Consider the following 72,089-nt stretch of genomic DNA (forward strand, 5'->3'; position numbering starts at 1 on the left):
GGAGGGAGAACCTGTATAGACCATATCCGGAGGTTAGATACAGCTTCCAGTTGAGTGATGGTGTCACCCATTCGTCTCCAAAATTTTAACCCAGAATTGCTCCTGTCTAAAGGAAATACAGGGAAAAAGAGTGGAGCAGAAACTGAAGGAAAGGCCCTCCAGAGACTCCCTACCTGGGGATCCATCCTACATGCAAACACCAAACCCAGACACTATTGCTGATGCTAAGAAGTGCCTGATGACAGGAGCCTGATGCAGCTGTGTCCTGAGAAGCTATGATAGATCCTGACCAATACAGATGAGCATGTTTGAAGCCAACCTTTGGACTGATCACAGGGACCCTAATGGAGGAGTCAGGGAAAGGACTGAAGGAGCTGAATGGGACCTTATCTGGCATTAATTGGAGGGGAGGCCCCTGGTTCTGTCAAGGCCTGAAGCCCCAGTGTAGAGGAATGCTAGGGCAGTGAGGCAGGAGTGTGTGGGGAAGCACCCTCATAGAAACAGGGCAAGGGGGGTGTGATTGGGATAGGGTGGTTGCAGAGGGAAAACCAGAAAAGAGGATAACATTTGAAGTGTAAATAAATAAAATATCCATTTAAAAATTAAAAGAGAAAAGAAAATACCCAAGATATAATTTACAGACTACATGAAGTTCCAGAAGAAGGAAGACCAAAGAATTGCTTCAGTCCTTAGAAGCGGGAACAAAATACTCACAGGAGGAAATATGAAGGCAAAATGTGGAGCAGAGACTGAAGGAAAGGCCATCCAGAAACTGCCCCAGGTGGGGATGCATCCCAGATACAACCACCAAACCCAGACAATATAAAGAATGCGAAGAAGTGCATGCTGACAGGAGCCTGATATAGCTGTCTGCTGAAAGGCTCTGCCAGAGTCTGACAAATATAGGGGTCGATGCTCACAGCAAACCATTGGACAGAGAACAGGGTTTCCAATGGACAAGTTAGAGAAAGGACTGAAGGAGCTGAAGAGGTTTGCAACCCATAGGAAGAACAATATAAACCAACAAGACCCCCTTTAGAACTCCCAGGGACTAAACCACCAACCAAAGAGTATACAAGGATGGACTATGGCTCCAGCCACATTATGTAGCAGAGGATGCCCTTATTGGACGTCAATGGGAGGAGAGACCCTTGGTCCTGTGAAGGCTTTATGCCCCAGTGTAGGGAATTGTCAGAGCAGGGGGCCAGGCGTGGGTGGGTGGGTGAGCACCCTCATAGAACCAGGGGGAGTGAGGATGGGATAGAGGGTTTCCAAAAGGGAAACTGGGAAATAGGATAACATTTGAAATGCAAATAAGTAAAATATACAATTAAAAATAATGTGTATAGTAGAATCAAGGACCAGAACAGGCAAACCTTGAGAGGATTCTGTTTAACCCTAAAATGTCTAATTTTTTCACAAGAATCAATCATGTGACCTTAGAGTTTCTCTATATCACAGGGGCAGGAACATGTGACTGTTTCACCCAGTTTGTGCAGTAGGAAGGGAAGGAACAAGGTAAATAGCTTCTGACCTTTTTACTGTTACTGCCACTATCATCTGGGTTTTTCACAGAATGCTCTTTTATCCATAGTCCAATCTCTTGCGCTAAAGACTGTGTATTTAAGCAAGACAACACAAAGTTTATCTGTAGACATGTAGCACAGCTCAGTGTGGGATTATTCTTCTGACACCTTTATTTTGGGGTAAATTGGATTTCTCTTCCTGGGTATATCATATAAAGTATGAGATTGTTCTTGAGTATATCATATAAAGTATGAGGCTGTTCTTGGGTATATCATATAAAGTATGAGGTTGTTGTTTGGAGGATGAATTTAGTAAGAGTTTGGGTTTCTAGCAGATAGGTGTACACACACACACACACACACACACACACACACACACACACACATTTGGTTCAGAGCTACAAAAGTCAGGTAGTATAGTGGCTTCATGAACTCTGCTAGCCAGGATCTAAAAAAAGTCTGGAAAACCAGAATATAAATGAAATCTTCTGGAAAAAAAAGAAAAAAGAAAAAGCTTCATTTAGCTGTGAATGTACTCCTAAAAGAAATCTGTCTGCAGACTGATTGGCTATCATTTCAGTGCTTCTGAGAAACTAGAACATTGCAGGTCCAGAGGCTAATTACCTTATCTTGGACTAAGTTCTGATCCTCTGGAACAACCTTTCTCCCTGCTCCCCTTGTCTGCCATGTGTTAACACTTTGTGTTAACATCTTGCGACAGCAGCTAAAAAAACCCTTTTAGAATCTATTGATTTACCAGGCAATTAGCTTCTATCAACCCAAAAGCTAAGATTGACATCAGCCAGCATCTTAGACCCATAGAAAAGCTTCCCCCTTTTGTTTACCTGCCTCTCTAATGTACGCACTAATGTATTTTAAAGTTGCCTTGCCTAATGACTTTCTCTGTTCTGTAAAACTATAAAAAAAACTTTATGAAAGTGCTTCAACATTAGAACATGGAATTTGAGGTAACTTAAATCTGTTTTCCCAGCCCATAGTCACTCAGAATTGTCCTAGAATAAACTCTCTTTTATGCCCTTAAGATAAGAACTGTGGTTTTTGTGTTGACACTAATTGTTATGAAGCTCAGGGTAGCTTTGAAAATGTATTTCCTAGAGCAACAGGAAAAAACATACTATAGCTTGAATTTTTTTCCTCCTGATTTAGAACTTTTAAATATTTAAACAATGGTTGGATAAGCAACAATTGTTTTCATCCCTAACAGAGGCCAGAGTAAGCCTGAGTATCCACACAGGTGGTATAATCACCCTGTCCCAACAGGTTTAGTTTGAAGACTCTTAGCTTGTGAATGATGGTATTGTGCTGCTCAGGCCACCTGAAGAGTTCAAGTTTCAGTGTTTCCAGATCAGTAAGTTTTTTCTCTAAAAGATATGGCTTCTTACACTGTGATTGCTCCACTTAGACTTGTACGTCCTTTGATACTGATCACAGCATTCACTCTAGCTGCTGGCTAAAATTAGCAACTGTTACTTAAATGGGATCTGGAAATAAGGTCCTTCATGTCTGGAAGAGGCTCTTCCAGGCTTCTCAGACCCCTTCTGCCATTACAAGTTTCAAACTCAAGTAGGAAAAGGAAACTTCAGACTCACACATTTCAAACATAAGTTTCAACAAGCTTCTCATTTCCCATCCTCCCCATCCTCCATGGCACTTTGTCCTGTAATTTCTAATACAACGATCACCATTTACTGCTCTGATGAAGATCTTCCCTTCTTCACTTAGCTAACCACTTATTTGTAGGGCTTTTCTACCTATAACTTTGGTTATAGAAAGCATAATATGTGTTTGGTACAATCTTAGAAAATTTAAAATACCATTTTTAGGATCATGTGTTTGGAAGCTTACAAATTTTAATTCAACAACTGATTCAGGTACTTAGCTCCCAAACTATTTTATTGTTCTTGTTGCAAATTCTAATCTTAAATGATTTTTCTCTCCATTACAACTTTCTTTTCATAGCTGAAACATGAACAGATTATTGTGTTATTAAAATTATAAATAGCACTCCACAACTATACAAGGATTTATTTTCCAGAATCTCAGGAGGGTGCCACATCTCCCTCTGGAGATAAGCAGGCAAACCAGCCAAAATGAAATTGCTAAAATTTAAGAAAACAACAGTGCACCCATCCATTTATTGTGGAATTAGGCAAAGCAAAAATGGAATGTTCCAACATATATGGGTCTCAACTTTTAAAGATGAATCAAGTTAGGGAGGGGACACAAGTCCTAGGGACCTCACTTGGTATCAGAGCACCTGCCCAGCAGTCATGAGGCCTTGAATTTAATGTTCAGCATTTAAAAAAAACAAAACAAAACAATTAAGAGCCTCTGAAACAGTATCAACCCTCACCTGTTCTCCAGGACCCCTTCACACACCCAATACCAGTTCATTTGCCAACAGAAGAAGCAGCCTTGACCCCTCTAGAACACAGCTTGTATGCTGGCCCCGCAGAAATATTTAGTAGATGATTTTGCCTCAACAGTACTGGTCCTTTCTTAGTCACATCTATCACATGAACCCTGATAAAATCATTAAGGAACTCCAACTTCTTAAGCCAGAATTGCACCATGTGTATCATTCTTAACTTTAATACCTTCTAAGCCCCAACGAAACAGCCCAGCACTCCAAAATTCTACAATTCTCCCCAAAACACAGTCTGATCTGTCATAGAAATGCCCCAAGACCTGGCACCAATCCCTGTCTTAGAGATTCTACTGTTGTGCTAAAGCACCACAACCATAGTATTTATTGGGTTTATATTTCCACATAACAGTTCATTGTGAAGGAAGTCAGGGCAGGAACTGATATAGAGGTTGTGGATGTTGAATGAATGCTGCTTACTGGCTTACTCATTATGGCTTACTCAGCCTGCTTTCTTATAGAACAGAAGGCTACCAGCCTAGGAATGGCAGTACCTACAGTGAGCTGAACTTTCCCACATGAATAGTCAATCAAGAACATGGACCTTAGGCTTGCCCCAGGCCCATCTAGTAGGCATGATTTTTCAGTTGAGTGTGTTTTCCCAGGTGACTCCAGGTTGTCATGTGGATAGAAAATTAGTGCACACAACAGATATTCTAGAAAAATAATCTTCACACGTGTACAGACTCAGAAGCTTAATGCGTTTATTCATGAAAAAGTATTTACTTTGAAATATTTATATAGAAAATTATTTGATTACATTCTCTAGAAAACTGAAAAACATGAGCATAAAACAGCAAGACCACAAGGAAAAATGAAATTAAAAAAGAAGCATTGAAAATAAATCTTAGAAGCCAAAATGACAAGCAAGATCTGAGAAAAAGCAGTCCAGATTAAAAAAAGGAAGCAGAGTGCAGAGGAAGGGTTTCTTTATAGAGATGGAACAGCTCATACAGCAAATCATAGTACCAAGTTTGGTCATATGAATAAAATTGGTCTAAGCTTTTTTTATCTTTTGCAGTAGCCACTAAATGAACTAAAGACCTCAGGCGCTGAGTAAGTACTCCACCATGGAGCCATATACCTAGCCCAAACTTCTACCATTCACAAAGGAACAAGATGTCCTTGAATATAAGACCACAGTGGAAGTGAATAGTTGTATATAAAAATTATAATACCAAATTTTAACTTAACTTATTTATATATTAGGAGTAAATATTACATTTTGCCTTGTCACATGAGACAATATAACTTAACTATGTAAAAATAATAGTTTTTTTTCTAACTTAAGTGGTAAACCAGAAAGTTGATTCCTACATAATGAAAAGAAAGGATATCTTTTAAGGATGATATCTCCTAGCATTGGAGTTTCAAAGTTCTCTCCAAAGGTGATAAAGTACAGCCCACCACAGCTTGGCTGTGTCACACACAAGATGCTTAAAATTTCTAACAACAGGTATTTCCTACCCCCACAGGTTATTGACTATAATTAGACTGTAAGACCCTGAGCTGAAGATACCACATGCCCTGAAAACAAGACATGAAGAAATCAACCTGGAACTAGAAGCATTATCCCTGATTGCTAGGCCCCATAGTGTCCAAAGGTACTATGCAGGCTTCTTGGAGACAACATTCTTAATCATCTGAAGGCCCTACATGCAACACGACTCTCTAGTCTTTATGTCTGTTAAGAGGTATCCAAGTAATCTGTAATTGGACTTGAGACTCAATCCATAGAAGAAAAGCTACATCTGACCCACTATAAACCCATGACTGTGAAGGTTGTATGTAGGAGTTAGGAAACTATTGTGACTTGTAGTGGTTGTTATTTTATTTACTACATTTTTTTTATAATATGGACTGAGTAGTCTAACAGTTGCTAAGGATCTGGTAACTGTTCAGTGTATCACAAAGCTGTATATCTTAGCAATGCAAATCTGGTATTGAAGATCTGAAGGATTCCTTACACTGGTCTTCAGTTCACATTGGAAAGCAAGCAGCAACAGTGGAAATAACAGAGTAGCTGCTGAGATTAGCAAGGGATAAAAGTAATAAAGCAGCCCACCGCTATTATTCGTCTAAACGAACATGCCGTAGATTGCCTTATAAATTATTAATGTATGCCCATAGATTAGTGCTGTTCTCTGCTTCAGTTAAAGAAACATTGGTCAGCAGTTACTGCAAAATCTTACAACTAATCAAAATGCTAAAAAATAAGGGACTGCCCAACCTTAAGCCATTTAGATCATAACTATCAAAGAACAGAGTGTGGAAAGAATTTTAGAGATGGAAAAGAAAGAGGAGTATCGAAGGATGCTGCCATTTGGGTAACCCATGTACTTATAAAACAGACCTGCACAAGATTGGACCCATCAAAATTTCCTCAAGAATTTAGAAACAGTTTCTAGACTATTTTTCTTCTTTGGGGATTTATATGCAGTTATTGCTTGCTAGCAGGAAGCAGCACATGTGGGCCCAAACCTCTCTGAGAAGCTGCAGGCAATTAACTGGGTATTGGGGAAAAGACATAATATTCTATGATGTAGCCATTATTATGTTGTTCATGGTTTTATAAATATCCACTTACCCATTCTCATGCAAGCAGCCCTAATCAAAACCCCTGTTGTCCTTTGATGATCTCCCCAAAATAAAGGACAATCTCTTTTCCCATAATATCTTGCCCATGCAGATGAAGTCAATGGACCAAGCCCTCTGAAGCCATGAGCCAAAGTAAATTATGACTCTATTTCATAGTTTCCATCAGATATTTTGGTCACAGTAACAGATCCCACTGGTACTTTTTGTTTTACTACAAAATCCCATTAGCCAAATTGTGATAAAATCTTTTGAGTTTGCAACCTACCAGGTATGATACTGGGAAAGAAACTTAACTTTCTTTAGTAAGTTATCTCACTTGTTAACAGGAATACTGACACCACTCTTGCAGTGTGCCCATGCAGATATATTGCCATTTCACAAAGTACAGTTGCTGTTTTCTATTTTGTCAACTTCGTCACAAGCTTCCTGACTTCAGTATTGCTGATCACCTTTTACACCTTATACAATTCTCTCCAAGTTACGTCTTCCTTAACAATTTCTTTAAGTTCATTCCTGTTAGTGCTCACTCATCCCAAAGCCAAAGCCATTTCCTTTTTTTACCCCCCAGGAACAACCTACTTCAAAGAAATGTTTTCTTGTGGTCTTTATACCCCAACAAATATAATGACCTAAGGAAACAATCATGCTTTATTTTCTCTCACCTTTCTGCAGATTGAGCAAACTCAACAGAGATATTCTGCTGTGGGGGTTGGGGGGCAGGGTGACTAAAGCCATTAAAAGTTTTCTTGGGTGCTGAGATAGTCTGGCAATCTGTATGAAGTATCATGTGAGTTCTCCAATAGAATAGCCAAGTTTATATATATCCAAGTAGGTATCCCTAAACTACAAGATTGGAAGCTGACAATTTAACTCTTGTAGTCACTAGGTAAGATTATTCCATCCACTATGCTCTTTTGCTTACACAGTCCCAAAGGGACTCAAAGGGAACATAACCTCTATTTCTAAGAATGAGGAACCAGGCATGACAAAGGAATTATGGGCATTTTTATCCATTCTAATGGTTTAACAAAACACCACAGAAAATACCTACTACTATAATGGCATACTGACCTTGGCAAAGGCTTTGGCCATGGTGACCCAGAGGTGTATACTGGGTTCCTCCATAAACTGTGTTTCAGATTTATCAGACATACTTTGACTTCATTTTCCAAGACAACTATGTTATTTATAAAGAAAAGTGGGCCTTTAATTTGCTCTTAGAGAAACAAGTAATTAGGATTTAAAACAAGAGATGAGATACCAACTACCACCTTGCTGCTGATAAAAAGCAAAGGGTAATGGGTAGGGCAGGGGTGGATGACAAAAAATACAAAAATTAACACCAAACACATATCCAGCTCATTACTGGGAGGAAATGGAGTGGGTAGGGCAGGGGTGGATGACAAAAAATACAAAAATTAACAGCAAACACATATCCAGCTCATTACTGGGAGGAAATGAAGCAGCTGGCACTGAATTGCTATAACATCTGTTCTGTCACGCATTTCACTCACCTTAAGATGGCAGCTTTTCAAGCTGTTGCAGAACCAGGGGCAGGAAGCAAGTCACAGGGCAGTGAAGTCTGCTGAGGGTTTGTCTAGCTGTAGGTCAAAGTACTTCTCAAGAAACAGGAAGAACAGCCTGACTAGACCACTTTACATAAATGACAGCAATTAGATACTTGTAAGTACTATCAGACTTAGATAAAAGCCATTGGTTGATCTTTATTGTTCATTCAAAAATGTGTGTAGAGAAGATTCTGATATGGGGAAATATAATGTTGCTTGCCATTTCTACGTCTAAGCATGAAGAAAGGTAGCAGTGGGGAAGTGCATCAATAAAGGGTAATTGTTAAAAGTACAAGACCACATATTACCTGAACCAGCAGCACCACACTGACCTCTCTGCTTTCCTTCTGTAAAATAAATTCTCATGCCAAGAGGCCACATTAAAAAAAAAAAAAAAAAGCTTTCCTCCACTAAGCCTGAGTTCAGTTCCCAAGACACGGTGAGAGATCACCAATTCTGATAAGCTGTCCTCTGACTTCTGCATGTGCATCTTGTTCTCATACAACCTGACACACACCCAAACGAAACATATAATTTTCAAAGCTTAAACATCTGGTTTCTTGCTAGTTGGATTAAAAACAAAAACACATAGTATAAACATAAACATCTAAATGGCCACTCTATATTCTTTAACTCTATTCCCAAGGGGGTACCTGAAACCAACATTTACATTCACCTTTTAGCAAAAACACAAGAGGGCTCTGGGAGACATGTGAGTTGGCCAAAGTATTCATAGTTATAATTGCTCATCACAGAAATTGGCTAAAAACATGACTCAGAATGAATACAGAGAAGCCTGAAAGATACGCTATCAAAGAACACGATATCTGTCAAGAACACAAAGCAATCACCACTGTCAGTTTTGTTATAGAGAGGAAGGAGCATATTTGGTGGAGGAACTGCATGTTATGGAGGAAGGGAGTACTTCTGTGGGCCCATGCTGAGGCATCCCTTCCCCCCCTGAGGTACCAGCCACAGGGACAGTATAGTACAGAACAGTTTACTCATATCATGGGGTTGGGGTAGAGAGAGGTGGAGAAGGGAATGAAGGGGAGAGTGGTAGAGAAGTAGCAGCCAGCCATGAACAGAGAGAGATGGGGGAGGGGAATAGGGAGAGAGGGAGACCAGGAGGAAGAGGAGAGAGCAAGAGAATGAGGAAGGGGCAAGCAGTCCCCTTTTTAGTGAGTCAGGCACACCTGGCTGTTGCCAGGTAACTGTGGGACAGAGCCTAGATGAAATGCCAACAGTCAGTAATCATAGTTTTTAGTGGTATCCTCTAAAGAGGTATGTTAAAGTCAACATTAAGGGTGATATTCTATTATAATAGAAAATGTAATCAAATCTCAATAGCTCCCTCTGCTGTCCATTTCTATAACTCTTTATCTTTTTAATTCTGAATAACAGATTAAGACGATTTATAAAGACTTAATGCAATACCTGACACTTTATCTGAAACTTAAATGCCTGCTCCTGCATCATTTATTCAGCTTTTTTTCCTGTATGTAGAGTACAAATAAAAGAGTTCTCTTCCTGAAGAGAACCTAAGCATAGATTAAATAATGCTTAACTTCCAAATTTCAGTTAAACAAATTCAGTCATAAGAATGTTGAAAGGTTGGGGTGTACATTTGGATACAGAGAAAAAACAAACAGTAGACAGATTAGGAAAAACAAAAGTTCTCAGAATAGCCAGGGCTATCTCAGATCTTCAAGATGTATTCTCATTTAATTCACTTGTCAATTTTATGGTTGTTCTTTATTCTAGAATATACATCTGTCAATAACTGTAAATCAGCCTTGATTATAGATTATAGATAGTGGGAACTAGAAAGTTTAGGCTTACAGCACCACTGTAGTCACTAGGAAATAATTAGGGGTGCGGCAAAGTCTGTTCATGACTGTTGTCATTCTTGAGGTAAAATTGCCAATCTAGTATTCCTTAACCTCAGAGTATCAGATTATACAAAACTGTTCCCTTTGCTAAATGTAGTTCCTGACATGACTCTTGCCTGAACATCTTTATCTATGAAATCCTAAGCTCAGAAAAGGATTTTTACTTTTGACCTTTGTATAGTCATTTAGGTTTCTTATCAAAAAAAAAAAAAAAAAAGACCAAATAAGACTAAAATAACATCTTTATTTCCCTCACAAACATTCCTCTCACTATATAAATCAAGACCAGCACGTACGCACTTGTAAGTCCCAGCTATTTTAAGAAATTGAGCCAGAAAGATCATTTGAGCTCAAGAGATCAAGGACAATCTGGTAACATAGTAAGCCATTTCAAAACATGCAAAGCCAAAGTAATTTTGCTTGTTAAAAATATTAAATAATGTCAAAATGATGGGTGGTGAGATGATCAGAAGGGAAAGGAAAATCCAGCAATAAAAGCCAGCTCAGTGAAAAGTGCACCTGATGACTTCGTGTAACAAGGTCAGGGAGAGATGTTCCTGGTAAACCGGCCAGAGGTCCTGTGTATGCTGGAGTTGACATAGAAATGCCTAGAACAAACCACAATCCATCTACACTGAGCAGCATGGATACCATAGCTCATCAGTGGACACTAAGAGATGCTCTCAAAAAAAGTTCCTGTGCCAAAGGACACTGAGATGTTTCACCTGCCTTCTTTTACTTAACAAAAAATACTGTTAACAGATTGAATGCTGTAGACACACCAGAACATTCTACTGCTCAGTTTTAATATTTATTCTAATTTATACAGTGTCAGTTCCTAAGCCACACCAAAACATCCTTTAGTTTTCTCAATGTGCAGGAAAGTCTTGAGACAGAACTTGAGCAGAGGTGCTGGATGCCGACCAGCCTATTTAAGAATATTCAACTTTACATCACCATAAAAGTATTTAAATACAACTTTGACATACTGACATTACTATTAGCAAATTATATAGCAAGTCAACTAAGAGCAGAGTCTAAGACAGTAACACGAACAGCAAAATTATTCAGAAACCAGTGGAAGGAAGACTGTGCTGAACTGGACTAATATGACCGCTTAGACATTTGTCTTTTGAAACCTTAATCACCATAATGCTATCCAATATAACTTTTGTAAAAATCCTTTTAAATTTTGATTACTGTTTGCTATTCTTGGTTGTCAGCTCAACTGCACCTAGAACTAATTAAAACCAAAATGACTAGATACACAAGTGAGTGAATGTTATTAATCAAATGTTATTAATGACTAGATACACAAGTGAGTGAATGTTATTAATCAAATCAATGTAGATCCCCTTCTAACCCAGATCAGTCGAGGTGTGAAGAACCCCCTTTAATGTGGCCCATACCTTCTGCTGACAACCTATTTAAAGGTCATGAAAGGAAGCTTTGCTTTGTTCTTTGCCTGTCTACTCTTATTCTCACTAGCAAGCTTATTCCTTCACTGGCATTAAACCCTACATCTTCAAGACTCTACCTGAGAGATGCAGCCTTGTGGACAATTACTGGACTCTTGGACCTCCCATTGGTAGACAGCCATTGTTGGACTAGCTGACCCACATCCTATAAACCATTCTAATAAACTAGCTAGATAAGATACAAACAGATAATAGATATAGCTCTATTATATATATGTAATTATATATATATTATATATTATATATGTAATTATATATGTATTATATTATTATATATATGCAGAGAAGGAAACATCTTTGAACATATAAGTTCCGTTCTACTAGAGAATCCTAATACAATTGTCTGAACAATCGGCACTGATCAAAATTAGTTTATTTCTACATTATTTATCCCACCTGTTTTTATTTCCTGACCCGAGAAATAGTGCCTGGGAAACAAAAGGGCACTAAATTTAAAAAAAACAAAAAAACAAAAACAAAAAAACAACTTAGCTAAAAAACAGAGGCTACATAATTTCATTGCACATATTTAACCAGTAACTCCCTATTAGTAAAAGGAAATAGGTTGCTATGTAAGTTCTGAGAAAGGACAGACAATGGTTAAGCAGTCCCTAAAACCTGACATTCCTTGGCGTTAGGCACTGAAACTGATGCGAGATCCATTGCTTCTCTCCAACTTTTCATCTGAAAGGTGTTACTCAACACACCTGAAACCAGGATGGAAGGACCACCAGCATGGTGAACTTTCTAAGCGGCTTAAGTACTTTTCATTTTTTTTTTAATTTGAAAAAGCATAAGTTTATGACTACACATGTAAATAGGCAGTCACATACAAAGGAAGTCAACTTACTATGAAGAAAAAAAATAACCTTCCAAACTTTAGTAAATGTAATTTAGGTTACAACTTAACAGACAATTTAAAGGAAGTATGATTGTTGAGAAATGAATTATTAAGAGTGATACACACAAATCTTAAACTGCTTAAAAATACACTTTAATTGCACTGGCTAACATCAGTTCATTGTTTTCCTTTGAGTAAAGAATGTGTCTTTCCTCTGTAACCTCCAGTATATCATAGAAGAGTTCTCAGTGAAGTAAGAACTGAACAATTAGTTGCAAACAATTAAGTGCAAGCTTCTCCATTTTTACAATTTTCCCACAAATTTTTACAGTTTCAAATCTACTGGGACAGCTAACTTTTATCAGGTATATCCAAAGTAGCCAAATTACTTTATAAACAATTCTGTCATACTTGATCAATTTGTATACTTACAACTTCTAATAGCAACAAACACAATGGGAGTAAAGAGCTTTTTACAAAAGCACAAATGACTTTTTCTAAGGAAAGAAAATGCTTTGAGTATCTGCAGGGGATGACACAGGACTTCTCTGGATGCTCAAGTTCAGTATTAAATCACTGCAAGGATCTTCAAGCACACTTCCAACTACCTCTAGCTTCCTGTAACACCTGACACGATACAAATACTGGTAAGCAGCTATCCTGTAATTTGGGGAAAGCAAGGAATATACAGGTTCTACATATTATTCTGAATAATTTCTCATCCATAGTTGGTCCTCATGGACACCACATACATAGAATATGGACACCAACTATACAATCCCAGGTCAAAGCACTTCCTGGCCAACACAAAACAAATTAACCCAATGAGTCCCAAGTAAAAGCGTACTTGTTGGAGCTAGTATGTCTAATAATGCTACTCAAAAATTTTATAATTAAGTATAAACAAGTATTTTCCTTAGTACTAGAATAAGGTGACATTTCACTATGAGTACACCAAATGCCTCATCATCTGAAACTGCACGATTCCTCTGGTGACAAATGACATAATACAGGCACCACTTATTTCAGCTCTGAAATGTGACTGGTCACAGAGGAGTTTACAGTTTGCCTACATATTTAAATGACAGCATCAGGGGGCATTTGTAGTAAGGAAAAGACAAGTTTCTGCTCTCCTTTCTGGGAATTCTTCAGTTGCTGATGGGCTTCTTTTAACCATATGCCTCTATATTTACTCCATATTTACAAAAGTTGGTTTGGTCTTTCCTTTTAAAGTCAGTTCAAGCAAAACAAACTACTGATACACTTGTCTTAGAAAAGTCATTGGTAACAGTTAGTAAATGTTAAGACAAAGATATCTGCCTTTGATTCTACATCAGTTCTCACTCTCATATACCACCCTTTTCATCTTTATGTCTAGAAGCCTGACTACTCTGCACCTAGGACTGGGATGTTGGGTGGGGTGTAAAGGCTATGTGGCCAAATACAATCTCTGCATGTGAGTGGATATAAGGTTATGTGGCCATAACATACAATCTGGCCAGGCAGGCCCACGCACTAAAAAGAAAATATAGCAAACAGGAACATAATTAACAAAGCTTTGTAATACTACAGTGATTGTTCTCATGTTCTCAATAAAACAGCAAGAAAGTAGTCTACTTCAAGTTGTACTCATGCAGTAAAGATTATCCTAAAATAACTTCTAAAGATACAACAGACCCTAAAATCTTCATAAATAGAAAAGGATAGTTCATATTTGAGGACTTAAAGTAAGCTCAAGGATACAAACTCATGGTGGTATTATCTCATTTAACCGTTTTGAAATCTTATCATCATTTTACTATTTGTTCTCTTAAGGCACCAGAAAATACAGACTAACTTGGGTAATTATCACCTCTGAAGCTCAATTCCCATCCAGTACATTAAAAATCTGCTTAGAATGTTCAAAAGAAGTTTATCAACATTATGTTAAGCAAAATAAGCCAGACACAGAAAAGTAAAAAACTGCATGGTCTCACATGACCTAAGAGCACAGGAGAGTAGCTATCAGAACCTAAGAAGAGTGAGGGAGAGAGGTGGTCAGTAGGAACAGCATCCATTTCCTTATCTCCTCTTTTCATTCCATCTGAGCCTCAGTCTACCAGGTGATGCTCCTCCCACATTCAGGGTTAGTCATGCCCATCACTGAATCTACCCTGGAAAAGCCTTCTCTCAAAGAAGCACCCCAGAGGTGTGCTTCTCAGTTTAAGCAAGCTGATTCAGTCACCATATCCTTGTCTCAGAAGGGAGAGGAAAGTTTAGGTAGGTCAGCAATAGAGTACTTGAATAGAATATACCAGACTACATTTAACCTCAGGTATTGCAGTACACAAAAATAACTTTATATCTGACAAATACCACCACAGACAAATGCTAAGTGTAATATCAACAGTCATGTTACTGTATCCATTCTTCATGTGACAGAAAAAAGGAGGACTACATGTTATAACCCAAACAAAGGAGAATTACCAGCCAGATTTCAAAACAGGAACATTCTACACTCTATCATCATCAAACAGAAGCCCCAAAAACCATTTCAACCAAGGAGACATGAAAGCTAGAAGTGCCACGGTATTCTTGATGAGAGCCTGACAAAGGAACATTAGATAAAAACTAAAAAATTAATATATACAGTTTACCATTGAAGAATCCATACACATAAATTTCTAGGTTATCAGGCACAGTGGGAGATGGGTACAAAACAAATAAGATCACTGGCTTATCTGTCTTTTCAGATTTTCTGCAAAACTGATTAATTTCTAAGTTATTAATAACTATGAGAGATGGAACTTTGGCTACTGTCTTTCCAGATTTTCTCTAAACAGTTCTAATCTGATTTATGAAGAACAGAAAGATATTGTAAAATGGCAGAAGGCAAAAAATTTGGATGTCTTTGGGACAGATGTTCACTACATTGAATACAACACAAAAATTATATATGTAGTCAAACTACTTTCAAAGAGAAAACATTTGACACTGCTAGTCACTATAGTCTATAGAGTATTAACTAAATTAACCAGGTTACAAAATCTCAGAAATGCACTCTCTTGGCTGTGTTCTATTTGATGGCTAACAACAGAGACAGGCTCAGTTCCACCCTATCAGTGGGATGTAATTCAAATGTCTTATTTCTATACCACCTAGATGCAATTCTAAATTCTATTCTGAATCTCAAAATGTACAGTATGTTAAAAATCAAAGTTTAATATATGGAATCTTCAAATATATGTTCTTTGGAGGACAAAGTAAGATGACAATAACAGGTTTTCATGAAAATAATTTTTCACTAACATTTAGCTCCAATATTATTACATAGATAACTAAAATTAAATTTATTCTGGTTTGGTATACTACTTACGAATAAGTTGTACTTAACCTACCACCACTATGAATAGGTACACAAGAATTCTGTTTATCATTTTAGCAGGAAGAAAAATCTGAGATTCCATACTTAGTTAGGCACTAATGTAAGTATAAAGCAAAGATAGCCACCTGGAAGCATTAGCTTCTAACTGTAACAATATCTTAGTTCCTAGAACAGAATCACAAAATCAAGAAGCAAGAAGCAAGATCAGTGAAGAGTAATCAGGTTCCAACTATAGGTGAATAATGACTGTTCTCAATTCTATGTACACTGAAAACAAACATTCTCTTGGGGAGATTATCAAAAAGTGCCTGATGCTACTGCAGCTGCCATGGGCGTCTGACATAAGAGTGATTTTTGTATTCACACAAATAGTTTTGAGAACACAAAATTAAGTTTTTAGTTTTCTCATCTGAACAAATGCTTTAGAGAGAGCTAAGTTAATGATCAACATACCATCCAGAATTACCATGACCCTATCATATAATTCCATAAATTCTAAAAAAATAATATATAAAATTTGTTAGAAAAACATTCCTTGGAGTCAAAAGATAGGTTCTAGGCAGCTGGAACCACTACTTCCGCCTACTACATTAAAAAAAATAATAATAATAATAAAATAAAAAGGCTTCTCTGTCTTAAGTATTAAGAACATGTAAGTAAACAGGCTGATGAGACAAGGAATCCTTTCCTCCCTGTCTTTAATTCACATAATTTAAATAGCTGACTAAAATGAGAAAGTTACATGCATTTGTCAATCAGGAAAATAGGTAATAGGCAAAAGTTATTTTCTGGCAGGCAGCATATATTTATAAAGATAGCTAAAAAGGAAAGAACACAAATTAGAGTGAACAATTTTTATTGAAACCCTCAGAGATTAAAGAGGACCAAATGATGAGTTCGGTACCATAACAAAAAAATCTCACCTACTGTACCATCATTCACAGGAATGAACAAACCCAAACACGATAAAATTTAAATTCTCATGTAACTGCTACACGTGAATGTAAATGAACTAATTATATTATCATACCCTTCCTTTAATCATAAGAAAAAGGGAATTTACATGGCATAACAAAAAATACACAAAATTTAATGAAAACACAATTCTCTTAAAATCTCACAAACTTACTTTAAAGGATGCAGAACGCACTTGAAATGATTGACTTAAGCTGATTAAGTTTTTTTTTTTTTTGTTTTTGTTTTTTTTACTGCAAACTGTTTAAACATCAGCTTAACCCCACATGCATGGTACTCAAAAAATAACACAGCTTTTCAATTAGAAAGATCACAGGTTAAAATAAGGAATTAAGCACTAAAAGGTTGAGTTTTTTGTTGATTTTTTTTAAAGGAAGTTTCAAGTACCAATATGTATAGTGAAAGAATACTAATTTTGGTTACTTTCCCCCTTACTGTTAAATATACAAACTATAATACCATTAAAAATAAAATACCCACATAAAATAACTTTAGTAAGAATCATTCAAATGACAAATTGGAAAAACACTGAGCAAGAAATCACAGGACCAATAATGTCTTAATTTAATATTATTCAAACATTTTATTATATATATACTCTTGTAGAGCTCAGAGTCTCTCCCTTTTGGTCCCCGCAGTTAAGAAACATTCTGTTGGTTGTACTTTAGAGACAACCTCTAATGATTTCATTTAATGGAAAATAATCTTACAATATACTGACTGACCAAGAAGGAAGAGAAAGTTGGTGCTTTGGGGAATACTTAAAGTGAGAAAAACAAAATTACCAAGTGGAAGCTTTTGTCCAAAGGAATGCTGCACCCATTTCACATAAGATTAGAAATTCAGGTTAAAGGCACTGGGATGTTCTCCTCACCACGAATAGACTCTCAGCTGAGATTCACTGGCCCTGTCTGAGTCTACTGCAATCAGCCTGCTCATTGGGTATTTCAATGACATTTCTTACATAAAACCTAATGTAAATTAAACAAGACTGAATTAGTTTATAATGTAACTAGTTTTATAAAAATATCCAGAGTTGCTAATAAAGCACCAAGAAAAAGAGAACCTCAGTGGGAGGACTCAGCTCCTTCCTACAAGGTCACCCTTTTACAGTTTTCTCTAGTAGGAGTTCCAGAATGACATGTGTCATCTTTAAAATGTCCTACTTATACAATCTTAAGGATATAGAACATTGCTGTGCTGACTATACCCAAATGCCAACTTTCATTATAAATAGATACGAGACATATTACAAGATTTCATGGCTTAGTCTCAAAAAGGTAAAATAGGTGCAATCTTCCTTTAAGAAAGTTTTCATTCTGTAATATACCATTAATATTTTTGTGTTCCCTTCAGTAAACACTGACATAACTACACTGGGACTAACAAGTAATTGTGAAGTAGCTATGGTCATCTACAAATACTGTATTTTAATAAAAAAATACAATATTTGTACATTCTAAGACATTGTATAAAAATTATATAAATCAAAGTTTCAAAGAAATATCAGTCACGAGGCTTTTGAATTGAAGTGAGCAAAGACAAGAGCAAATGATAATATCTCTAAACACGATGTAAACATAAATGAACTAATGCAGATCATAAGGACATTCAAATCTACTGTATTGCTATTTTCACCCTTAACATATCATTCTACATAGCTTTCTCCTTTCAAAACAGTATTATAAGGGGAAGGACATTATTTTCATAACCTTATGCCATCAAATCAAATACAGATGCACAACACATTCAATTATACAAAATCAATTTGTTTCAAGATACAAAATTAATATTGATATGTAATTAATGAAAAAAATAGGATGTTAAAAAGATTATCTATAAGAATACCCAGATATATACTGTATTCCCATGTATATAGATCTCATCAATAAAACGTCAACACATTCACTTAGATACTGATTTAATTCATGGATCAAGGCCATATTTTCAAAGTATTTTAAGGATGCCAGTACACTGCAAAAGCTGGAGAAGAGTTGAGAAACAGTATATGCTTACTAAACAAGAACTATCTTTATTTATCTAGTGAATACCTAGAGTAATAAATTTTTACTTCATGATAGCAATCAGGCTCGCAAACACCCAGAAATAGAATTTAAGGGTTTTAAATGTAGTTATAAAGGTCATAAAAAGTCTGATTAGACTGAGGTACATTTACTCAAAATGTTGAGATTCATTAAGTGGTAGAAACAAAATAATCCCTCAAACCAACCCATATTCTCAGTGTACATATAATTGGAAAGGAGGGGGTGCATTAATTGGTGAGATTCACCAAGCTGCATATCAATATTTTGTTACATCAAGTAGTTTGAAGACAAGGGAAATGTTCTAATATATAATTTTAGATTATGTATTGTTTGGCTAAAATAGAGCATAAGGTTGCTTTGCCATATTAAAAGTTTGCTACAATAATTTTTCACATAAACATTCAGACTTGAACTCCAGGACTAAATATGGCATGATTATTTTGTTTTTAATCTGTCAAATAGCTAAAAATTGACAATTTAAAAACTACAACAATGAAAAGATTGAAGCAGTGAGACTCTTACATCATTGAACCACTTCTAATGGTTAACTGTTAGTACTTAACAAATTCAAAGAGTTAATGAATCCTTGCAATTCATTCAGTCTTCTGTGCCTTAGCTAGGATGCATAATTACAAAAGACAGCAGGTACTGGTAAAAGCTTCAGGACACAAAGTGCTTGATGAAGTTACAGTTCTCAAGTGTGTTTGGTGAGAGAATAAGGGCAGATGCGCTGATGAAAACCATTACAAGAAGAGTCAATTTTGTGTTAAAAGGGTTCAAAGATGTCACCTTAAGCAGAAAACAAAAAGCTTTAATAACGTCTTCTTTGACTTATTAGGCATTTCCAGAGTCTACATCATTAGTGTTGTCATTTTAATAGGACGTCTCCACACGGTGGTTATTGCTTGTTTCTATTTCTCTCCTGAAAAAAAAAATATAAATATTATAACAAAATACAATCAATATGTAGTGATTTTAACTAAGGCGCACATAATGTAAATCATCTCTAGATACAGCTCTTCAAATACTAATTATTATCTCGCTATATATATCTATATCTATATCTAACTCTTAAATTACTTCATAAACAAAGGCCTATTTCAAGATACACTATCTTCTTTATTTACATCCTACACGATTTAAGGTGAGAACATTATGTATTTGGTATTTTGTTTGTTTTTTGTTTTGTTTTTGAGTCCCTGCAGTGAAGATTAGATGTGTGGTGTACCAAATCATTAAATTAAATTGCATTAAATTAAAGGTATATTAAGTCAGTATTTATTCAAGAGTTCAGTACTAATTTGAAATGACTTTGATTAAAAAGTCTTCTACTTATTCTCACATTCAGTATATCATAACTTTTCACATTAAGAATAAAAGAGGCCTAAAGACTGTCTCTCAAGAAGTTCTTTGCCATATTAGGGGAAAAGAGGAACAGGGAATAAGGAGAATAGAAAGTAGAGGGGTAAACTACCTAAAGCTACTTTAAACAGAAAGGTATGAAAAGTAATCAATTAGGAATAACTTTTGTTTATAAATTGGATGTTTCAGTTTGAACTGTAATCAACTTTTATAGAAAGAATGCATCTCTTTATAAAGCAGAATTTTCAGTTGAAAGGACAGAAAAGGAGATAGCAAGGAAAACTATAGAAGGAAAAAAAAGGAAACTCATTTAGTCTAAGATATAAGAGTAAAACATTTTAGAAAATAAGTATAAAAATAAATTATTTATATTTTTATAACACGAGTCAATAGAAATGTATACTGATCCAGAAATATTAAAACTAAGAATTCTTTAAATCTTGCATTATATGTTTATGAGAAATAAATCCAAAGGACAAGGACAAAGAAAAGTTAAAATAACAAACAACACAATAAATGTAAGACAAAATGGCTAACAGTCAGAGATGAAAGCTAGTGCTACAGACAGACATGGTCGTTTAAAAAAGTATAAGTGGTACACTCAAGTTTTTAAAAGCAATTTTATACTAAGTAAACTTATAAGAAATAGCTAACAGTCATAATAGGAAAATGTAGCATGCTTTCCTTAGTAAAACAGATAAGCACATCAAACAAACATAAAAAGCACAGAAAACTGATATTAGGGTAGATAATCACACAGGAACCCAGAATACAAGTCTCATAACGACAGTCCAGGGTTGCAAGACTTTTAAAACAATCTCTGTGTGTGTGTGTGTGTGTGTGTGTGTGTGTGTGCGCGCGTGTGTGTGTGTGTGTTACAGAATAAGGAAGGGAGTCTCTCCCAAAAACAGTGTACAGAATAAAGGAAGACATCTGACATGGACTTCTGGCATCCACATGCACAGGCAAGTGTATGCACATGCAAACACAACTAATGCATGAATCTGGCAATATCAGTGAATAAAAAAACATAAGCTAACAGTAAGCAATTAAAATAAACTGGGGGCTGGAGAGATGGCTCAGCGGTTAAGAGCACTGACTGCTCTTCCTGAGGTCCTGAGTTCAATTCCCAGCAACCACATGGTGGTTCACAACCATCTGTAATGGGATCCGATGCTCTCTTCTGGTGTATCTGAAGACAGCTACAGTGTACTCATATAAATAAAATAAATCAAAAATAAATAAATAAATAAATAAACTGAACATTTAAACCCCACATGCAAAAATACTTACAAATGAATTTAACAAGACAATGAAAACTAGAATACTCTCCTAATAGGACACAGATACTGTGTTCTCTACACAGTAAAGATATATTTAGCAGCTACTGGTAACCTTTCATTCAATATTTACCTGACGAATAAACATGGCAAATACATGTTTAAGAACATCAAACATTCAAATATGCAAGGTGAAGTGAGTTGACTCAAATATACTGTGTTAGTAGAATTCTCAAAAGCAATCAACAAATGTTCAAATGTGTAAGAGAATAGACTGGAAATTTCTCTTAGTAAATTGAAATTTTCCTGCCAGGACCCAGTAAGTCAATTTCAATCAGAAATTAAATAATACAGTAAGTAAAATTTGGTGGGGACTTTTTTTTCCTCTCTGAGCATCTAGTAAATAATACTTATACATTATTACATATATTATTATACAGGATAATTATAGTATACTATTAACATATAATAATATTGCTATAGACATTAAAAGGGGAATTTTACTTATACTAGTAAAATGGAAAAAACACTAAATGAAAGAATATTAAAATATCATTTTAGCAAGATTGTAGCCATTGGGTGTCCCTCTCTGATGCTAGGATTTCAGGTATGTGCCACTCCACTCCACTCCACTCCACACCCAGTTCTTTCATCCATTAGAGGCTACAGCTAGACAATGGAGGATACAAGGCCAATCTGGACTACAAAACAAGTCTGAAGCTGGCATAAGCTTCACTTCAAGTCTCAAAAGTAAACACACACACACACACACACGCACACACACACACACGCACACACGCACACACACACTCAAAATGGCTAGTGTATTTCTAAAATGATACTTTAATATATCTTTATTACACTTTAACATAGCAAAATTTAATCCCTATGCTAAGATACTTTTTCAATGAAATTCTCTTAATTTGTTCTTTTTTAGTGTCTAATAAACCACAGGTTGTTCAAGGATGTCTGCTACTTGAACATTTTTACAAATGTATGGATACATTTTTCAAACTTCAATTTCTATACTCTTCCCAAATTTCATCTACTGTAGACTACTAGAGTACCTGGTTCTATTGTTCTAAACATCTCTCTCAACACATCACCCAAAATCTGAGAAACTTACCATGACTTTATACTTTTGAACAAAACTGTTATTCACAATTTTTTTTTTTTTACAAAAATTGGTGTTTTATTTGCATGTGGTCTGTGTACCACATGGATATCTGATAAACTCACAGAAGCTAGAAGAAGAGGATGTTGGACATCCTGGAACTGAAGTTGAAGATGGTTATGAACCACCATTTGGGTGTTGAGAATCTGAGTCCTCTGAAAGAGCACCCTGTGTTCTTATCCAGTGAACCATCTTTAGCCTCACATAGATAGATAGATAGATAGATAGATAGATAGATAGATAGACAGATAGATAGATAGATAGATAGACAGACAGATAGACAGACAGACAGACAGACTTTAATATTTCTTTCAGGTTACAAATCAAAATGAATATCTAATAATTATTTTAAAAATGTTCAGAAAAATCATAAATCAAATCAGGTACCATGATTTGATTTAACCATATGGTTCATTTGTGAAAAAGATTAAAAGCAATTATAACAAGTAGCTTTTTTTTTATAAAGTTTTACTTATTTATTATATATAAGTACACTGTACCTGTCTTCAGACACACCAGAAAAGGGCATCAGATCTCATTACAGATGGTTGTGAGCCACCATGTGGTTGCTAGGATTTGCCTCAGAACCACAGACAACTAATACACTAAGTACTGTATTTTGCTCTTAACCACTGAGCAAAGTAGCTTTAGAAATAGATTTCAGTGTTCTATATTAAAGAGTTCTGTGCTATTCATTTCTCCCTTAAGTGTGGACCAAACCCAATGACTACTCCTTTTAGTCAACAGAACAGAAAACAGAAATAGGGTGTCACTTCTACAAATATAAGCTACAGAAGCTTTAACTCTACATAGATATACACTGCTTCCTTATGTTGCTACTGTCTACCTAATTTTATTTGTTTGGGTTTGGTTTGATGGTTTTGTTTTATTTTTCTTTTTTGAAACCAGGTGTTGTGTATGCCAGACTGGCCTCAAAACATTAGATAGCCAAGGACAACCTTAAATTCATGATTATCCTACCTTTGCCTTATTGGATGCCTGTTGAATACTGGGATTACAGACCTATTACTAACTACTACACATTGTTTTATGAAGTGTTTCTTGAATGCTGGACTGGCACTCTACCAATAAACTGCTTCTTCAGCCTGGAAGCAAGTTCCTTATGGCCAGAAGGACACAAAATAAGACACTCAGTCCAGCATGCCTTAAACTAAATTCTACCAAAAATGGCATGATTCTGAAAGCAAATCTCTCATACCAAGTCTTCAGAGGATACTCGAGGCTCAGCACAGACTGCCACTTTGTAAGAGATTTTAAAACTAAAAATTCAGTCAGTCTGCTCTGATTTCTAAGAAAAAACCCTGCAAGATATGTTAAGCCACTGACTTTATTATGCTATAGGTAACCAGAGACAACTAATACACTAAATACTGTGAACCATCAGCACTGCAAGGGAAAAGAAAACTGCAGGCTTTCCCCTAGCTTTACCACTATCCATTTCTGAGGTAAAAATAGAAAGGAAATATTCCTCAGATGGGGAAGAAAAAAAAATACTACTCTAAAACCAAGAAGTTTGGTTTAGTACAAGGTCAATTTACCTGGAGAAATGAATCATACATAATTTGCTTTTCATGAAAATTTCATATTTTCTGGGCCAGGCAGTGATACCAGCACTTGGGAGGCAAAGGCAGGTAAATGTCTTGAGTTTCAGGCCAGCTTGGTCTACAGATTGAATTCCAGGAAAACCAGTGTGTGTGTGTGTGTGTGTGTGTGTGTGTGTGTGAGAGAGAGAGAGAGAGAGAGAGAGAGAGAGAGAGAGAGAGAGAGAGAGAGAGAGAGACAGAGACAGAGAGAGACAGAGGAGAGAGAGACAGAGAGAGACAGGAGGGAGGGGAGAAAAGGAAAAAAGAGGAGGGTAGGGAAGAGGATCAAGGGAGGTAGTTGGGAGGAAAAATGTTTTCTTTGATAAGTTAGGAAATCTATTATTTATAAAAATGAAAAGGACAAAGGCACATTCCTATAACCCTATGCATGGGAGGCAGAAGCCAAGTTACAAAGTCTAAAGTAACAAGAAACTTCAGAGTGAGCCACTGCCTTAAAAAACAAATAAATCCCACAATACATATGGTCCTCAATTTGCTGATAAAAACAATACACTTAGTAATTGAAATCTTCTTTGGTTTAATATGTATTCACAATTAAAGTAGGAAGGGAATATCTTCCCCAAGCCTTAGGACTAATCTGATGAGCTACAGAGGTCATTTGTTTCTAGAAAGCTCCTTTTTATGGAGCATTGAAATATAACACAGCCACCCCAAGCTGAAGAGGGTAGAAAAGAAAAGAGAAGAAAAGGAGAGAGATTAAAAAATGTCACAAAATGTTAATCAAAAGATACTCTGTCACAGCAACAGAAAACAAAAATAGGCCAGCTATTAAGACTAAAACCTGGAGGTGGAAAAATGGTTCAGGGGTAAGAACAGGAGCTCTTCTAAAAGACCTGGGTTCAAATTCCAGGTACCTACATGGTGGCTCTCAAACCATCTGGAATTCCAGTCCCAGGGAATTTGGTCCCTCTTCTCTCCTCCACAGTAACTGTACACAGGCATACACAAAGGCCAAATTCTAGCACACATAAAAATATACAGGTTAAATTAAAAAATACTAAAACTTCATACCAAATTGTTTGCTGATGTATTTAACTGAATTTATAAAAGTAAAATTATAAAGGATATAAAATAGATGATTCACTCAACACTATGACAGAAAAATCTCTAAGGATTACCTAAATAGTCACAGTTATTACTATGAGTGTAACTAAAATTTATACTGGACAAATACACTCAGGTCTTCTTGATTTTCTTCTCATTTTCAAGGACATGAGCTTACTCAGAGGGACAGTGCATACAAACAATTCTTCTGGAAGCAAGTTATAATAAAGATCCTGGGACTGAGTAAACACTTGCCTACAATTCAAGATGGAAAAATCTCCTCTCTTCTCACATCCCCATTTTAAATTCAGCTGCTGTGTTGGCACTATAACTTTGTTACTACTAAAATTCTTGATTCATCAATTGGATACTATAATTTCCTACTACATTTTGATGTTTATCAAATTTAATGTTATATCACAGAGGTTTAAATAATATGCCAAAGGCACTGTTCTTTAAATTACCATAAAATTTAATAATAAACTATGTTTCCTTCAGAAATAGAAAATGTGTGTCTCCCACTGAATCTAATGATTTAGCTAGAACTGAACTTTTACAACTTACTATATGCACAAATAGAAAAATCAACAGGTAGCATCTATTATTAACATTGAACAACTAGTAAATAGAGATTAGACCATTAAGGAAGAAAAATTCCAAGATATTAAAACTTTGCAAGAGATTGTTTAAGGCAGTAGTTCTCAACCTGTGGGTCACCACAACTTTGGGTAGGGGTTACATATCAGATATCCTGTCTATCAGTTATTTACATTATAATTCATAACAGTAGGCCAATTATAGCAGCAAGAAAAGTAATTTTATAGTTGGGTCAGCAAAACATGAAGAACTGTATTGAAGGGTTACAGCATTAGGAAGGTTGACTAAAATCCATGTGACAGTCATTTTTCTAAATAACTAAGAAATGAACATAGACCAAATGCTTGTGTTCTCTAGCTAATACACCTGTATCAGCCAAGATTATCCATAGGTTTGTTTTTCCTCCCATATTCCTCCCTCTGCCAAGACCTTCCCAATCAAGTGCTCATTTTGTTAGGCTTAAAAAGATTCCTTCAGCTCTTGAGTAGCAAACCTGTAATTAGAAATATATTGAGACCCTCATTGTGTAGGGGAGGAGGGAGAGTAGGGGGATATTTATTCCAATATAACCAATAGCTACCAGGATTTATCAGCATTTCTTCAACTTTTTTCTTTCAGATGAAATGCTTCTTTTACCCCTTCTTTAAAAAACAACAACAACAAAACACCCAAAAAACAAAGAAACAACAGCAAAAACAAAAAAGAACTATGTAGGCTAAGTTCTCAGAAGCCTCAATTTCACTTTTCATACCTATAGCCAGAGAGAAGACATTTCTGAATATTTTGCTTACCCTTCCTCAGTAGTGTCTTTTGCTCTAGAAGATTTAAAGATTTTCTCTTTTCATGTCTGTTCTTTTTTTTTATTTTAAACTAACCTGATAATGATTTGTAGGCAGGCCCACTCAATCTGAAAACATGTGATCCTGAAAATGGTTCCTATAATTATCCTTCCCTTTCATTTTTTTCCCCCTAGTGCTTAAGAAACTCATACCACTTCTCTTTCCATTACATCTTTTCCCTTTTGTATTTTCAAGTCCGTTACTCTGCATTTGGTTAAGTTCGTCAATTTGAACTTCTAAAACGTCATCAAGCTCTAACACAAGAGTATAAGTATATTCCCAGTAATCTGCTTGCTCACATTTTTTTAATCTGATAAACTTGTTTTAATTTTTCAATAACTTTTTAGTATTCTGCTCCAATTACATAGGAATGGAAATCCTTCCTACTAGACAAACTGTTTTATATGTGTGTGTATGTAAATATGTATGTATATATGTAAGTATACAGTTGTATGTATGTATGTATGTATGTATGTATGTATGTATGTATACAGCTGTATGCTTTTAAAGGGTCTCTACATAGTGCCAGCTGTCCTAGAACTCACTATGTACGTAGACCAGACTCATCCCAAACCCAGGTATCACCTGCCTATTCCTACTGAGTGCCGGAATTAAAAGCATGAACCACTACATGAGGAGAGACTTCTGTTTTATATCTTATACATCTTCTGATTCCTGAATTATCTATTCCTTTTTAAATCTTGGTTGTTTCATGAAACTTCATTTTACTCAAATATAATGAAAACTATCTGTTCAAATCTAAGAATGTGTCCAAGAGAGTACCTACACAAATACTGACTAGCATTGATTTCTCTCATAACTTCACATTCCCTTAAAACCTTTCATTTGAAATAAGAGATCCTAACATCCTAAACTTTATATGGCTCCTCCACAGAAATCTTGTTGCCTGAAAAAGCAAACAGGAGAACTCACATTGCCAGGAATGGGGAAAACTCAGTTAAAAAAAAATAACCAATGGCAAGGAGATAAACATAGAAGGTTTTACTCATTATAAAGTGTTCAAAATATTAAAGCAAAGGTTGGATTCGGTGTATACAATTGTAAACCAAGTTTTTTGCAAAGCAATACCTGACACCATTACCAGGGCCAGGAATCTGGTCCTAGATAGTCATAGGCCCTAGAGGAGAGCCTACAGTTACTGTTCTGCTTAACAGACATAGTAGTAAACACTCATATAGCCAACAAAACTGTTCATGTATATTACTGACTAAAAGAATTCGCTCACTTTTAATTAGAAGGGCTTTAAGAAAAATTCATCACTAAATTATTCTTACTAAAATACTGATATATGAATTCAAAATAAAGATGTAGGAAATGATGAAACAATACGAATGTAAAAAATTAGTTTCTCTCACTGTTGTAAAAAATTAAACTTTCTCTTACTGTTGTATATATTACTAGAGGTAGGTATAACACATCTGTCATAAAGATCAGTGAAGAAAAAATATATTAAAAACAAAAATTAATAAAAGTCAAAACTATAAATTTTCAGACTAAGTAGGAAAGAGATATTGGCTTCTAAGAAAAGGCTTCTAAGTTATTTTCTGGCCCTATCTTTTCTCCTAGAAAATCTTATCCCATTTCAACAGATTCAGCTATAAAAAACAAAAAGGCCCCAAATCTAACTCTCATGCCTATCAACGGTCTTTAAAAAAATAAAATAAAATCAAGGATGTTCCTACCTGTATTTCTCAAAAATCTTAAAATAAAACATATCCCCAAAACACATCTATCCCTGCATCACACCATCCACCTTCCAAACTATTCTCCCAATCCACTCTTAGGACAATTACAATCTGACTATTTAACTGCTAAACTGAAGACTCACTGGCAATTTCTGATCCTCCTGTTTTCCTCACTTCCCACATTTAACTCCGAGAAAACTCTATATTTAGTAATTCATTTCATCAAGTCCACTGAGGTGCAAATAGCAGTCTACATCACGCCAAAGCAGTTTCTGGCAGTCCAGCACTGTAAGACTAGCACAGAATTGCCTAGGGTGCCTGTTAGAAATGTAGCTAAAATCCTTTACTAAGTACATAAAGAAGTGTGTTTCACAAACACTCCAATTCTTCTGAGCCCTAAGGTTTGGAAATTAATTACTGGAGATCCTTAGTTGAACAGAATTCACCACAGTACTCAATGTTAACTGAAGCAATTTCTTCTGCTGCACATATATGAAGTCATACAATATTTGAGTTCATAAAAAGAAATGAATCACTGTCATTTTTTCATGAAGACAAGTGTACACCGTAAGATTAATTTTCCCACAAGTATTTCCATAGTAGATGTTATTACTCTTGCCTGTTTTCAAAGGAAATGTGTTTACTGAGTATGAAAAACCCTATTCATTTCCTACTTTCCCCATTCTTGTTAAAATTTCTTCCAAACTGAAGCTGCAATTCTGAAGAAAGTAACTCAAGTCAGCCTTATCTAGAGACCAATCTTATGCATATATATATAAATTCAGGAAGTTTCTCTAAGTCTCATACTCACAGAAGGCACTTTAATGTGAGACAATCAAATGCAACAGATTTAATTTTAAAAAATCATGCCCTAACAAATCTATGTCCCTTCCAAATGTCAAACTTTTACTCTATTTCCTTATACTTACTATGGTCCTATAAATTATATACTATATTTTGTAAACCACGCATATACTCATTCACACTCAGACTACCTTTTTAATAAAATGAAGCAACATCAAACATTTGAAAATAGTGCTTCAAACTTTAAGTGTATTTTTTTCTGCAAGCTAACATTTAAGATCAGTAGAAAGGCAAGAGAGAGGGGATTAGAGTTCTGTTTCTTAAACTGTTGATTCACAGACTGTAACAAGTATAAAGGGATACCGTTCCATACACTCTTCCCATGAGGAAGAATTCTCACACAAAAATTACTGAATTCTTTCTTACCCTTCGCATGGCTTCCTCCTCCTCTTGACGCTTTTCATAATGTGCAAAATCATCAAAGATTGAGGTGGTGTGCTTGAAAGTAGCAATTATTTTAAGCACTTGCTTTGCTTTTTCTAGGGGTACTTCTTGAGTGTCTCTTGAATTGGTTACTGGTTTGTTGTCATTATTTTCTAAGCGAATATGTCGTAATTGGTTATTGGGAACATCTTTGACAAAGATCCATTTAACTTCAAATTTGCCCTTCCATTTATCCTGAGACCAAACACCAGCATAAGCATTATAGTCTACAACAGACTTCATTTCAGCCACTCCACAAAAATGTCCACTGCCATTCACACTGAAGAGCAAATAGAGTGGGCCTTTCCCATTCAGGGAACGGTAAGCTGCATCCAAACGCTTATTACCATGCTCAGTACTACACCAGATAGAGTACTTGATGGAACGGTGTATATCATCCTCAGAATAGCTCTTAATTATAAACACACGTCCATTCTTCAGGTTCCAATCAAAGTCTTTGGGATTATAATTGTTTATGGCCTTTAGTTTTTCCAGCACTGGATGCACCTCTACACTAGAAGGTGAAGCACTAACAGGTACAACACCTAAACCAAAGTTTTCACTGCCTGTTCCATTGTTCTGGTTGAAGCCGGTTCCCCTATTCCGAGGAGCTACCCAACGATTCTGCAACTGTGGCTGTTGAGACTGCACTTGGTGAGGCTGGGCCTGTGGCTGAGGTCCTTGTTGCTGCTGTGGTTGTGGTGGCTGAGGCTGCTGTTGAGGCAGTTGGCTTTGCACCAATGGTGGTGGTTGAATTAATGGCTGAGGCTGCTGGATTATAGTTTGAGGAGGCAGAACTGGTTGGGTTGGTGGAGCCTTTACCACTGACCCCTTTTCATCCCAAGTTCCAATATTCATGTTGTGTTTTATAGGAGGTGGTGGCACAGCAGAACCCCCAATTCCCACACTGCCCTTGGGTTTAAGTTTCGGTTGAGGTTTTGCAGGCTTTCTGGCAATAGCAGCCCAAGAAGTTGGTTTAGGTGCTGCACTGCTAACAGGGGGCACATTATTGGTTGCAATGCTAGTCATACCACTGCTGCTCAAGGCTGTACCTACAGTTTTTGTCACTGCAGCTGTCAGGTCACCACCAATTTTCAGTCCAGTCATGCCTTGCTCAATACTACTAATGCCAGGCACCTTACTCAAAGTATCATTGCCAAATCCGGCCTGTCCATCAGTAATAGCTCTCCCAAGAGAACTAGGTGGATAGCCGTAACTGCTACTATAAGCAGAATTTTGTGTTGATTGTCCCTGAGATCCACTTGTTCCCCATGTAGAGAAATCAGCATTACCAGGAAAAAAGTTAAATCCATGTTGACCAAGAAATGGAGGGGTATTTCCTAATGCCCCTGGTTGACTAAAAACACCATCTGGTATGTAATGATGTTCTCCATTACTCATTTGTCCATAGGTTGTCAGATATGGCATGGGCTGATCTCCAGCCGTGGACCATGCTGCTTCCCCAAGAGAATATGGAAATCCAATGGATGGAGCATAGTAACTAGGCATATATGGATCTGACATTGGTGGATAGCTGTTATTCTGCAAAACAGAAGACCACAATCAGTAGTGAAATGTTCTCTTAAAGGGAGAAGAGAAAAAGGTTATCTAAAAGACTGAAAGCAGTGTTAAGTGATTGAAAAGGACATGAGCCTGTTCTACATAAAATTAAAATTTCAAATCAATGTTATAAGCAGAAATATTTACCAATGAGTACCATCACCCTACAGTCAGTCTTGCTGTCCAGCTGGACTCAAATTTGTTCTCAATCTGACAATCCCCGTTTCTGCCTAAACATTGACATCATGTCAGACTACGGCTGAGAAACTTTAAAATATAAATTACAACATTTTTAGGCAGAAAGTATAGAAGTAAAATGAAGATTATGCTTCTGTCCCAATTTTAAAATACTGAAAGTTCTACCAAGTGCTAATAACCTTTAGAGGCATAAAGTTATAATTACAAACGAAAATTAAATCTGGAATGTATATCAAATAGAGGACTTAAATTTCAGTCTTAGTGATAGAATCAATTCAGCCACTTAAATTTTGTAAATTAAGTTAAAAAATGTACAACTACTATATTCTGAGGGGAAAAAAATCAAGATTATCCTTATACAATAAAATAACTGTTTTGCTCTCCAATATTTTTAAAAGGTAATACAATAAAACACATTCTTTATCTTATTGCTGCTCCCAGAAGTAAAGATTTAAAAAGAAAAGAAAAAAAAAAAAAAAAAAGAAGAAGAAGAATCCCACTGCCACCTAGGGAGACCCCAGAGGCCCTCAAAACAACACAAGCTATTGCTAGAGTTCTTTGGTTGCCCACTGGAAGCAGATACTAAGACCCTACTATTGAAGATACATTTTAGGTTGCAATACACAAAGATATCAAGAGGGACATAAATTAGACCTTTCCCCTCTACCTTTCTGATGGCTAGCTTTCACAGTGTTAAAAGAGATGGATCTTATGGAAGAAAAGGCATTAAGTGTGAACCCAGCTGTAGACCTTGCAAGCTACAATACCGGTCAAGCAAGATATATTCAGTGGTGCAAAATACTGGCATAACTGTCCGGAAAGGTAACCAACAGCTTTTATGTTTAGATAAATTTTAGGTCACAAAAATACTGTGAACCTGGTCAAAAGACTATGGCTCAGAAGAAAAGTCATAGCCATAAGAAAAAAAAAAAAAAAACTACTGTTCCTTTTCCAAATGAATAGGTGTCAAAAATTATTATATTCATAAACTAATAATGTTTTCAGCAGTGGTCAGAAAAGTTTGTTTGTATTGGAGGTAATTAAACCACCGGAAATCATAACTGGTCCAGGTGCTAAGAAGTGACGAGTGCTTAGCACTAAATGGGATATATCTCGATCATCCTCTCTTAGGCTCTCCTCAAACGAAGCCAAAGAGTCTAAAAGCCAGAGAGTAGACAATACTGTGAAAATTCTATTTTCTGGACATGGTACAGCTGTTATACCTAGGAACTCTCAGGAACTATGGCTATGTAAACAAAACCTATACAAGACTAGGTCCAAAGCATATTATGGATGGGAAGAGACTACTCATAACCCATAATCCTCAAAAGAGTTATAGGGAGATAATGACTGCTGGAGTAGAGGAGTGTTCTACCCAGGCTCATGCAAGCAACTGTTAACATAGTAGGCTTCCCATATACAAAACTGTGAAAGTAGAGGAGGAGATTGGATTAAGAGGGGAAGGGTAAGAAGATAACAGAAGGAAATATTACAAAAGTACTCTGTGTGTGTGTGTGTGTGTGTGTGTGTGTGTGTGTGTGTGTGTATCGGAGAGAGAGAAAGAGGGGGAGAGAGGGAGAGGGAGAGAGAGATTGTGAAAGAGTAAATATTTTTTTTTATTTTGCTGAAGGGTAAGAAACTAAAGGAATCCAACTTCTTTTGTGTTATGCACTACATTTTATATTACACACTTAACAACTTTTGTTGTTCTTTTGTTGAAACAAGGTCTTGCCAAACTGGCTTTTAACTCTTGCTCTCAGACTAGTCTCAATACTATTATTTCCTACCTCCTATACCCCAAGTGCTGAGATAATAACTATGAACCATCATGCTTTTAACTTTCTAAATCAGAATATTTTTCACTTTAGAAATAGAAATTTTTTAATTACAATAAAATATGTTTGCATTTCAAATAAATAACTATACATTTCAAATTTTCCAAATTCAATATAGCAAGTTCTATTAATGAAAAAAAAATCACGCTAAATTGTTACAAGTAAACATGAGAAAATACTTTGAAGATTTTCCTGAAAATAAAAAAAAAGATTATTTCCCCTTGAAAATGTCTTTGAGGCATATTTTTGCTTCTTAATATGATCCTCAAGACCCAATACCTAGTCTCAGACCCAGCTCTGCAACAAAATACCTGCTGTCCACCAGGCTAGATCCTACAAATCTTCTCCTTCTAACCTCCCTCTCTGAATTCTTTATCCCACCAACCCTAGCAGGCTCCTCTTGCTAATCCAAAGGCCACTGCTGCCAGGGAAGTGGGTAGGTTGAATATGTATCTTCACCCCTCTTTCTGCCATCCAGATCTAATCCTCTCAGTCTCATTTTTCAGCTCTGTAGAATAATACTGGCCACAGTTTCCCTTTCCGCACTTACTCCATTGCTAAGTGATCACAAAAGTTCTACTATTCCAAACTCATCCTATTATTTTAGCCTCAACACCAAAAAGTATTCCCTGGCAACACACCAGAACATAGTTTCAGAGAAAATTTCATATCTAGGCAACACACAACCATCATATTTTTCTAAAATCTAGAGAGGAAACAGAAACCAAGACACAAAACACCTACTAAACAAAGATAAAACCAGGTATCGGCACTTAGACCTACTATCATTCTGATCACAGATGCCTAGACACCAAGTGTAAAAACACAGTAACAGCCAGAAAAATGTGTCTCAGCAACCCTACCACAGTAGACCCTAAGTATCCCAACAAAGCAGAAACAGCGTATTCGGAGAAACAGAAGGAATACTGCCAAACAAATTTTATGAGGTCAGCTATCTTGATACCCAAACAACATAAACAGCCAACAACAATAAAAAATAAATAAATAAAAATAAAGAGAATTTCCCTTTTAAGCACAGATATTAAGATACTAAATAAAATTACTACTTGCAAATTGAATCTAAGAACAAGGAAAAAGATCATCCACCATGATCAAGAAGGCTTTATCTTGCAGATGCAGGGATAGTTCAATACACAAGAATCAATGTAACCCATCATATAAGCAAACTGAAAAGGCATAAACCACATGTGATCATCTTTTAATCATTAACCACAGAAAGGGTCTCTGACAATATTTAACACCCTTCATAAGTCTTGAAGAGATAAGGTATACAAGGAATATAACAACATAATAAAGGCAGTATATAGATAAGCCCATAACCAGTATCAACTTAATTGGAGGGAAATTAAGCAATTCCACTAATATTAGGCATAAGACAAGGTTGTCCATTCTCTCCACCCCTATTCAATACAGTACTTGAAAAGTTTTTACTAGAGCAAGGAGAAAACTGAAGGTGATCAAGGAAATACAAACTGGAAAAGAAGAAGGAAAGTAGCTTAATTTGCAGATCATATGGTATTAGAGATAAGTGACACAAAAAATTCCACTAGGAAATTTCTATAGCCGATAAACATTTTCAAAAAAATAGTTGGTTATACGATTAACTCAAAAATAAGTCAGTAGCCTACCTATATACAAATGAAAAGCATACTGAAAAAGAAAACAGTGAAATAACACATTTCACAATAACCTCTAATAATATACAATACCTTAATGTAACTCTAACAAAACAAGTGAAAGACCTGTATGTCAAAAATTTCAAGCCTTTGAAGAAAGAAATTAAGGAAGCTATCAAAAGACAAAAAGATCTTCTATGCTCATAGATTGGTAGGATTAACATAGTTTACCAAAAGTAATCTACAGATTGAATGCAGTGCCATCAAAATTCCAACAAAATTCTTCAAATCTTGAAAGGACAATTTTCAGCTTCATATGAAAAAACAACAAACCCAAGAGTGATAAAATAATCATGAACAATCAAAGAACTATTGGACGTCTCACCTTCTGATTTCAAGTTGTACTGCAAAACTTTGGTAATAAAAACAGCATGATATTGAATACGGGTTGATCAGTACATTCTAACTGAAGCCCCAGTCACAAATCCACACAGCTACAGACACCTGATTTTTGATAAATAGGCCAGAACACACACTGGAAAAAAATAGTATCTTTAAAAAAATGATGCTGATCAAACTGGATGGCTACACAGAGAAGAATGCAAATACATCCATATTTATTATCTGTACAAAATGTCAGTCCAAATGGATCAACAACCTCAACATGAAACCAGATATACTAAATATGGAAAAAAAAAAAAAAAGGATGAGTGTGGGAACAGCTTTGAAATCATTGGCATAGGGAAAAAGACTTTTTTTTTTTAAACAAAATCCTATTAGCACAGGCACAAAGATCAATAATTAATAAATGGGGTCATGAAACTGAACAGTTTCTACACAGCAAAAGACACCGTCATTTAGCCAAAGTGTCAGTCTACATAATGAGAACATTTTTACCAACTAGAGAGGACTAATAACCAAAGTACATTAAAAAAAAAAAGAAAGGAAAAAGAAAAAACTCAAGAAACCAGATACAAAACCAAAGTATTCTAAATTTAAAAATGGAAAACAGATCTGAATAGAGAATTCTCAATTGAGACACCTCAAATGGCTAAGAAACACTGAAATGTTCAACATTCTTAGCCATCAGGAAAACATAAATCAAAAACTACTTTGAGATTCCATATTACACCTGTCAGAATGGCTAAGACCAGCAACAAAGTGACCTAACAGTGAGGCTGTAAGAACAGTCCTCCATTGATGGTGGGAGTGCAAACTTGAAGTCACTAAAAAATAAACATGACAGTTCCTCAGAAAGTTAGAAACCAATCTAACTCAAGAGCCAACTTGAGCATTACCCAAAAGATAATCTATCCTATCACAAGGACACTTGCTAAATGATGCTCACTGTACTTTTATCAATAATACTCAGAAATTGGAAACAATATAGATGTCCTTCAACAGAATAGATGAATAGATTGTAGTACATTTACACAATGAAGTATAACTCAGCTATTTAAAAGAATGACAACATGAAATTTGCAGGCAAATGGATGGAACTAGAAAAAATTCATTGAGTGAAGTAACCCTGACAGAAAAATCAATATGGTACGTATTGACTTTTATGGAAATATTAGTCATTAAATAAGTATATAATACCATAAAATCAATATGGTACGTATTGACTTTTATGGAAATATTAGTCATTAAATAAGTATATAATCCATAGACCTAGAGAAGTTAAGGCAGAGAGGCATAAACCCAGAAGTTAGGTATAATAAAAAAGTCCAGGGGCAACACATGGATCTCCCTAGAGGGAGAAATGGATTGTATAGATCCGGCTGGCAGAAGGGGGTGGGTGGTAGCTGTAATGAGAAGATCATTTAGGGAGGGGAAAGGGATTATAGGATTGAGGGAAAGAATGTGTGGTGAGGCAGCTAGAACTGAGGGGCATTTGAGGAGTAGTAGGGAAACTTAGTACAGTGGAAACTTCCTAAAATATATGAAGCTGATCCTGAAAAAGTTTCTAAATAGTAAGGGAGACAGTCCCAACTGGCCATCTCTTTCATACAAACCTTCCAATTCCAGGACTGTGTATATCCAATTGAGTTGTTGGCCAAAGGGGACCCGTTAAAATCCACAAACAACCCAAGCTGTTGCCAAGACAATAGGCTGCTCTCCACCAACTGACAAGGCCCTACTGATGAAGACATCATCAACACAACCCAAAGTTGAGCTAATTCTACATATAACCTTCTCCAAAATATTCTAGTGTCTTCGGTACATGACAATTTTCTACTAGCTACCAAAAGAAAAACATAAACACCAACCCACAAACCTTTTAATCTACATTTGATTCTGCCTGAAAAATATGCTAGGGCAATGACACAATGCTTATAGAAGTAACCAAGCAATATGTGATTACTCCCTAAGATAGAACCCATATCCAACACTGCTTGGGTGACCAAGAACCAAAAACTAGACAGTTCTGAGACCTAGGATAAAATCAAGTACTACTGTTCTAAAAATAATAAAGTAACAAGAAAATAATACTCTGCTAAACTCAGATTTGTGCCTTACTGAGCCATCATCAGGGAAGCTTCCTCCTGAACAAATAGATCCACACCAGACATTATGCAGAGAGAAAAAGGAATACACAGCTGTAAATGGACTGTCTCAATCAATTCTCTGCCCTCAGACCTAAGGGACCTGCATGAAAGGAGGTGGAAGGAGTACGAGGAGAGCCAGAGGGGATGGAGGATAGCAAGAGAGTAAGACTGAGCCACGCTCCTATGAACTCACAGGGACTGAAGCAGCAAGCACAGGGCATCACACAGGTCTGCATCAGGTCCTCTTGTATACACAATATAACTAAGTTTATATGTTTATGGGACTTCTGAATGAATGAATGAGTGGGTCTCTATTTCTTGAGACTTCTCTTGAAGCATTTTTCCTTTTATAGGTCTGCCTTGTTTAACATCAATGTGGTGGTTTGGTGGTTTTTATTCTATCTTGTTATGTTTTACTTTGATCAAAAAAATTAAATGTTTAAAAAGTAGGAGATTAATAAAAAAGGCAATGTCTTTGAAATAATTCTGATTACCTAAATTTAAAAACCAATCTCTTATTGATAAAAATAACTTCTATGATAGATTTTTTCATTCTTTGCTTTATGTTTGATTTCTGATACCCAGAATACAGCTCTAGGATTTGTAAAATGAAAGGTAGGCAAAAACCTAGTCATTCAGAATTTCTAACAGGGTTCAGTACCATTAGGGCCGATCCTTTACTTATATAGACAGGTAATAAGCTCCTTAAATTTCTTAGCTCATGTTTGGCTTTCATCCCCCCCACCGCCCAACATGATACTCACAAGACTATTCTGTGGAGAGTCACCACCATCACCAAGATTATATATCAAAATCTGGGGTCATGTGTTCAATGACATAGCACTTACTAGACCATAAGAAACCATAGTAGTAAAGTTCCAGCCCCACAAAAAAAAAATGCCAATATAAACATGACTGTAACATCCCACATACTATCTGGAACTAATTTCCAATTCTTCGAAGAACTTATTATTGGGCTGCAGAGATGGCTCAAGAGCACTGACTGCTCTTCCAGGGTCCTTCCTGAGTTCAATTCCTAGCAACAATATGGTGGCTCACAACCATGTGTAATGGGACCTGATGCCCTCTTCTGGTGTCTGAAGACAACTACTTATATACGTAAACTAATTCAAAAAATAAAAGATATTTACTACTACTCTGTCTGTCTGTCTCTCTCTCTCCCTCTCTCTCTCCCTCCCTCTCTCTCTCAAACACACACACACACACACACACACACACACACACACACACACACACACACACACACACACAGTGCTTGTTTACAGTGAATTGGAGGAGGTGGGGTGGGGGATAAGACTGACCAACCTCGCCTCAAAATAAAAAACAATGAGAACAAAAAGATTAATTAACAGAAGTAGGAAATAGAAGAGGTAAAGGAATGTATGTAAATAGCAAAGTAGAACAGAAAGGAAGTTCCCAGGGAAAGAAGGGGAAAAACAGAACAATGAAGACAAAATATTATGACATGAACATATAAAGGTGCCAATGGTAAATATATTTAATATCTAGTTCATTCCAAAATGGGTAAAAGTTTATACTGTTCACAGCATAAAAACCTGTTATGTAGATTGATAGTTTAACTACCCTGATATATATATAAAAGCATCCCATATTGAATATTTGTAAACTATTAACATTATAAATATCTTTAACTCTAAACATTTAATTCATAAAAGAAAAAGAAATTCTAAAACTGACCCTGCATGACAATAAAAAAATTAAATTTAGGAATGAAAATTTGCATGAAAGATGGTCTATGTGAACACTGGCTTTGGTTATATGGGTGCACTCAGATTTTGCACATTCCATATAACTTTTACTTCTAAAGGAAAATTAAAATATTTAAGACTACTTATAACTATGAATGCTGACCCACTTAGGAAAAACTGATCCATGTATGGAGAATTATAAAAGCTCTGTACCATTTTAAAATGATTAAAAAAAGTTTTTTAAATAAGACATAAAATGATAGGTAGAGAAATAGTTGAATCTAAGAAGAGTTGAGGAATAGGCTTGAAAATGACCAAAATATAGCCTCTAATAAAGGTATTTGTTAAGAAAAACATTAAGTAATAAGTATAATAAATGAAATATCAATGGCAGATTCTAAGTATTACATATGTTATTATAACATTTTGTCTTTATATTTGCTATTTTATATAATTTCAAATAGGAAATATGGTGTCACATATATTTAGTTGTATTTATTACCAGAACCTAACTCTTTTTGAAATGTAAACTACCAGATGGGATAATCTCAAAACTAGTCCAGATCTTCTATAAAGAAGGTAAGGACTCAATTTCCCTTACATTGCCATTTTCAATGTCCATGATCCTTGGATATGAATTTAATTTCTTTTTGTGTATAGAATAAGGATGACTTGTGCTCTACATATTGTGAAAATTTGGGACAGAAATAAAGGTAGTATCATATCCAAGGCCTTATGCATGCTAAGTACACATTAAGAAAACTAAACTATCCTTCAAGCTTGTAAGGAATGTCAAAGCTATAAAACAATTTGGAGGGTTCTCTCCCAGTATAAACATTAACATTCTTTTAAAGAACTATTAAAAGTGCTTCTTTGCAATTTTACAATAATTTATAGTTACTTAATGTTACAGAGGCTAATTTTTTATTAAATATAAGAAAACTCGAACAATTAAAAAAGCCTAACGTTTACTGTTCTCACAGCATATTAACATAGCTCAATTTTGAGTTTTCTCAGTTATAAGACTTTTATTCATATTTATTCGATACTAGATATTAAGTAGTTTTAAAAGATTGATGAAAAGTGTTATTACTCACCAGTAACAGTACTTTTACAACAAGTAAAATGAAAACTACTTCTATTAAGAACCTGAGGTACAGCTGGGCAGAGTGATGCACTCCCTGAATCCCAACACTCCAGAAACAGAGGCAGGTGGTTTTCAAAGCCAGCCCGGTCTACCTACATAAGTTCCAGTACAGCCAGACCTACATGGTAGGACCGTCTCAGAAAACAAACAAACCAACCTGAGGTACTTCAAAGATTCCAGACTACCAAGCCAAGATCGGTTGTATGCATCTGTGAACCTAATACACTTGGAAACTGATGGGGTTAATATGGGCTACGTACACTACCACACCCAATCTCAAACAAGCACACACAAACCGAAAACTCTCCTTTTTTCTACATCAATGGGTTAGTGACTTTCAGTGTAATAATTATATTTACTTTCTTCTCCTGTTCATCTCAAAAACTGAGCTTTATTGCAAAAACAAAATCAAGGCAATAATTCCAATACCTGGGAGGCTAAAGCAGCAGAGTCTTAAGTTTGAAACCAGTCAGGGCTATACAATGAAGACTGTCAAACACAAGCATAAAAAATGTAATGAAAACTGTTAAATAAAAAATCTGTATGTTTCATCAACTGTTATTCTTTGTTATTTAATTCTACCAAATAGCCTAACACATTCATGCACTTAGCATCTATTTCATGAATCCTTCATCCTTCCCAGGGATGCCCGACAGGGAATCAGAAAGATAAAGAATTCATTCCTTATACTGGGACATTCTACAATCCTGCAGCAAAAACTGACCCCCAACTTAAATGGTATTATATTCATGTATAAAAAGAAAAACATGTTAGCAAACAGTTAACTTCATGGGGTGATGAGTCGACCCTTTACTTAAGAAAAAAAAGTATGATACAAAGATTAAGGTGATTTTTTCAAAAAAGTAATTGAGAAAACATTTATATTCTCAGAAATTAATGGTCAATTCTTTTTCCCCAAGGATGGGCAATGCTGACTAAAGATGAGATAAAGTATGCAAACCATTTTAAATGCTCTCATATGACAAATTTATCCACTTCTCTGGAACTATGGTAGTGGTTTTATGTGTGCTTATTTTTTGTTTTGATTTTTGTGATAAACAGTCTTGCTATCTCAATTGTATCCCAGTCTGGCCTCAAATTTGACATTCTCTTGCCTCTTCCTAAGTGCTAGGATCACACCACCATGTCTGGCAGGTAATTTTTTTATTAGTATTGAGAACTACACAATCAGATTTGGATTTTAAGACGATGGACTAGCAGTTACTGTAATATCAGTGGAAAAATCACATTAATAGATAGAGTTAAAAGTACAGAGCATGTGATGCCAAAACTGGATAAAACTTAATACAATTATTTTCCCAAGCCTCCACAGGGAGAGCATAGTGCCTGCTTTAGTGAGCTTGGATTCCAGGTGGTTTGTGTTGTGTACATACCCCTCTTCTGATAATGTACTTTTGCCTATTAGTACTATGCATATAATCCTCTCTGATCAGTGTACTAGCAAACTCTGGAGCTCACTCACATAGGCCTAAATGAAGATAACATCTCTGGACAAGTGGATAAGTTTTTACTCTTCTAACGACAATCAAACTTTGCAAAATTTCTGTTCAAAAGTAGTCTCAGAACATTCTAATCTGGGGATTGGAGGGCAGATCCAGCCAGGGATGGTTCTGGGTTATATGAACAATGAAACAAACTGTATCCTTTTAGTTATTTATCACTTTATTCCTTTATACATTTAGAGAAAGAGAATAAAGATTTAGATGAGTAAAAGATGCATTATGGAAAGGAATACAACACACAACAGAAAAAAAATGACTGTCTGAGCTAATCTATCAATTAAAATAGAGAACCATGCAAACTAAATGGTTAGGAATTCCTTTCTTTCTTTAGAGTTTATAAAGAGAAAACCCAAACAGCAACCTGAGACCTTGAATATTTCCACTCATGTGGCTGGCTGCACCCTTGCATATATGCTCAACTTTTCTATTGCTTTGGTTTAAATAAAATTTTCTTGCTACTTTTGCAAATTTCAATTCTGTGAATATGTGGATAAGTGGCCAAGAATCTGGAAACAGAATGCCACTTCTGACCAATACTGACTACAGGTAACATCAGTATTCCAATTTCCTCTTTAAATGTATTTGTAAGTTAAATGGCATATTTAACGAAAGGTCGACTGAGAAATAAAACCTGAACTCAATCACCACCTTATTCAGAAGATCTACAGGGAATCAGTGATCTCTTTCCTTCCTCTTTTAAATATAAAACACTGTAAAATGGAAAAAGTATGCTACCATAAGTAAGGCCAACAACTTATTTTTAACACAATCCTAGGGTAAGCTGATATGAATTAGATCCAAGTGTACAAAACAATTTAAATCAGTTAAAAGTAAAACACCTTTTCCACAAAATGATTCATCCTCATCATTTTACTTTTTAATATTAGCTGAAGAGATTAATTTTAAAAGTTCATATATGGAACTGGAAAGCTGGCCCAGCAGTTAAGAGCTCTTAACTACTCTTGTGGAAAACCCAAATTCTGTTCCCAGACCCCCAGATTGGGCCACTCACAACTTTTAATTCCCAGGTCACATACATGTACAGCATATACTAATACACATACACATAAAAATAAATCTTTAAAAGAACCTAATAATTTATCTAGTTGAATTTTAACTGAATACTTCGAGCAGCAGGCAAGGAACTAATCATTAAGTGAATACTTACACAACTTCAAAGTTTGTCTATCATGATTATTTGACATATTCCAGAAATAAACTTAATTTCCACTAAACTGATACTCTTGAATTACTTCAGTTTTATAGTTCAGCTAAGAAATTCTGAATTACTTAAAATCATATATAACTTACCTTTCAGATTTCAGATAATTTTCTACTTTTTTTCTATACAACAAACCTAATTTTCAACATTCTATTCTGTTGTTGCTCTTAAAATACATGCCTTGTTGGAGGCCATCATTTTTGGTACTATGGAAAGACGACTGCTGACATCTTTTCTAGTGGTAGCAGGGACAAGGATAATACCCTTCCTGCCCAGCATTCACAAATTCAACCATTTGTTTTCATCCCTCCTCATGTATTTATGCCTCACCAATGCATGCTCGGAATGTAACCCAGCACAGAAAAGAATATTGATAAAAAGACATGCCCAAGAGGTAGACGAGAGCAAGCAAAGCCATCACTTCTCTAAGATATAAATCAAACCCATATTCCTCAAAACAGAAAAATTTCTGTTCAAATTTTTTAATTCCATTGCATATGGAAACAATGAATGCCCTTTCCTCTCATTGTTTCCTTTTAAAATTCTAATGTTTTGAGTCCATGTTTCATGTATCTTTTTACAAGTGACAAAACGACAATAGAAACTTCATTCTAGAATATTCTAATGAAGTACTGAGGGCTGAAATTATATTTTCAAAATTTGATTCTAGCAGTTACACAAAATTGACAATAAACATGACAGCAAAAATTATATCTAAATATTAACATCTTACTGTTTCTTAACACTTATTACCTTAATAAACAAATGCTACTAGAGGCTAAGCATGTAGCCCAGTTGTGGCACACAACAGCATGTACAATATTATAGGTTCAAATGCCAGAACTGAGATGTTAAACTACCTTAATATTCAACAAGTCTAAGCATAATACACAGAAATACTAATCTTTAAATATTTTAGAACCCAATTCAGTTACCTACCATCTCTAAAGTAGTCTCTAATGTCATAAACCTGCAAGTATTATTCACCATATGTAAGTACACTAAACTAATTTATTCACAGTATTTTATCTTCCTATTCAATTAGATGTTTACTTGGAAAATTCAGTTAAAATTCAAAGAAGTTTAACTTCCTAAAATCTGATTCTGCAGACAACTTACCTGATTTGTCTGGCTACTTAAGTATGGCTCAAAATCATCATCATTTACAGCATCTTTTTGATGAATCGAACCATTTTGTACTGAAACTAAGAAAACATATTTGTATTAGAAGTGTTGCAATTATCCTTATGAAATTCACAGAACAGTTTAACATTTGATAAAATTTTCAGGCCAACTCAGGACAAAATAATCCTGAGTTCCTTCATGTTTGGTTTAAGAGCAATCTTAAGGATAACCTACAGAGAAAAAAAATATATAGATAGATAGATAGACAGATAGATAGATATGTATAATGTGTGCCACAGAAAACTTAGAAATTCCATGGTCCATAAACTCAACACTATAAAAGCTGTATGTAGAAACTCCCACTTACTAAAATCTTAAATATCCCAATTTCAACACTGTAGTGAGCAAAGTAACATAAAAATATTGAAAAGGGCTCAGGGGTCCCTAAAAATGTTTGATTCTAAAATAACTACGTAATGCTGTAAACAATACATTTGAGTATGTCACCATACTTTGTAAAAGTCTATTAATCTGATGTTAAGAATTTATTTCTTCTGTAACCCAGGCTAACCTTGAATTCTCAATCCTACTTTACCTTGTAAAGTAATGGAAATACACCACACCAGGTCCAACCTTCAAGTAACTATTTGTGACTTAAAAGTTTCAGTATGAAAAATCTACAAAGGGCTGGGTTTGATGCCCCACTGAGTTTATCACAGCACTTGAGAGACAGATGCAAAAGGATCGCAATGTCAAAACCAGTATGGACAACACACACAGTTACCTAGCAGATTGGGCTATGTAGCAAGATGCTGTGATTAAAAAAGTAAAATAAAAAAAACCCTTATGTTGTTCTGGTTTGTTTTTCTGGCAGTCCTGGAAGTACAAATCCAGGTTCCTGTGTATACTACAGAAGCACTCAAGTTAAAATCTGTAAAGCTTTTGATTCTCTAATACATATGTGTGCACACAACTTGATTCTCAAAGGCTTAGAATCACTGGTGAAGTGTGTGTTTAGCATGCACTGAGGTTTTGAGTTCAAATTCAAACATTAATAAATAAGACTTTCACATAAAAGTAAAACTACAATTAGGACACCAGAGATGATGATGATGATTACTCATGAAACACATGAGAAAATAAATTACAAGATAAATTAGAATATCACACTAGCTAAAAAATTATCTCATAAACACTGTAAAATATGTAATATTTAGATTCAAGAAAAAATTAAAAAAATACATGTGTACACTGTCTCAGTCCTGCCTGAGTGCAGCATATAAAAACACCTCCTGTATTTTAATTTCAGGTCTACTACCAAGGAGGTAGGTCATCTCCAGTAGCAATCTAAGCTCACTAATCTACTGATGATTATTTACGTTATTCAGTGTCTATTGCATCTCATCTTGGTATTAAATGGACATGTTCAATAATCTTTATAATGCTAAATATTACAATATCCCAAATAAAACTAAAAATTATTCTGAACTAGAAAAACAAAGGTTAGTAAAATAATAGTTGATATGCTATCAATATGAAACTGTTATTGAAACATGAAGTGAAATAAGTGATTTGTGAAGAATGTCAATCTTAGAACCACTTACTGCTCAAAACTAAAATGTCACAAAGTATTGCCAACTAATATGGGGCTAAGTTTATCAGAACATGAACTCTTAATTTTGCCCTAAGTGTACATCACCTAAAATCTATTATTGTTAGTAAGCAGTGGCTTATAAACAAAGAACTGTAAAATCTCTTAGTTCTTTGCCATCCAGTAAGTATCAGGGATGGCTCAACAGTAAAGCTACTCTGAACATGAAACCTTCATATGTGACATCTATGATAAAATAACCATCAAAAGTGACCCAAAAATAAATGGATTCTGATTCTACTAATAAGACTTAATTGTATTATCAGACTTCATCAAGGCTAGGCTTGAGCTAAATATGTCCCCAGATTAAAATATGTAAGTTACTATAAAAAAATTAAAAGCAGGTTGTCACAGGATCTATCCAACATCATCTGAGCACTGAGGTAACCACAGCAGTCCCAGCAATTCGAATGAACCTTCTCTTCTCATTGGTTTGACTATTCTTTCATCAACAATGGCAGTGCAGGCACAGTCTTTTACTTTTTGGGGGGTAGGGGGAGTTTCCTACTACTGGACTGCTAAACTAATATGCAGACCAGTCAGTGTTTAAAACAGCCCATCCTTTCTATTACTTGTGTCAATTAGTTCTTGGTTATCTAGCCTATACTGCCAATATAATCAAAAAAAACTATCCATTTAAAGGCTCCTAATAAGATATTAACTAGCCCTTTAATTTCAGAAGCATGCTTTTCTTAAAACAACTGTTTTATAAGAATTTAGTTGTTGAACGTTGTTTAATGACAATCTAATGTCTCAGAGACTGAAAGTCAGTGAACAGTAATAAAATCTAACCCACATCTATATTGTGTAAAAGTTCTTCAGGGGAAAAAAGAACAGATGACTTACATGATTCTTCGCCTGTTTCCTCTGCCCTATGAAGCAAAGTCAAATCAAGATAGAACATGGGCCTTAGAAGCCAGGTGGTTCTCTGCTCTGGTCCTGACTACATCAAGTTAGGAAAGTCAACAGATGTGTGCATCATGTTTTCCCACCTACAAAAACAGCGACAATACCATATACCCTCTATCTCCTTACAGGAATGTTGTGAGGATTAATAATAATATGAAGCCAAAATAATGATAGTATGGTGCTTTGAAATCATTTCTTGGGGGGACAGAGAGGAGACACAACATTTTGCCAAACATACTACCTTTCTGAAACATTCAAACAAACAACTTCCACCTAATTCCTTTAAACTCCAGTTGTAGAAAAGGTGTGTGTCCCTCCTACAGAAAGAAAAAGGAGGAGAAAGGAAACTGCATCTATGTGTTGCTTACTTAGATAAACTTAGAGGACAAAAGAAAGGACAGAGGAAAGCCCAAGAGAACATCTGACATACAAATGAAGACACAGCAAAAGTTCTTGTTAACAAAGAAAATTATCAACCAACAAATAATTATCCTTATTTATTCTACCCATTCTTACTTATTAATTTTAACCAATATCCTTTCATACTATCTGGCCAAGAAAAATAAGCACTTGTGACATTTCACATAAGAAAAATATTTGGTCAAAAAAACCCAAAAAAGCAAGAATTAAATATGTAAAAAAATGTATACCAAAACTCAAGAATTATACTTCAGAAGCATTTTTGCATTCACAAATAAACTGACAGAACTCCTTTTCATTCCTTTATTGTAATAAGGCTTAGGAATATGCTTGAAAATACTTTGCAGAAAAATAGATAATAAAGCAGGGTGTTAGGCTAACAATGTCAACCAGTAATTCAGAAAACAGTAATTCAGAAGTCATATTAAGTCAACTAGTTTCAAAATTTTAACTCATATCAATTTCTTAGGAACATAAAGCTCTTAAGCTCTAAATTCAAAATTACAAATCTTATCTTTTTGTAAAGCAAAAAGGAAAAAAATACCCTATATTTTCTGCCTGATATCAGTATACAGACTCACAATAACATAATTTCACTAACTTAAAATTAAGTAAACTAAGGCAGAAGTTTTTCAAAAACACATAAAAGTTCCTAACAGCCACTTGCTAGTAGCTGTGACTTGGCTTGTATATGTATGTGTAAGGTTATTATGGTTTCTATCATTTTAAGCCAAAAGTAGCTTTCCTTCTCCTCCTCACAAGAGGATAAGAAATAATTGAAAAAACAGCAACTAGAGCAAAAAGCTTTTGCAAGTATAATAATCTCTCTATTATCAAAATTTAGTTATTTTGTTTACAAAAGAGAAACTGTAACAAAAATGTATAATGTATTAACAGACTTAGTAAATCAGTAGCTACATATGGTACTGGAACCCAGGACTATAAAACAAAATCCCAGTCTATAATCTTCATTCTAGGATAAAATTATTAAAAAGTTATAAAATAAAGGAAAATTTGCAGGAAAAAGAACTATTCAAAAAATAACTTGTGTGGGTATCTAAACAACATAAGTGATACTAACAATCTAAAATTCTCGCCTGTAAAATTTAAGCAGAGAGTGATGCAGTCTATAGCTAGCTAGTCTCTATCAGCTGATTTATAAGTATATCAGCAGACAGATCAATAAGCCATACCAAAATGAAGTGAGTCTCAAGGAACCAAAAGTGTGGTAATACAGAACTAGTTTATAATACCCAATCTGGATGATCTACTTTGTTTTATCAAAAAAACAAAAAAACAAAAAAAAAAAACAATCATAGACGTCACTACCCTTAAAACGGGTAAAACATAAAATACTTAGTATTTCAAACAGCCTTGGCAAAGTGCTATAGTTCTAGAATAAAATAGTTTACATACTTAGTAACAATGATCAGAAATTTCACAGATGACCTCAGATTAGCCAAAAAAGGAAAAGAAAAAAAATTCCTCTTAAACTTACAAATGTTTAATAACTAATTTTAAATTAACATGTAATTCTGAAGTTTACAGTTATAACTAAAATAAACGAATTCTATGAATTAAAAATTCCTAAATGTTCACATGCTAAAACACTAATTAAAATAAAGTTTGTTAGCTAATACATTACAATGTATTTGGTATATATATAAATTCTTATATAAAATGTAGTGTTTCAAGAAGAAAATTATTCTGGGTAGAGCACTATTATTTCTAATTAACTGCCCTTGCCACATAAAAACCTAGAAAAAAATATTAAAAGCATCAATAGAAACATGAAACCTACACCAAAAGGGCTATTAAGATCTTATTTTTTAAGTAGTACTTGATTACTGGGGAAAGAAAAAAAAAACCCAAACAAACAAAAAACAAACAAAAAAAGGAAGAGTAACTGTATTTAGTGTCATTTCCGGCACTAGAAAAAACGTTAACAAATATATAGCTCATTGTAATGTTCTTTAATTGGCACCACCTCAAGAAAGGAGTTATTGTTCTACACTAATCACATGTTAATGTCATGTTTCAGTCAGCTGACAACTTTGTTCCACAAGCAAAAATACAAAAAACTACATTTATGTTTTAGCTGCCTTACTTTTAATGGTGGTTTTTAAATAGCAAATCAGATAATACTAACTGCACAAATAATTTCCTTTTCAGGCTTTTGTAAGTAACCAGATTGAGACACACCTTCCAATCAGAGCCATCCAGTAAGTTACACACTTGTTAACAAGTTCTATACTGTTGTTGCCTCCTTGAAAGCAACTTCTATGGAATCTGTGATTAAGGGCGTGATTTTCACCAATGTGACATAGAACGCCATGTGATCTGCCAAGTTCAAATATAATCCAGACACTTTAAAAACTTATCTAACTGTACACAAATGTAGAAAAAAGTATGACCTAAGTTATGTAACAAACATAAAATGGTAAACTGAAGAAGTAACATTACGTTCACTGAAACACAACCAAGACAGCTGTTTCTTCCTTAGTACTTCAGGTTCTACAAACGTAGCTTCGAACACAGGAACTATGCAAATGTTGGCTGTTAGGTGCGATGGATGTTTTTCTAACCTTTACATTTAGAAAGAAATGCAAAAACAAGAAAGAAACTCCTTACAGTTTAAAAATATCATTAAGGGAACTACTAAAGGGTAAAAACAAAAACAAAAACAAAAAAAAACTCACCTTTATTTCCTTGCCCTTTAGGTCTCTGAAGCAAGACGAAAGATGTGGTAAAGAGGGGGAGGGGGAAGAAAAGTATGTTAAACAGAGACATTATTGGAAACAAGTTATTCAGAACAATCCGCGTAGGTGTGAACCCCACTAGATCCTCCGCAACCGCTCCGCCCGGCCGCCTCCCACTGCCCCTCCGCATCGCCTCCAGCACCCGCCGGCTCCTAGCCCCGCGGCGGCCGCCGGGACATCCGGCCCTCCGTGGTCACGGGCGCCGGCCACAGGCACAGAGACGCCCGCGCTCAGGCCGGCCTGGGCGGCAGCCCGGACAACCAGCACCCACGGCGCCGTTATGGAGCTAGCGGCGGCTAGAGGAGCCGCGCCGCACGCGAGGGTGGAGCTCTGCGGCTCCGGCCTTCGCCGAGCCGGGGCCCTGCTCCCTCACCTGATCCACGCTAGTGGCTGACATTCTTCACCGTAACCCGAGAGGAACCGCCGCCGCCTGGGCCTCTCCGAGAGCACTCACAGCAGTCGACTGTCGCCCTCGCGAAGCTCTGCCTTTGCCGCTGCCGCTCTTGTAGGCTCCAGGAAGCGGGCTCGCGCTCGGGAGTCGCGGAAGGGGCCCGAGCTCGCCGCCTGCACTGCTCGTCCCGCTCGTCCTCCGTATCTCGGGCCTAATGGCGAGGACAAGCTCCAGAGCCCCACTTCCTCCAGGCCGCCCTGACCTTCCGCTATCCAGTCTGACGTCCACACACACCTCGCAGTTCCTCCCCCACTCCCGCCACAGCCTCGGGCTCCGCCCCCGCATTGCACGTCACCAGAGACTGAAGGGGGGTAGAGACGAGAAGGCGAAGCTGTACTTCAGACGCATGCGCGGGACGATCCAGGCCTTTGCTACGGAAGCCCCAGAGGGATTGGCTACAAGGACCCAGCCACCATTGCGCTGTGGCCCCAAAAGCCTGTGTGGATGTGTGTGAGCACCCCTCAGTTGTTGCTTACCTCTCCGCTGGGTTGGTTTGGTTTTAAAATAAAATAGCCGTCTGAGAAACAGTTAAAGACTGCTGCCTTTGAAAAAAAGAAAATAATGTTAAAATGTCACTAGAAACTAGTAATGTTACTTTCTTACCTGTTGGCAAAAACAAAGGAAGTTAGTACTATTGTATTTTTGACATCTTTATTAAATTTTCTTCCCAAGAAAGATTTCTTTACAGGTGTAGTGTAGTGTGGACTCTTAACTAGCCAAATCCTTTCAAAACTACCCAGTTTAAGTACTAACCTTTGAAGCAGGAAATTAAGAAAGTCACAGTGAAAGTAAAATTATGTAGTACCACAATATTTTATAATTACTAGGTCAAGACTGCATGCATCTCATTCAGATCCTCAAAGGGTAATTTTAGGCGGGGTCAGCTCAAATCCCTTTCTCTTGTGTTTCTGTTCAGGTTCCAACCTGCAAATCCTTCCATTTCTCAAGGTTCCCCTTGTTTTACATTGTTCAGCCTAGTTCTCACTCCCAAATACATGTACGGTTTTCAAGGAGTTTGTTGGTAGAGGAATTGGAGCTGGGAAATTGAGAGTATACAAGAGAAAAAAAGAAAGAAAAGAAAAGAAAAGGCTTGTAGGCCTTGTCTTTACTCCTGTTTGAGAAACATAGCTTTGGAATCCCATGAATTCTTACCTAGCAATGATTAGTTTATTACCTTGGAAAAGTCACTGAACCTAAACCATGGTGTCGTGACTAAACTAAGACCTGACATAGATGATCAGTGGCAGGAGTAGGCTTCCCACAATCATGGCTGTGTACAGCTACTTCTGGTTTCTTTGCCTTGTGAGTCCCAGCATGAAAACTGTAACTTAGTGAGTACTCATGAAATGTCAGGCACTATATAATTGATTAAATATTCCATGTATCTTGTGTGTTGACTGCTGTTATGAAAATTGAAGGCTGGGGGAAGGGGACACTTGCCTTTAAATTCAGCACTTGAGGGTGGATCTCTGTGAGTTTGAGAATAGCCTGATGTACTTAGTGAGTTCTAGGACAGCCAAGGGTATATAGAGAGGCCCTGTCTCAAAGCAAACAAACAGACAAAAACAATAACAACAACAACAAAAACTAGTGTTAAGTTTAAGAAATAAAGGCCAGCAAGATGGGTGGGCAGGTAAGGGCATTTACAACAAAAACTGACAAACTGACAATGAGTTCTATACCTGGAGGCCACATGGTAGGAGAGGACCACTCCTGAATTTTTTTTTTTCTGATCTCCACATGTGTGCCCATAGGTTTCCCCTCTAGAGCACTCCACCAGCCCCAGAGGTGTCTATTCTACTTTTAGCCATCATTATCACATTCCTGTCACACAAAAAAGGAAGGGGAAAGAGTAGGGAAGGCAGGGAGAACAGAGCATTCTCTCAGAACTGCTACATTTTCAATGTAAGATCTCTAAATACTGTATATGATAAGATAAAACTAACAGCAGAATTGAATATAGCGAAAGACTTTTTTAATTGCTGAGCCATCTCTCCAGCCCAGCGAAAGACTTTTTTAATTGTTTTGAAATGGGCCCCTTCCTCAAACATTCTTGTAGTTATTGAAAGGAAATTTACAAAGGCAAGAAAAAGAAAAAAAAATGTACCCTCAGGTTTCTCTTAAATAATGACTCTCAAGTGTGATTCTCGTCTCTTGCAAAAACTACAGCTTTTCCCAAAAATTTGTTTTAAAAGCAGTCTCTAGACTTAGCCTAAAGTTACCAAATTAGAATGTATCAAGTTTGAAATAATATATATACATATATATTTAGAAAGACAAAAGCATGTTTATTTTGAAGTAATTTTACATTTGCAAAGATGTTATCCACAGTTCCTACACATCTCTTGCTCATTTCCCCTAAAGTTTGTGTCACACAAACTCCCTAAAACAAAAACAAGGAAATTGCCTGCAAGTTGATGGACTCCAGTTCCACAGTACTGAAATTTTCACACTCCTGTTCCTTTTCTGTTTCAGAATACCATGTTCTACTTCAATATCATGTTTCCTTTGTAAAGGTCGAAAACTCACTGAAGGAAGACCCCCAGACTCAGATAGTATGCAGACAAAGAGTGTTTATTCTGCAGAAACATCCAGTATGCATGGGTTACCATTGTTTCCAAAGGGCAACACCCGTAGAGATGTTCAAGTTCCTTGTATAAACAGGACTGTTTAATTGTTTCTAAGATAGCAGCAGACTTCTAAGACTTAAGGCACATTTCAAGGGTTTACAGAAACCATTAACTGAAGGTCATAAAGAAGATATACGCCACAGGACCCCAGGTCCAAAAAGAGGAGATAGGACACTGACTACGTTTGTCTAAACAAAACTTCAAGGACAGCTTAACTATAATCTTAAATTTTTCTATAACCCCGAAACATAGTAACAAATGTTCAAAGTTAAGGGAGATAACTGCTGTACTGTATATGCATGTAAGCATTCTCTGTTATAACCTCTTATTCAATGCCTGAATTTATGTGCAGAACTGAGTGGTTTTGTTTTTTTTTTTTTTTTTTTTTCCATTTTTTTTTCCTTTTTTTTTTTTTTTACCATGTGAACACATGGTCTGAGAGTCTAGTACTGAGAACAAAAATCTGAGATAAGTCTCCCTTCCCTGAGACTTCAACTTAAAGAAACAAGATTCCCTCCCCAGGTTTTACCTAGCCTCCTGTGGTGTCACTTTGAGGTGCTAACCAAGGCTGCAGAAACCAGACTTAAAGCAACTCAGCCAGGAGGATCAGCTGCTGAACTGCAGAAGCAGAGTACCTTTCACCCAGGATAAACAGCAAATGGTCCACGGCCTAATTTCTGAGTGGGATATGAAGAATGAACTCCTTATCTTCCCCTTGTGAAATTCATCCATCATTACATCCAAAAGTTCCTCACTGAGACCACCACTCACACGTGCAATAGGCAGGAGTGCTTTTATTTTGAGATAGCAAGAAGCCTGCATGCAGGGGTTGGGCACTTATTAACATGGTGATACCAGACAAAGGAGCACAAGTCTTTTTGGGGAAACTACAGGAATTTTAGTGAAGGTTAGGTAACCTAAAACGTCATTGGTAGGTGCTGGAGAAGTTTCATTTGTCGGTTTCTGATTGGCTTCTATGTTAGTTTTACTATATTTGGCGAGGCCTTGAGGAAATCCCAGGAACTCAGCTCTTAGCTCATCCTCCCTTTGTCCATAATCAATGATTAACAACCCATTGCCAGTAGCTCCTTCTGCGGAGTCCAACCTGCTTCACTGGGAAACTGAAGCCTTTTTATTTCCAAGGCTTTTAAGTTTTTACGGGACCCCCTCACCATGACAGTCTCCATCTTGCCTAGTTTTGGGATAATGAATACAAATTATAAGAGAACACTAAGTAAAGCTTCTTCACGGGATCCAAAAATCATACTAAAAATACAAATGGAGCTATGGATACATTACTTTCCTCAGTACCAAATGGCTTTTCTTAGTTTCTGGATATCATGATTAAAGAAAATTCCACAGTCTACTTTAATTAACATAAAAAAATTTCAGAGCTTACAGGTACGGAACCATGCAACAGGGCATTTTCTTTATTACTTATTAATGTGGAAAGACCATGACCATTGTGGGTGGGGTCATCTCTGGGCTGGTGGTCCTAGGTTCTATAAGAATGTAGACTGGGCAAGCCATGGGGAGCAAGCCAGAAAGCAGCATTCCTCCATTATCTCTTCATTAGCTCCTGCCGCCACACACCTGCCCTGTTTGAGTTCTTATCTCAACTTTCTTTGATGATCAATTGTGATGTGGAAGCATAAACCAAATAAATCCTTCCCTCCCAAAGTTACCTTGGTGATAGTGTTTCATCACAAAAAACAATAACTGTACTAGCACCAGATCCATGATGGTAACTTGAACCTCAGCTACCTGTCTATTATGAATTCATCTAGGGTGATTTCTACTCAAGACAGCAGGAGAGGCAAATGCCACCCCATAGTCTTTGACATAGCCTGGAAGCTTCTCCATTCTGTTTTCCAACCTCAACTCCAACCCCAAGCCCTACCCATAGCTTGTCTTGTCTGACACACTAGAGGTGCTCTCAGATATTCCATTTTCTAAAATATGTGATTCCCTTCACTAGTCAACCACTCTGCATGGGAGCCCATAGTCCTGACTACAAAGGCCATAGGGAATGTGATACAATGTGCTTAGGAATGTACCAAAACCCAACACAGGCCATGTAATACCTACACAGCCTAATCCACAAGTTTCCCCCCACTAAAAAGGTTTCATACTGCTACTGGGGCTACTAACATTACTTTTCAATTATTTTGGCCTCCCTGGCTCCTCCTTCCACAGAAAGCCAAATTCCCAAGGGAGAAGGGATTAGGGGACTTACAGAGGAAGTGAGATTGGTATGAATTAGTTATTGTTGAACCCAGGCATAAGCTCACTAAAAGATGAAGTGTATTATTCTGCTACTACTGTTTACTACTAATAATAAATTCAAATGTATTAATTAAATTCTCCACAATAAAAGCATTTTAATATAATTGAGTTATAAAAATAAGACTACATTCTGATGTTGCTAGTCAGTGGTTAGATTCTATATATAAAATCAACTCAAGTGCTGAATTAACTACTATGGGACCAAGGCTCCCAAGTGTAACACAGGCTTATATTCCCTCAAGCCTCGTGTCCCATTTTCATCAACAGATCAATTATGTAGCCTTGTTTTGACAATACTTGTGCTTAAACGCACTTTGTTTAATATAAACTAGTGATTAATTATCCTTAAACTCAAAGACAACAACACAGTGACACCTCCCTGAGGAAGGTTAATCTAGTACACTTTTTCTATAAAGTATAACAGTCTCTTGCAGGGGATACACTAAATTTCAGCACTACGTGTGGCAGCCATTTTAAACAATGAAATCAGCAGGGAAAAGTTTGGATGTGTGAAATATACTATCAAAAGTGTTAGCTCTGAAACAAGAGGGCAGAATATAACCCAGATTACATCTTCTGGGACAAAACCCTTCTTCTAGCAATACAAATACCTTTTCAGTCCTGCATATCCATATGACTATGACCAAGAAAGTGGGTTTAGAGCCTATAAATACCTTATTAATAGGCATATTTATAAATATGTCAGCAAACAAAGAGTGTCAAAACATTATTGATTAAGCAAGTATTCCTTCTTGTTCATGCAGACAATACTAAAATTTTTAGGGGTGGTTTAAGAGTTACTTACTATCCACTGACAATTTTACACATATACAATGTATTTTGGTCATTTCCATTCCTCATTGTTCTCTCTGATTTCTCTCTCACTCCTGCTGAACCCTTTCTTTATCTTAACAATTCCCTCTCCTATTTTCATGTTTTTAGATTGTTAATTTGTATTTATGATTCATGGAATTTAATTACTATTGCTAAGAGCTTGGGGGGAGTGAGTGCTAAAGCCATATCATACCCAGTAGATCACAGCACTTCATAGTACTCTACAGCTTACATTCTTCCTGATGGCTCTTTCATGGTGCTTTCTGAATTTTAAAGGGTATCATATAGATGACATATTTAGAGATAAGAATTCAATGTCCACTTCTTTGTAGCATGTTGAGTAGTTACAAGTTTTGGCATTGGCTGTTACACACTGCAAAGAGAAATTTCTCTGGCTAGGGCTGAAAATAGTATAAATCTGTAAGTATAAAGCAAATATGTAGTAAACTGTTTGGCAACATATCTCTTGGGGTCTGGGAATTGCCAGTCAAAACCCATTAATAGCAATCTCAGTTAAACAAGAATAGTTTATGGAATTCACATCATAATACTGGATTCCAGGACCACAAGAAGGAAAAACCTAATTGTGGAACCAGTCTGTCCTCAGGGCAGGCTTTTCACATTTAAAAAAAAAAAAAAAAAAAAAAAAAACAGGTTCAAACTTTCGAAAGCGAGCAGTGAAGTAGTACAATATTTTTGGCTGACCAGAGAAAGTATTTTCAGCCAACCTTTAAGCTGATTGGTGCTGAGTGAGGGAAGAAAGGTGGTGGACAGGTGGTGAACAGGGGAATTTCAGAACATTGAGATAACAGGTTACAAGTGATTCAGTCATAGCTTTTTGTCTTATTGGTAACTTCTCTAGTGTCAGCTATGGATAATTACTTCTGGAAAGTAGAGTGTGAGAACTTGAATTTAACTTCACCTATGAACGAAATGGAGACCAAATACAAAATGGCTACAGTTATGTTAAAAGGAACAGGATCAATATCCCTCTCTTGAGCTTGTACTTTAGAGTCAAGTCATTGACTCCATTTCATTCTTTAAAGAATCATAGTGAGTTCTTCAGACTCTGAGTTTAACTATAGAGAGCCTTTTCCAGATGAAAGTCATGATGGCATTGATAAGCCATGGCCCACATGTTAGAATTAGCAGTAATATACACAGAGGGTCTACCAAGGTAGTAATCAGGGATATTAACCAAGGAGACCAAATGAACAACCTTCCAAACCATTCCAAATCTTTTTGTCTCTCTGGTTCCCTATTGAGGTTAGTTTTAACTTCAGCCAAAGTGTTCCTAATTACCCCAGAATGATTGGCATAGAAACAACATTGCTCACTTAGAGCCACATGTAATCATCCTTCCTTGAGGAACAGCAAGTCTAATGCCCGATGGTAACCTCAGCTAAAGCGTCCACCTGGTGTTCAAAAATGAGCTAGCTGAATGTGATTAAGCCAGATCTTTGTCCACCTGATCATTTAACAGCCTAAAATTCTGTTGCCCTGTAACTAGAGCTCCAGTCCCTATTGCTGTTTATTCTGTAATACCCATCCCAATCGACACTGGTTAGGATACAACAGCTCTCCTAGATAGAGGATTAGGATATTGGCCCATGAGATTCTGTCCTACTGTCCCTCCACAATATGTTACTACATGGATAAGCTCATATAATTTAGGCTTTTGCTTGTTTGTAAAGTGAGCTAATGAAAAACAGGGAGAAAGGCTAAGTGTATTTACGTGCTGCTAGGAGGTTAATCTTTTACAGTGTTGACTAAAGGGGTCACATGTAACAAAAGGCAGCCAAAGGATCACAAAAGGAGGGACCACAGCCCGAGAATATGGCATGTTCTGAAGAAACACCTGGGGGGCTCGTATTTGACCCCACACCCTAGGAGGTTACAATACTTATTTTTGTCACAGAACTAGGTTTTGAGATTTGTGCCAGGGGTCCCATTGGGTGTGGGACCTCAGGTTTTGCTAATCATTGGATTGTAAAAGAACATTCCAGAGTCTGGTCCCGTCATGTAAGCACTGAATCCCAAGGTACATCAAACCTCCCAATCAGCATAGAAAGAAAAGGGTCTCAAGATCTGAGAATTCTACTTTCCGTCCTGGGGCCTAGGTTTCACATCTTCTGTTTCTCGGAGGGAAATGCGAACTCTTAGGATAGAGGGGGAGATGGCCAGCATTGAGGAGAGGCCTGTCAGCTGTGTAAGGGTAGAAACAGAACTTTCCAGACTGTGTCTTTTAATACTTGGAAGTAATGACGTGTAACACCCTGTAATTAGTGCACTGAAATCTGGATGGTGAATACCATTCCAGGGTTCTTCCTGATGCATAAAGGCAGAGTCCCCAAGTCTTACTTGTATCCCATACAATGGAAAGGAGCAGAATATAGCATTGATATGCCCACCAACTAGACTCTAGCTGGCAGTGTCAGTCTCCAACAGAGCTTTTACTAGGGCAGGAATGGCAGAGGCAGGGGTGATGGTACCCAGATATGGTGGCCAATGATGTAACTAAGCCTGTGTCTGGCAAATTAGGAATTGGCCGCCCTTTTCTGTCCCAATGAATGCCCCTTTCTGGTGCTCTCGTATCAAAAGTGTTTACTATGTCATTTGTCCTTTGTCTAAGTAAGGACAGGACTCTCTTCCTGGTACTTGTAATGATCCTTCCCATACAGTCTATAATGAATTTCAACAGGCGGCACTATCCAAAACACATTCTTTGTTTTCCTGTGTTATTCCCCCATTTTATTTATCCTAATTTGAATCGGGTTGATTTTTTCCCCAGGTTTTTAGAGTGGATCTCAACTCTTATAACTAAATATCATTGTCCTTATCAGTTAAACAGTGAGCTAATGTTTCATAGCACCATATAATGAAAAAATACATATCTTGTCTCCACAATCCAAGTCTCCATTTGGGGGATAGGAATATCAAAAGTGAGGGTGGGAGAACCATAGGCAGTGGGATTAGTAATTAGGCTCCCATCTGTAGTTCTAATCAAAGTCCATATGTGTTGTAGTAGAGCATGTGCCTCAGCAGCAAGGCAAAATAAATAGAAATTAGTGTCCAGAGTCATTTACCAGCCTGATTTTTAGCAGGTCCTATGGGTGTTGTCTGACAACCCATTGCTAGTCTGGATCCTGATGTTCCCATCCCATTTCATTGCTGTCTGGGTGGTCAGGATCAGAAAGAGGGGCCCTTTTAGCATAGGCCCAAGGGCTTTCCTTTTGAATTAGTATTTCACCCTGTAAGATGGGACAATGGACATCATATCTTTCTTCTGTAACTGATACCTGCTGACATTAGGACATTGTCAAAGGGGCCAAGGAAGTCAGAACATTTCAAGAATTGGCCTGTGTATTTACCTGGAGTCCCTTTAATCTGTGGCAGATGGAGCCAAATCTTATGATTCCTTGAAACCTATGTCAACTTTAGTTTAAAACTTTAGTTTAAAATATTAGTCTTATCATGGCATTGAAATCTATATTTGAGAAAAAATAGTTAAGAGGTGTCTCTAAGACAACAGGAGTAGATGCATGCCTTTGAGATCAGTAATAGCTATAGGTTTTGATTAAAAGGCACCGAACATTTTTTCTTCAGGCCAGAGGGCTAGATGTACAGATGGAAGAAAAATCTTTTTAGAATAATCATAAGCACCTTTAAATCTATATTCAGTAGACAACCGTTTTAAATAGCCAGTGCTCCATCAGTTTATCAAAATTTCATTGATAAAATTTTGAGCTTTGACATCTTTATATGTATATATTATATCTATAATATATATATTTCTTTACCATGAGACAAAGGGCACCCAGTATTGACAGCAGTCATTTAGTATGAAGACTGTGCGCTGGACAAACCTATGTGCCCGTTTTAATAAGAAACCTAGTAGTTTTAATTAATGAATAAATTGACTAATGAACCAGTATAGTGGTGGATTAGCTAGAGGTAAGGAGCTAGTTGCTTGTTGTTTTCTAGCTGTCAAGCTACAATTAGCTTAACCATCAATGTGATCACGGAGCTGAAAAAGGAAACACTAAAATGACAGAGACTATCCCATATTTTATTATCCAGATAGCTATCCCAGGGTCCCATGTCTCTATGAAACCAAGAGCAGAAGTCTTTAGCCATTAGGCCCAGAAGATGAAAAGGCGTTTTCCTGTCTTGGCAATGTTTGGCAATCAATTCTCCAGTTGTTCTCTATCTGTCCACTATTCAGGATGGGTCCTAGTAGAAGCAAGGCATTGGGGCAGTTGTATCTAGTAGTTAGTTATCTTACCATAATCCAGGTGGTGCCCTTTGTCATTGTGCCTATATCTTCTTGGAGACCTTGGGGAGTCAATGTTAGGATTCAGGAGTTTCTAACTGTCATGGTAAGTTTAAATATACTAAATATCACATTCAGCAGATCTCTGACTAGTTTGAGTGCTACCTGTATTACTTACCTAGGATATCTGAGTTAATAAACTTTGTCTGTTCTTAGTTATCTGCTCTAAACTGTACCTTGAGAACATAAAACAGGAGACTAAATAACAGTTAATATTGAAATTAACTGCACCAATATTTAGCATGTATTTAAATATATTTCTAAGTATATGGAAAGATTTGATCATTTGTAAGGTAATAACTATCAATACTTGTTAGGCTTGAACCTTAAAAATTATAGTTTGGAATTGAACATATTTAGTATCAGAATAAAACTTTTTAAGTCATAAATACATTCCATAAAGAGATTAGGAACTCTTCTGACCTCTATCTGACAGATCATAACAAAACACACCAGTTTCCTGTATGGTTTAGTTTTAGTGGAATCCAGTATCAGGACAGAAAAAGGTTAATAAGTTGAGGAAAATAGCAAGCATTTTGTTTGAGAGAGCTCTTATCTGGTCCTTCGGCATTCTGGAGCCTTGCTAGAGCTCAGGCAAAGTGAATAGCCAGTGATTCTTAATTGTTTAAATGCTATGAACCTCTAAAAAAATTTAAGTTAACAAATTCCTTAAATTTTATTCCCGGCACCATTAGGAAAATCTACAGAGTAACATGTACCTAATGTAATGAAAAGAAAAAGACAAGGCTACAACAAATTAAAAAAAAAAAAAAAAAGAACCCTCAGGAATGTATGTCTAAATGACTTCATTACGCATTAATCAATAGCTGTGGTTTTTGCAAACTAAGAGATGACATTCCTGAACAGGAATGGTTTCCTGATTAAGATGCAGTAACTTTTATGACAATGGATCATCACACTTTCTGTGGCAGTTTTTACAGTCCCTCTAATGCATTTGGAATGACTGTCTCAAAGTAATATGCAGCTCTTTTGACAACTCCTCATTCTGTCCCCTGCAAGAAGGAAGCCCATTTCTGTTTTATTTTAAAAGCCTTCTCCTACCATATCCCAGATTCATAGCCATCTCCATGGGGACTGCCTGAGCTTCTTCCACCAAGATTGTCTCCCTTTGTGAGTCCATAATTTGACTGCTGTTGTCCTTAGAACTTTCTAAAGTCATTATAGTTTCCATAATTATTTTCACTAAAACCACCATATATTAATAAAGGCATTTCAATAAAAACATTTTAAACAATGTTTAAAATGTCACATAGCTTTATTTATTTAACTGAAATCAATAAAAGTTCCTTTTGTAATATCAAAATACCTTTTTTATGAGTGAAGTCATAGAGCATAATCATAATTTTTAGAAGATAAAACCCAAGTTTTTAACTGTTTAAACAATTCAGTGTCTTTAAATTAATTATCAGTGCCTTATTTTCGTGTTTCAAAGTTTTGCTGCCGGTTTTTGTACACGAATGCACGACTGTGTAGCTTTGAAACCTCACTAAAGAAAAATTTTACATCCTATATTTTTAAGTCTGTTTTCTAGGACAGGGATTCCTTAAAATATTATCTCAAGTTTCTTTAGAGACATGTTTTGCTGGGTTGGTTCATGCCCTATATTGTTTCTCCAGAATGGAATTAACCCTGAGGTACTTGTGTTTAAGACAAGTTTCTATTATTGATGTTACAGATGTTTAACCATATATGGAAGACATGCCTGGCCTTGGAGTAAGCTGAGGTGGGACACCGAGTTGGACAAAGGCTAAAAGACTGATGATCCCTGGCCTTGAAACTCGCTAAATTGTACTAGGAACTTCTGGAAACTTAACACTCTTTTGCTTATTTTGTGACTGAAAACCTCTAGCATTGACCATCAACACATGGGATGCAGTAGTGGGGAATCAGGTAAAGGATTTCTTGCTAGCATTCCTTTCTCTATTGAGCCAGCCAGGAGCTCCTTCCTGTATAGGCTCCTTAAATCTTTGTGAATCAGAGAGGAAAGAGTCACTCACACAGAAAATACATACACCCGATGAAGTGGAAAATGACTATACCCATACATAATAAATTATAAACCAATATTTTATAACCAAGACATACAGAACAATACATATAAGACCAGTCAGAAATAAAGATGTAGCAGCCATTTACATTTATACATTAAAACAGACAGACAAAATTTTAATTTCAAGGGAGGAGCACCTTGTTACCTGTTGAAGCCAATTCTCACGGACACAGAGTTTTTGTACTGACATCCGTTTTCTTACCAGAGAGGCTAAGAAGCTGCTGCTCTTCCCGGCCTGCTGTCAGCTTGATCCAGGAAGAAGGCAGAGCTTCTCCAGCAGTGCTAGAGTCCTAGCTTCAGTTACACGTTTGCCTCAATTCAGCTGCTTTTTCTAAAAAACATTCTTGAAATAAGTTAAAACTAAGCCAAGGGGTGGAATGGCCAGCAGATGATATTTTAACCATTTTTTCCCTCTGAAAAACACAGAGCAACAATCAAGTAACACAAGGAAACTACAGACACAAACAGACAAACAAGAACAGACCAGCATGCCAAAGACAAACAATAGAGTTAGGGAAGTGCCAGAGAGGGAATCGAACCACCAAATGGACCCAGATGTCCTACCAAAGTGACCCTGAACTAGGACCAGGAGTTCCCCCAGTGAAAGCCAGAAAGGAAGCAGAATATCTCCTGACCTCCTCTTGACCCTAGAGATTTCGCCGTGTCTAGCTTTCTTCCACTGGGTCTCCAAAAGTCTAGACCAACCAATGGCTAAATGGCTAAATGGCGAAATCCCTAAATGGCCAAAACCACTGACAACAAACAAGAAAAGGAAATGTGCAAGTACAAGAAACTTACCTCCTCACAAAGAGAGTGGGTTTGGTGGCCTTCATTAGAAGTAACTGAAGGGTGTTCAAGGGTAAGGGATATTTCCAGCCAATATACCAATGTTGGGGTCTAAGAACTGCCACTCAATTCTTCCTCATTATGTATATCAATCTCAGTAAGCAAGAATAGTTTATTGACATACACCATAATATTGCATGTTCAGGACCGTAAGATGGAAAAAACTAACTGTGGCACCAGTTTGTCCTCGAGACAGATTTTTTATTGAAAAATCAGATTTAAACCTTTGAAGGCAAGCAGTGAAGTGGTACATTTATAGGTAACTAGACGAAGTATTATTAGCTAACCTTTAAGCTGGTTGGTCCTGAGTGAGGTAAGAAAGGTAGTACACAGGTGGTGAACAAGAGAATGTCGGAACATTGAGATAACAGGGTGCAAGTGATTCAGGCGTAAGTTCTTGGGTTACTAGTAGCATTTTTCAGTGTCAGGTATGGAATAATTACTTCTGGAAAGTATAGTGTGAGAACCTGAACTTAACTTCACCTTATGAGCAAAAGGGGAACTGAGTACAAAATGGCTACAGGTATATTAAAAAGAGCAAAAGTAGAGTAAATTACCCCCTGGGGCCTATAGCCTCCCCAGCTTTGACCAAGTTTACTATACCAAACACGAATTCTCACTCATGGAACAGGCTTCAGATCCAACCTTAAAGATGTTGGTTACCTCCGAAACCATCATACAAGTGGCACTCTTTCTTGGCTTGTATCAACCACAAGGTCCCTTAATGACTAAAACCACTGATGACTTCTCTTTCTCATCAGCCTGCATAGCATCTTCTGGCCCTACAAAAGCTAACCCATTTTCAGGGTCCTCTCTCATAAATAAATGAAAAAGAGGCACTGATATTTTCATTTAGTAACGCATGCCGATCTGGGAGCAACATTAGATATACACACACAAGCTACCTCCAGTAGAACATTTTTTAAAAAAAAAAATCATATTTCTTACCAGAGCTTCCAGGGACTAAGCCACTACCTAAAGACTATACATGGACTGACCCTGGACTCTGACCTCATAGGTAGCAATGAATAGCCTACTAAGATCACCAGTGGAAGGGGAAACCCTTGGTCCTGCTAAGACTGAACCCCCAGTGAATGTGATTGTTGGGGGGAGGGGGGCAGTGGAGGGAGGATGGGTAGGGGAGCACCCATATAGAAGGGGAGGGGAAGGGATTAGGGGGATGTTTGCCCGGAAACCGGGAAAGGGAATAACATTCGAAATGTAAATAAGAAATACTCAAGTTAATAAAAAAATCATATTTCTTAATAAATTTACAACTTAGTAGGTTTCTATATGACTTTTCATATATCCTGGTGATAAAATACCACAAACAACACAAGTTATGGAAAAAAGGTTTTATAGTTCTGAGGGATAGGTATCCATCAACATCATGGTGAGGAACACTGGAGCAGGACATGGCAGGAGAGCAGCAACTGAGAGCTTATTTCTCCATCCAAACATAGGAAGCAGAGAGGTACACTAGCGCCAGGTCTGGCATGACTATGAAAAGGATGCCATGACATGGTTCCCCCCTCCTGGAGCAGAACCAACAGGGCATGGGTCTCCTCACATACCAAATGGTTGCTATGGGAGTAAGGCTTGTTTGCATAATAATCTATATATGTTACTTTATGTTCTGCCTTTCGGGAAATGTTCTCTCTGCCAAGGTTAATGACTCTATGTAATCAGGAACAGCAGGATCCCAATATGCAAGAATGTATCTGGTGTTCCTCACCCACATGGTAACACTTTGACCTTCAGACCAGCCCTTAAGGCTGTGGGAAACTCTGAAAATATAATTTCAAGAATACATAAATCAGGGTGATAACTATTCTTTGCAGGATTTCTCAACTATGAAAAAATATAAAAATGTAATATGAATTATATGAGGGACTTCATGGACCTGAAAGAACAGAGGCAGCAACACTAATGAGCCAGCTTTCTCAGAAAAAACATTAAAAAGGGAGATAAAGAGATTTCCCAAGCAGTGATCTCTGGACAAGAGCCCACCTACCTAAGCTTACTGTTTATGTTTGCAGTTGAACAAGGAATTGTTTAGACTTTTAATCAGGAATGAACTACGGTCCAAAAACAGAGGGCGCACTTGTGATCCAGATCTTGCAGCTAGAAGCCACAGACTTTTGATGCAGGTCTTGAAAAATAGTGGCTTTGAAAAGCTTAGGCCCAGGCATGGGGTATATACCTTTAATCGCAGGAGATAAACCAAAGCAGATTTCTGAGGTCAAGGCCAGCCTGAGACAGAGCAAGTGAAGAGCCATTAGAATTTCTGAGTTCAAGGTCTATCTGCGGAGCAAGTTCCACAATATCCAAGCTTAGGCTGAGTTGGAAAACAGAAAGCTGGTAATAATGTTACAGTGGGGCCATGTTACAGCTCCAGCAAGTGACAGTCTCAGCAGCTTTGGTCATGTTCATGTGGTTCATAAAGACTGTCTTTAGAGTCAAGGGGCTAAGGTACCAGGAGACCCCTCCCACCCTCCATATGAGACGTGAGAATAAAATTCGATGCAAACTCAAGAGGTTTATTTTTCCAGCTCGTTGGGGTCTACCCTCAATCAGCCCCTCGTGGCGAGTGACTAGAAGGTGACCATGAATGAATATAAGAAGTAGTTTTACTTTTTAGGAGTACAGATTACATTAACAAGGTTACAGTTTAAACATATTGGCTGAGCATATTGACCCTTGAATCTATTGACTAGCAAACATATGATACACACTAGACTCTATCTGGGACCAAAGCGTCAGGTGACTATTGTCAGTACATTCTGCAGTTTTTCAAAAATGTTCCTGCTCCTCCTGAGAATTGTGTGTGGAAAATGGAACTTGGCCTAGCCTTGACCCATAGTGGGAAGCTGGTACTCAGTCTCGTCTTGACCTAAGGGTATAAGGCTGGCAAAAGCCCCTTGTGTACTTCAATATCACTAAACAGATACTTTTTTTTTTTTTTTTGGAGCTGGGGACCGAACCCAGGGCCTTGCACTTACTAGGCAAGTGCTCTACCACTGAGCTAAATCCCCAAACTCCTAAACAGACACTCTTAAAGCCAAGTAGAAAGTCTGTACTGAGAACTTGAGACGCCATGGGGAATTCGCTCAAATTGCCAAATTAGGCAGACCCAAGCCTCACAGCTCTTTGTCATTTATGCGCAAAACCCACATCCTGATGAGCTCATGTCAATTAACAAGAATCAGAACTACAAAAGCCAAAAAACAAGGATATTATATTCAGAATTTTTTTATTTGAGATTTTCCTGGAACTGTGGACTAGGTCTTTGTTTCCATTTGGCAGGTGTTGGGCCTATGTGCTGAGTTTTAATGTCAGATGGTCCTTCCAATGTGGTAATGGTTGTGGTAGAGCCTGTGGGCCTGCCGCACCCTTCTTCCGTGGGCATGTGTCAAAATATGGTCTCGTCTTGAGGTAGAAGGTTATATCATCGCAGCAATAACAATTTAATAGAACCCACTTTGTTTTACAAAGTTAAGTAGGCATTTGAGCAAGCAGGTTCCTATAGTGAGGAACAGTAAGTAGTAAAAGGATTAATGGCCTAGCTATTGCCATAAGTAGAGTAGTTAACAAGGGAATCAAGAGATCAAGGATTGATACCAGTTGTCAGATTCTTGGGACCTTCCTTAAGGTTATTTTTCACTATAGTGAAACCTTTTATTACCTGACTGGGCAACAAGTTCCTCCCAGCGCCATCTAGAGACCTCCTTATTTCATGAAGAGGAAGCTCAGTTCTCTGTGATTCTAAAGAATAGCCTCTGCTAAAAACTAAATGGGCTGCCAGATGACAGACATAATATTCAAGATGGTCTAAGTATTTGAACAATGAATTCCTTAAAGTTTTTATCCTCACAGTTAATGCAGAAACTCCTACTACTATGGAGCGTACAGTGCCTGCTCCTATGAACAGGGGGAATGAAAGTGGGGTTGTCCCAAACTGCACAGAAAAGCTAAGAATCTAGATTTATGTGGACCCTGTTCTATTCTCTGTTACTGAGGAACACTGATGGTATAACATACACAAAGAAACCAGGTCTTCTCTAGTGTAAACAATTCAGGAGATGTACACTTGGTTAAGCTGATAATGGTAGCCAGCAAGCTAGTCTCTGCAGCCGGGAAATACACTCAACTGCCATTTCTGGATTTAAACTGCTGTATATGGATATAGGAATTTGCACAGAAGCAAATATCTAGAGGAAATCTTGGGGACATTAAGCAGGCACCTTTTCCTTGGGGGCACCCCAGGATGAGCATTGGTTTGTTCCATTTACAATTGTCAGACTGCAAGTGAAACTTAGTGCTTAATTAATTCAAATCACAACAGAATATAGGGGGATTGGGTCAGTGGTCCAGATGACTGTAGGTGGAAGATTTTTGTTTTTATGTTAAATGTAGTCAATCACTTCCATTTATATGTAAACTGACTCCCAAGGTTCTACTGGTTTCCCAATAATGATATTCTGTCTCCTGCCTAGGCTTAACTGTTATAGATAAAGGATTGCATTGACCATGACCACAGGTAGGTTGTGATGGTTTCCTCTCTGAGGATATGATCGAGTCAGTTTCAGACTTGGTTTCAAAACCCCACTGAACACAATGATTATTTGCCTAGCTCTGGACAGTTGGGGTGAGAACATCAGCTGGGCAGCCATAGAACAGGGTAGAACAAAGCCTATTTGCTTCAATAATGGACCCACAGCCCCCAGGAGCTGTCACGCCCCTATGGTCTCCTCTCCAAGTTGTCTCTAAATGTAAAATTTTATAGAAATCAACCTGAAATACATGTTTGGCTTTAGGGGATAGATAGATTAGCTCTAACCTCCACAGTTTGGTTCTTTTTTAATTACCATACCCAGGATCTTGGCTTATGGGACCTATGAGCCTTTTCCATGAGGAAACTAAGAAGACAAAATAGGACAATAAGAGTCATAGGGCCCGTGACAGTCTAATCTTTAGTGAGTTAGAGGACCTGGTAATGACCCATCTGTTATTGTCCTCTGCACACTCCGGCTGAGTATGGTGGATCCACAGGATGACACTGGCAACCTTCACTGATATAGGAGTGGTATAGACCACAGATTATGGGTCTTTCCACATTCGCTCCAGGCTCCAACTCTGGATGCTCTATTTGTGTATAAAGTTGACAGCCTGGAACTTTTGAGCAGGATCATAAACTGGCAAGGGGCATAGCTCTTCATTCATCTGATTAATAGTCCTCTGTGCTTGTTTCAAGGCCTGTGAAAGACTTGAGGAGGGAATGCTTAGTAATTTGTACCTTATGAACATCTTTTAGCTTAGGAAGGACATGAGGAAGCCTTCCTATCATGGGTGAAAACGTCTTTATATGGAGTGTACTTAGCCTTCCAGGAAGGCAAATAGAAGGAGGATGGCCCAAATTTTACTGATCTCAATGATTTATTTAGTTAAAGTTTCTTTCAAGGTTCAATTCATCCTTTCTACATGTCCTGAACTTTGTGGATTATAGTATCATTGTAGTTTCCAATCAATATTTAGGGCCTGTGCCACACTTAGAAAAGTTTATTGAAACCCGGGAAAGGGGCAACACAAATCCAGGAATTAACTCTTGGAGGAGTCTCTTAGTGACTAGTAAAGGTGTATCTGTTTGACTTGACTAGGTTTTCACCTATCCAGAGTTCGTGTCTATGAATACTGACAAATATGTATACCCAAGAACTATGAGTTTCATCTCTGTAAAGTCCATTTTGGAGTGTTCTCCACACGTGCTTCTTCTGGCATGAATTCCTTCTAGGACTTGCTTTCCTACCTTTCAGTCTCATTTATGCACAAGAAGTACATCTGGATACAACAATGTCGTTCACAAGATTGCCTAGTCTGAGGAAATAATACCTGCGCCTGAGTAACTCAACAGTTTTGAATATCCCCAGATGGGTGGTTTGGTAAGGTTTGGTATAGGTCTCCCATCTCTGGTAATAACCACCACTCATTTCCCTCCTTTGTGACATCTTCCCTCTTTTGCTCACTTGGTTTCTTCCTGTGTGTAGTTCGTGCACTGGAGTAATCAGGGTTGGGCAGAGTAGCGAGGATCTAGACAGATCCACTGACTCTAGGGCTGCTTTCTATAAAGCTACATTACAGTCCCCATGCCAAGTCCACCATTGAGGGTAGACTAGGGAAAAAGAGAAGTTTGTCTAGTTGCCCCATGGGCAATCACCCATCAAGGAGTCACTGGACCAAATTGCTCTGCCAGAACTGAATGTCCTGTTCTAATGTTTATGAGGATATTTAGCAGATTTGTCTCACACCTTTAATGTTACCTTGAGTTCCTGGTTTCTCAGTGAAATGGAGGCCCAGCTCCACCAGTCCTTGCTCAAAGGAAGGATGGGATATCTTCTTCCTTTTTCTGATGAGGACATTCAGTCTTCCAGGGATCTTTTCCCTATAAAAAGCACATTGGTCCTTCTCTAGTCTTTTACTATCCTGATATCTCTGGCTTGCCTCTCTGAAAGATCCTTAATCAGACTTCCTGAGCACTGCTATAATTGTTCAGGTCAATCTTTTTCTCTGATTTTTTTCTACAGAGTCATGGTTATTGTAAACATTTTGAGTAGTCGCAAATAATTGGGACCTTTATTTTAATTAATTAATTAATTAATTTAGTTAGTTAGTTAGTTAGATCGTTAGTTTTTTTTAAGACAGGGTTTTCCTATGTAGCACTGGCTATACTGGAATTGGCTCTGTATACAGACCTTGAACTCAACAAACCTAATGGCTCTGAGTCTTGTATAGCATATATTCACTTAGAACTTGCTCTGTCCCAAGCTGGCTTGAACTCAGAAATCTGCTTGCCTACGTCTCCTGAGATTAAAGGTGTATATTCCCATGTCTGGGTCTAAGCTTTTCAAGGCCACTATTTTTCAAGATCTGCATAAAAAACTGTGCCTTCCAGCCTCAAAATCTAGATCACAAGTGTGCCCCTCATTTCTGGATTATAGTTCATTCCAGATTAAAAGTCCAAATGATTTCTTGTTCAACTGCAAACATAAACAGTAAACTTAGGTGGGTGGGATATTGACCTGAGATCCCCATTCCCTAAGTTTCTGTATCTCCTTGAACACAGGATTCAGCTCCATTTCACTTCCTGATATCCCTTTATTATTTGAACCCTGCATTTTATAATTAGTTTAGCTAGTTCTTGGTTTTTAACTATTCCTTTCCCTTTCATGATTTAGGTTTTTTTCCTCTGTTGACCAAATCATGTCTCCTTATCTATACTGGCTTGTTAGTACAGCTGTCTCTGCTCTTTTAGATTCATTTGTCAATTCATATTGCATCATTATATTTTGCATAGGTGAGAGACCCTGTAAAGAATAATTTTTACACTGATTTACATATTTTTGAACTCATGTTTTCATAGTTCTTTCTCATAGCCTTAAGAGCTGATCTGAAGGTCAATGTGTTACCATTTTGCTGAGGAACACCAGATAATATTCTTGCTTACTGGAATCTTGCTGTTTCTGATTATCATGGAGTCACTAGCCTTGGCAGGGAGAATATTTCCTGATAATCTTGAGAGAGGAAACATTATCTGAAGGAGGAACATAAGGTAAAATCTGTTCAGCATTACAGGCATTATACAAACAAGGCTTATGCCTACAGCAACTGTCAGCACTCAAGAAGACCCATGCTCTGCTGAATCTGCTCCAGGGGTGAAAACTGTATCACAGTGTCCCTACCATTGCCTTGCCAGATCCAGTATGCATTCAAACTTAGATTTTAACAGCCCATGACAGAGTGATGGAACTAGAATTTAGACAAGATTGTTATATTGTTATGTTAGTTTTCTGAGCAAACTATAGGCAATTTTTTTGGAAAGGCTTTCCCACCAACTCCCAAAATGATAACCTGTTTGTGGTAGATGTTACAGGACTATAAGCAGCACTTTGGAAATAAGCATTTTTAAATAAATGTATGTAATGGTATGGGTACTGAAAAGGGGAAAGTTGATAGTAGGGCATAGGGGATATGTGAGTACAGACCCAGCAGTGGCACTCTAGGGAAAGGGAGAGATCAGAAATCCTGAAATCCAGAACTTCTGAAGAAATCTTAATTCTTGAGTTACCTTAAAAACATTGTATGAGAGAAGTCCATTTGCTTTTTTGGACCATTTTTCTCAGGAAGAAACCAAATACTGAGTAATAAAACTTTATCTCTAAGCTGGGAAGTATGGGGAGGACAGTTATCACCCATTTCACTCCAGCAGTTAGGTAAAGCTGTAAGGTACCTGCTATTCCCACAACTCTAATGGTAGTACTGCTCTGTTCAGGCTGTAGTCAGAGTGGCCCATGGTTTCAGGAATTGCAATCCTTGGAGACACATAGAAGACCAGGAACTAGAGGGGCCATTTCACGGAACGTAGCCATTTCTGGTAGCACAGGAGTGGCAATGTTTTGCTAAAGAGGACAATAGTTGATAGATAACTATAAGTGTTCCACACATAGCAGAGAGGACTGAAAATTGATGATGGCTATAAGAGGACACTTAAAAACTCCTTAGCAATTCTGGTGGAGATGGACATATAGTCCATATTTCCCAGAACTCCATAAAGAGTGATCAATATTGATTCCTCCAGGTAGTGGCAATATGCATGGATTTGTTGATATGCACAGACTTTTACTACGTCAGTTCCCTGTTCTTACCTATTTACATTTATCCAATTTTTCCAG

The 72,089-nt window shown here is 36.9% G+C and overlaps 1 protein-coding gene across 2 annotated transcripts; it reads right to left on the minus strand.

Annotated features, from left to right (window-relative positions):
• Positions 1-16,552: 16,552 nt before the first annotated feature.
• On the minus strand, positions 16,553-50,570 carry Ythdf3 (YTH N6-methyladenosine RNA binding protein 3). 2 transcript variants are annotated; one of them, XM_032898616.1, is made up of 6 exons: positions 50,286-50,570; positions 49,853-49,877; positions 46,671-46,816; positions 44,168-44,253; positions 29,591-31,189; positions 16,553-19,655 (listed from the first exon to the last, which is right to left on the minus strand). In XM_032898616.1, the coding sequence occupies exons 3-6, from the start codon at positions 46,726-46,728 to the stop codon at positions 19,632-19,634; spliced, it is 1,767 nt and encodes a 588-aa protein (XP_032754507.1). In that variant the 5' UTR covers positions 46,729-46,816; positions 49,853-49,877; positions 50,286-50,570; the 3' UTR covers positions 16,553-19,631. The 2 variants fall into 2 exon arrangements, with proteins under 2 accessions (XP_032754507.1, XP_032754508.1); XM_032898617.1 differs by lacking the exon at positions 46,671-46,816 and having other exon boundaries at positions 50,286-50,544.
• Between the last annotated feature and the right edge of the window lie 21,519 nt (positions 50,571-72,089).

Source organism: Rattus rattus, chromosome 3, assembly GCF_011064425.1.
Source record: "Rattus rattus isolate New Zealand chromosome 3, Rrattus_CSIRO_v1, whole genome shotgun sequence".
In the NCBI taxonomy this organism is placed as follows: Eukaryota; Metazoa; Chordata; class Mammalia; order Rodentia; family Muridae; genus Rattus; species Rattus rattus.

Excerpts from the sequence above, each read along its gene's own strand:
- Ythdf3 (XM_032898616.1), bottom strand. The coding sequence starts at position 46,728 with ATGTTCTATCTTGATTTGACTTTGCTTCATAGGGCAGAGGAAACAGGC. Across the intron at positions 44,254-46,670 it reads GGAAACAGGCGAAGAATCAT|TTTCAGTACAAAATGGTTCG; the intron begins GTAAGTCATCTG and ends ATGTTTTCTTAG. Across the intron at positions 19,656-29,590 it reads AGGAGGAAGCCATGCGAAGG|GAGAGAAATAGAAACAAGCA; the intron begins GTAAGAAAGAAT and ends TTTTTTTTTCAG.